The sequence below is a fragment of the Oncorhynchus mykiss genome, chromosome 12 (genome assembly GCF_057628025.1).
Source record: "Oncorhynchus mykiss isolate SJ-2025 chromosome 12, ASM5762802v1, whole genome shotgun sequence".
Taxonomy (NCBI): domain Eukaryota; kingdom Metazoa; phylum Chordata; class Actinopteri; order Salmoniformes; family Salmonidae; genus Oncorhynchus; species Oncorhynchus mykiss.
Window position 1 is genome coordinate 29144302 of NC_143033.1, and position 71508 is coordinate 29215809.

Here is a 71508-nt window from a genome sequence, read left to right on the forward strand (position 1 = left end):
CAAACTAATATGACCCCACTAAGATAAACTGAGATTCTCACAAAAACAAATATATTGTCCGTTCTGCTCTACAACGCCGACAAGCTTCACAGGACTCTTGAAGGTCACCTGTCACTGTCCTGTAAAAAAATATATGAAAATGAATAGACATGACTAGGCTTTTTTGGACCCAAGGTTACACTTGTAACCTTTGTCTTTGTCCCAGATGCTTTCCTATATCTCTCAGATGCATTTCAGACACCTCAAACCATACTTCCTTTAGATTCATTTTTGGACTATCTTTTTTTGCCATATATGAATGTGTTATTCAAAGCACTCCTATGGGCAAGTAGCAGTAAGGCCAAATTCAATGTTTCATCAGATCATTCTTTTTTTAGAGAGAGAGAGAGAGGAGGGGGGAGGTTTACCTCCAGGGGTCTTAAAACTCGAAGTAAAATAGCTAAATGGTCCATCTTATGTTATGGACATATTAAAACAATGACATATGTTAGTTTAGTAGATATTTCCATCTAAAGGCTTAGACTCTTCTTAAACTTATTTAACTTCATCTTGACACACCTGACATTTCTTGTAACATTAGTTGAAGCATTATGGAGGACTGTTCCAAGTAATTTAATCCATAGGAGCCTAAAGATGTCCCAGTCATGGACTGTGAGCAATCATGAAGAATCAGTCAATGAAATATGTTACCTCAGAATTCACTGACGTAAGTGTGATTCAGTGCAATGTCATAGGTGGTATGATGGTGGTGCGGCCCTACAGCTATGTAGCCACCAGGTGGCATCAGAAAATTCAAACCTGATGAGACTTACCTAGAGCAGTCACCCTTCAAAAGTTGTAAATGCAGACAGCAAATGATCGATGCGTTTCAATGGCACCTTAACTAGGCCCTAAATATTTACCCCGCACATTAGGAGCTCCAGCAGAGTTCCACCTCAGCTTTATAACTGACACTATCTTTACATCAGTCAAGTGGAAAAGGCTATACGGACACCCCTGACCTGCAAACCAATATTTCATTTTAGAATTGGTTAAAATTAGGTAAAGGTCAGTTTGAGTTTTTGGTAGTCATTTTGCAGGTCAGCAGAGTCCTTATAGTCTCTCCCCAACAGAGTGGCTGTGGACCTTTCTTCCCTAGGGCTAAAGGTCCTGAAGCTTCTGCTCATGTGCAGGATTCTCTACTTATGCACATTCTCTGCTCTACTCATGGAGAATGGTGCTTGTTTAATAAAGTTAATCAAAGTTGAATACATTTCTACAAGACCACATAATGATAGTATTATACCAAATATAATGTTACTTACTGTAAGACAAAAAACACCACTATATTTCTTATGAGTCAACAACGTGTGTCACTAGGCAAAATATAATGCCTTCAGAAAGTACTCACACCACCTTAACTTTTCCCAATTTTTTTACAAAGTGGGATTAAATTGATTTAATTGTAATTTGTTGTCTACGATCCACACAAAATACTCTGTAATGTCAAAGTGGCAGAAAAAATCTAACATTTGGGAAAAAAATATATTTAAAAAATAAAACACTAATATATTTTGATTAAATATGTTTTCTTTGGGGGTAAGTCTCTAAGAGATTTCCACACCTGGATTGTGTAACAATTGCTCATTTATTATTTTCAAAAATCTTCAAGCTCTGTGAAATTGTTTGTTGATCATTGCTAGACAACCATTTTCAGGTCTTGCCATAGATTTTCATGTAGATTTAAGTCGAAACTGAAACTCGGCACTCGGGAACATTCCCTGTCTTCTTGGTAAGCAACATTAGTGTAGATTTGGCTTTGTGTTTTAGGTTATTGTACTGCTGAAAGGTGAATTCATCTCTCTGTGTCTGGTGAAAAGCAAACAGAACCAGGTTTTCCTCTTGGATTTTGCCTGTGTTTAGCTCCATTCTGTTTCTTTTTTTAACCTGAAAAACTCCCCAGTCCTGAACGATTACAAGCCTACTCATAACATGATGCAGCCACCATTATGCTTGAAAATATGGAGAGTGGTAGTCGGTAATGTGTTGTATTGGATTTGCTCCAAGCATAACACTTTGTATTCCGGTAAAATTTGCTTTGCCACATTTTTTTGCAAAATGACTTTAGTGCCTTGTTGCAAACAGGATGCATGTTTTGGGATATTTTGTATTGTGGATTAACAACAATGTTGTTGATCCATCCTTAGTTTTCTCATATCACATCCATTAAGCTCTGTAACTGTTACCATGAAGTAAAGTCGACATTGGCCTCATGGTCGAGCAATACATTTCAAACACAGATTCAACCACAAAGGCTATGGAGGTTTTCCAATGCCTCTCAAAGAACGGCACCTATTGGTAGATGGATAAAGCAGACATTGAATATCCCTTTGAGCATGGTGAAGTTACTTATTACACTTTGGATGGTGTATCAATACACTCAGTCATAAGATAAGATTCATACTGTCACAGTATCTAGAGTTTACAAAATGGTACAATAGAGATAAATAATTAAACACAACAAAGAATGACATACTTTTACATTATAAAAATGTCTCAGTTCTTCCATGGCCTGCATACTCACCAGACATGTCACCCATTGAGCATTTTTGGGATGCTCTGGATTGATGTGTACAACAGTGTGTTCCAGTTCCCGCCATTATCCACCAACTTCGCACAGCCATTCCACAATCAATAGCCTGATCAACTCTATGTGAAGGATATGTGTCACTCTGCATGAGAAAAATGGTGGTCACACCAGATACTGACTGGTTTTCTGATCCACGTCCCTACCTATTGTTTTAAGTTATCTCTGACCAACAGATGCATGTCTGTATTCCCAGTCATGTGAAATCCATAGATTATGGCCTAATTCATTTATTTCAATTAACTGATTTCCTTATAGGAACTGTAACTCAGTAAAATCTTTGAAATTGTTGCATGTTCTGTTTATATTTTTGTGCAGTATACATTTGTCCTTCAAACTTTTAATGTAAATACTGTAGAATTCCATGTATTCCTAAGGACTGCTTCTTCTGGGGAGTGCCAATATGGCTGACCGGTGGCTTCAAAAACCTCTTCTTGGCCAATACATAGCATCAGCAATCCAGGGTTTCTACGGGGTGTTACAGGCAGCCAGTTACCCACGGATCCGCAGCCTCGGCCTTACATCTAAGGGGATCTCTCTGAAATAACCATAGATTGAAATTTAAATGCATTTACTTCATTGTAATCACACAAAGTTATATAACTCTCCTGTCAGTCATCGTTGCATTACATCAGAATAACTGCTATATAGGCAAAAACAATGGAATAAGCAATGTGTCAGACATCACTTGCCTAATCATCTAATGTACAGAAATACCAAATGTACAGAAATAACCAAATGTACAGAAATATCTTACTTGATACGCTCTCGTTGGCTGGCCCTCGCTTCATACTCGTCGCCAAACCCACTGGCTCCATGTCATCTACAAGACCCTGCTAGGTAAAGTCCCCCCTTATCTCAGCTCGCTGGTCACCATAGCATCTCCCACCTGTAGCACACGCTCCAGCAGGTATATCTCTCTAGTCACCCCCAAAACCAATTCTTTCTTTGGCCGCCTCTCTTTCCAGTTCTCTGCTGCCAATGACTGGAACGAACTACAAAAATCTCTGAAACTGGAAACACTTATCTCCCTCACTAGCTTTAATCACCAACTGTCAGAGCAGCTCACAGATTACTGCACCTGTACATAGCCCACCTATAATTTAGCCCTATCAACTACCTCTTTCCCAACTGTATTTAATTTATTTATTTATTTTGCTCCTTTGCACCCCATTATTTTTATTTCTACTTTGCACATTCTTCCATTGCAAAACTACCATTCCAGTGTTTTACTTGCTATATTGTATTTACCTTGCCACCAAGGCCTTTTTTGCCTTTACCTCCCTTCTCACCTCATTTGCTCACATTGTATATAGACTTGTTTATACTTTATTATTGACTATATGTCTGTTTTACTCCATGTGTAACTCTGTGTTGTTGTATCTGTCGAACTGCTTTGCTTTATCTTGGCCAGGTCGCAATTGTAAATGAGAACTTGTTCTCAACTTGCCTACCTGGTTAAATAAAAGTAAAATAAATAAATAAAAAAAAAATTCTCTCACACACATGGAATCACAGGAGGTCTGAGGGCAATTTTACAAGATTGAATTTATTCACTATTATACAGATCACATAAGGCCTTCATCGTCATACACCATTCTCAGTCAGACAAATCCCCTGGTTTGCTGTTGATGAACAGTACTTCATCTTTCACTTGCTATTTCACTTTTGTATTATTTTGTTGTCACACTTTCATGTTTTAAAATAATGAGTTGTTGAACCTTCTCCCTTGGTGTGTTGTTAAATCATGCACTAAACTGAAGTGGCCTTAAACCATTCACAAAATTGTAATTTTTTTAACTTTCAAATCATTGAAATGCACACTAAAAAAAATTCTACCATTGACTAAAGGGCAAAGTGTTAGACCCCCTAACATACAAATAAACAACCATTTTACTATAGTATGCTCTTGCCTTTTTTCTTCAATGAACTGCAGATCTGTCAAAGTTGTGTCAGAAATGATGTGACGCAGCCACATTGATCCTCTGAGCCAAAGTCACATTCTAATGGGACAATTTGTTTTTCCTATCCATCTCCCATCTGATCTGTTGTGTGTGTGGTAATAATATACTGTACTGGGTGAGGAGTCACTGCAGCGTTAGTATATTGATCACAGAGACAACTGCCTCCCACAGCATGAAAACACAGAGGATAAGTACCAGTGAGTGATCCCAAGTATTGAGTAGAGTTGACCCTCAATACAACCAATAGTTTTGACTAATCTGTTCTGAGCAGGCAGCATGAGAACAATCCAACATGGCCGACAGAGTACCGCCATGCCTCCTGGCCAATCCTCAGTCAACCCCAAAAGGTGCCTGTGGCAATGATTTTATCTTATATTGGTAGAAGAATACAGAATATACCAGGAGTATTCATTAAACTACTTTACCTTGACTACTTGGTTTTTTTTTCAACAAGAGAGAGGACAGTTAAACACCAACATAAATCCCATAGAACACTGGAGCTAGATACTCTATGCTTTGTTGACATTCCTGGGCATGAGTCCATACATCTCTATAGGATATACTATACTGTTATTACTGTACTGTAGTTCATTGCTGTGGTAGTGTTTTCTGTATGCACACCTTACCTCAGTTTAAGGTACTTAATATTAGATGAGTACAAAGAGTTCAACTGGCTAGACACCCATAGCAACATATCCGGCATCATTTTGCAATAGGGCAGTGGTTTCCATGGCCGCCAGATAACACAGTGGAACAAAGACAGTACATAGAGGACTTGTCTGGTATAACTAATGTCTCTCTAACCTCTCCCTCATTCTGTTACTGTCTGAGGTGTCTGTCAATAATTCCCATAATCAATGTTCCATCATCAAACCCTAACTGATGGAGTGGACCTGAGGTCATCTTAACCAAGAGCATTCCTCTCCTGGATCCTAAAGGGCCTGATTAACTGACCCTGGCTCAAACTTACTTGCCTAAACAACACCAGGCGACTTCCATATTCACAACCATTAGTAAAGCAACAGCAGTTTGAAAAAGAGAGGGGGAACTGCATGCTATTCAAACCTGCATTCTCAGAACAAACTATTTCGTCTTGACTAAGATGAAAGAGGAATGTGTAATCAGTATTATGGTTTGGTTTTCCATGGGGTTATAAAGTGAGCCCTGAATCCTCTAAAATAACACTTTTATGACAGGGTCATGTTAAGGAGTCCCTCTCTACTACTGCCACACCCACCCAGCCATTAAAACAAAGTCAATTGATCAAGGTTGTATTTCATGGAACTTCACACTAGAGTTTAAAAGTGCTTCAGATAAGTATGTGGATACAAATACAAGGGTTTGGATGTAAACAACATTTTGATCTGCCAAGGCCCCTTCAGAGAGGCAATGGGTATGGCTGATTGAGCTGGGAACTCAACACACTAAAACATTCTGGCCCAACAACACCCTTTTGGGATACATTTTTTTAAAACAAAAACACTCTGACCATTAAAGTGCATCCTTGGATGTCTCCCCACTCTCCCAAACTACCCCCCCCCCCCCCCATCCCCACTGAACCCCCCACACCACATAGCAGGGGTCCTTCAGGCAGAGGTAGGCTCTCCAAACAGCGGTGTGGCACGTTACTGCCGACAGCCTTCAGAGCACAGTCCATACATCCAGTGGCTACTTTCATTAACAAACAGAAAGAAACGGATGTAAAATTATTATACACAAATAACAACATAGCTATGGGCACAAATCATATCTTCCAACTTGACATGGAGGCTTGGACTTTTTCTTTATAGTGTATCATTAGGGTTAAAATGGTTGGTTGGCAGAGAGAGTCTTACTGTAACAATGAAACCCACTCTGTTCTTTCCCCTGGGCCTCCTGTTGGTGAGTCCTAGAGTCACATTCCAGGTTATCAGGGGCTATAGGGGGGTGGAGGGGAAGAGTCAGCATTGGGATCTGCACTGGCACACAGGTGGCAGGTCAGCTGGATGCTGTTCACTAGTGGCAAGTTTGTTTGTCAAGCGCTCCTCGTCTCCTCTCTCTCTTTATCTATGTTATTATCAATGACCAAACAAGGTAGTGTCAGTGTGTGTGTTGGTGTGTGTGTTTGTGTGTGTAAGTGACGGAGGTTCAGCATCATCAGATCAGGGGTACGGCGTGTGCTCCCTTCTCAGTGTCTTTCACAGTGTCTTTCACAGTGTCTCTTGCTCAGTGGGGGCGCAGTGGGGGTGTTGGTGGAGGGGGGGAAGGAGGGACTGCAGGGGTGACTGGGGGGTGGTGGGGGGCGACTGCTGCAGGGGGCTGAATTGCGTGGTGTTGGGGGGAGGGGAGGAGCGGTAGCAGGAATAGGTAGAGCCACCAGTGAGGGTGGTGGTGGGGGAGGCAGGGAGGCCAGCCAGGCCAGTGGGGGAGTCCAGGAGGGGCTGGTTGTAGAAGAAGAAAGCACACTGGTGGATGAAGGTCTCGATGATTGTCTGGTAGGTCCGCGTGGCCGTCAGGGCGTCCATGGTGGTGAAGTCTGGCCGCATCAGAGTGGGCCAGAAACAGATGGACAGATTCTCACTGGTCATCAGGTTCTGTCTGCTCAGCTGGCTCACCCTGAGAGAGACAACACAATACACGTCCATCAACAACAGCATGACAACAGCTACTAGTGTAATAACATTATTACACAGGTGTAAGAGCTACTTGATGATACATATTACAAAACGTGCAAATGGTTTCAGTCACAATGCAGTCAGGGCCAAGGTCATAGAATGGAACAGTTAGCCAGTCTGATCTGCACTCACTTGTGTAAGTGGCTCATGACAAATCTGAAAACGTCATAGTTCTCCCTGGGGAACTTCCTCAGCACATCCTTCATGGTGTAGAGCCTTTGTTCCCTGTCATTGATTTCTGTGCACACACACACAGGGAGGGGGTCAGTGCTATGACTCACATGTTTTCAACACTGTTACTCCATATGCAGTACTACATACAGTATACATCGACACACAGTTATAATATATAATATTTTCTGAGAACAAAACACGACATATCCTTATCCCACCCTCTACGAGAAATCCTCCCCAACACTTACTCATCCTGTAAGAACTTGACTGTCAAAAATCACAAGAATCATTCCCTGAATAACCATTCAGCACCACCCTTGTACCCCACCCTGACTCCCCCACCCTGTTCAATGTCTTACTGAACCCTTCAGAATCCTTGTAGCCCTCCCTAACCCCACCCTGTTCAATGTCTTACTGAACCCTTCACAACCCTTGTACTCCTCCCTAACCAAACCCTGCTCAATGTCTTACTGAACCCTTCAGAACCCCAGTACCCCTTCCTAACCCCAGCCAGCTCCATGTCTTACTGAGCTCTCCAAAACCCCAGTACCCCTCCCTAACCCCAGCCTGCTCCATGTCTTACTGAGCCCTCCAGAACCCCAGTACCCCTCCCTAACCCCAGCCTGTTCCATGTCTTACTGAGCCCTCCAGAACCCCAGTACCCCTTCCTAACCCCAGCCTGTTCCATGTCTTACTGAGCTCTCCATAACCCCAGTACCCCTCCCTAACCCCAGCCTGCTCCATGTCTTACGGAGCTCCCCAGAACCCCTCCCTAACCCCAGCCTGCTCCATGTCTTACTGAGCCCTCCAGAACCCCAGTACCCCTTCCTAACCCCAGCCAGCTCCATGTCTTACTGAGCTCTCCAGAACCCCAGTACCCCTTCCTAACCCCAGCCTGCTCAATATCTTACTGAGCTCTCCAGAACCCCAGTACCCCTCCCTAACCCCAGCCTGTTCAATGTCTTACTGAGCTCTACAGAACCCCAGTACCCCTTCCTAACCCCAGCCAATTCTATGTCTTACGGAGCTCCCCAGAACCCCAGTACCCCTCCTAAACCCCAGCCTGCTCAATGTCTTACTGAGCTCTCCAGAACCCCAGTACCCCTTCCTAACCCCAGCCTGCTCAATGTCTTACTGAGCCCTCCAGAACCCCAGTACCCCTTCCTAACCCCAGCCTGCTCCATGTCTTACTGAGCCCTCCAGAACCCCAGTACCCCTTCCTAACCCCAGCCTGCTCAATGTCTTACTGAGCTCTCCAGAACCCCAGTACCCCTTCCTAACCCCAGCCAGCTCCATGTCTTACCGAGCTCTCCAGAACCCCAGTACCCCTTCCTAACCCCAGCCAGCTCTATGTCTTACTGAGCTCTCCAGAACCCCAGTACCCCTTCCTAACCCCAGCCAGCTCCATGTCTTTCCGAGCTCTCCAGAACCCCAGTACCCCTCCCTAACCCCAGCCTGCTCAATGTCTTACTGAGCTCTCCAGAACACCAGTATCCCTTCCTAACACTAGCCTGCTCCATGTCTTACGGAGCTCCCCAGAACCCCAGTACCCCTCCTAAACCCCAGCCTGCTCCATGTCTTACTGAGCCCTCCAGAACCCCAGTACCCCTTCCTAACTCCAGCCTGCTCCATGTCTTACTGAGCTCTCCAGAACCCCAGTACCCCTTCCTAACCCCAGCCAGCTCCATGTCTTACCGAGCTCTCCATAACCCCAGTACCCCTTCCTAAACCCAGCCAGCTCCATGTCTTACTGAGCTCTCCAGAACCCTAGTACCCCTTCCTAAACCCAGCCAGCTCAATGTCTTACTAAGCTCTCCAGAACCCCAGTACCCCTCCCTAACCCCAGCCTGCTCAATGTCTTACTGAGCTCTCCAGAACCCCAGTACCCCTCCCTAACCCCAGCCTGCTCAATGTCTTACTGAGCTCTCCAGAACCCCAGTACCCCTCCCTAACCCCAGCCAGCTCTATGTCTTACTGAAGGCCTCGAGCAGCTCCACCTGCAGAATGCAGGGCACCAACGGCTCCGGCAGCTCAGAGAAGAAGGCCTTCAGAGCCCCAGCCACCGTGTTGATGGCAAAATCCTTCTCCACCAGGTCCAGCCCATGGTCTAGAGAAGAAAAGAGGTAGAGGGATAGAGAGGTAAAACAAGATGGGGGAGAGGGAGATAAGGAAGGTGAGATGTAGAAGAAGAGAAAGAGGAGGGAGTGGTAGAGGGAGGTGAGGGGTAGAAGGAGAGAAAAGGGGAGAAAAACAGGTAGGGGAGGGAGGAGAGAAAGGGGAAGAGAGAAGAATAGGAATAGTGTGTAAGAGGTAGTCGGCTTTGTCACTGTTCTAAATATATTTTGTTGTAGGCCATAATTTCCTCTACAGCTCATGTGTCAATATATTGATTAGCCAAATAACTAACCAGGGTTAGTCCAGGGGTTAGGGACAGAGTGTGGTGAGTATTACAGTCAATCCATTCATGGGTCTGATACAATGTTTTAGACCAGACAGGACTAGGTACAGTAACTCACCCTGGTCAAACTGCCTCTGCATGCTCTCCATCTCACACTTGTTCCCGCTCACCCTGTACAGCCCCTCTGTGTTGAGGCCTGCAGAGAGACAGAGATTGAAACCAGGAAGAATGCTTCATTCCATCGACTCCATCTGCATTACATCATTATCAATTTCCTGTAAAGTCAATGAGGGCACTGCTGAAGTACAGAACTTGATCACTGGCTACATTTGCTCTAGTGTAGTTAGATCTTCTTGGCTTATTAAACGTAAATAGAGTTGAGAAGAAAAATAATCATTACATTCACGTTACAGTTTTTTCATTTAGCGGATGCCCTCATCCAGAATGGCTTACATTAAAGCACATTGAAAATGAACAATCTCATAAAGTGAATATTGTAAGTAAATCTTTCACAGTGCACCACTAAAAAGACATTACACATGTTCATAATTCAGCACCACAGATTTACCTCAGAATTATCAACAATAAGATTCTGCCTAAGTGTTGGACAGCATCCACATCAAATAGCATAACGAACAAGACAAATACACACACAAACACAGGGGAGAAGAGGAGACAGAAAACAGTGACCTACCTGTGGTCTCAATGAAGTGGACACACTTGTCAATAAAAAGTGGGATAGGTCTGTCTGGGAACACCACATTGACCAGGGGTACCCCGAAGTAGTTGCTCTCCAGGGGCTTGGGAATAGAGGGCCGAGGCTTTGGTCTTGTTTTCTGCACAGAAACAGAAATGTTGAAATTGTTAATGACCAAGTCCATATTAGAATGGTTATTCATTATGTCAACACTATTTTCAATTCAGCTGTAAGCTGGCAAACCAAATTTGCCTTTATGTATTCAGCATGAACAGCTGCCACATCTAGTCTTAGTCACTCTGAAATACAGGCTTAAATTCTATCCACTCACTTTTGAATGTACTTTATGTGAATAGAATATTAGCATGGAGGAATAGTTCTGATTAAAACAATCAAGCAATTACACATCAAAAAAGTTATTTAGAAAGTAGAGTTCACATGAGAAATCATATTAACCATGTTGTCAATACTTAACCACATTTATCGTATCAAAGCTAGCCATCCATTTACCTAAACTTGAAAGACAATAGTCATTCAAACTTGAAAATGATAGTATTAACCCATTAGCAGTTAATAAGAGGAGAATACTAAGTGAAGAAGCACGTACCTTGGCAGTTCGCCGTAGGCTCTTCAGAATGTTCCTCTTCTTGGGGTCCTCTCCCTCCTCATTGATGATGTCTCCTTTCAGGGTTCCGAACTCATCCTCCTTGGTTTTTGGCAGAGCTCCCATCTCGTCGTCGCTGCCAATGAAGCTAGTGCGAAAGCTGCTGAACTTACCCAGGCGTTTGGAGCGGTCACGGTACAGCCGGGGCTTCACCCCCGCCGCTGAGAACTTCCTGCAGCGCTCCAGGGAACTGCTGTCTGCCTCACTGTCCGAGCCGTTCCCATTTGAGTGCATCCTGTTGGCGTTGCGGATGGTGATTATCTTGCCCTGCGTGCTGTCATGGGGCACAGAGTAGATGATCTCCTCATTGCTGGGCCGGGGCTTGGACACAGCATCCATAGGCTCTGCATAGTCTGAGGGGTCGTAACCTCCGTCCCCACCTGGTACCCATGTCACAGCAGAGGGCAGGGAGCGACGGTGGCCCATGGTATCCGTGTTGTAGGGGTTTCGGCCCACCTTCCGGAAGTCAAAGGTCACAGTGGGCTTGGGCCTCACCTGGGGAGGGACCTTGCTGTTGAGTTTGTTCTCAAAGGAGCTGATGTCAGAGATGACAGAGACATCGCTGGAGTCCAGGTCAGGCAGGTTGAAGCCCCCACCATGGGAGGTGAGTGTGCCATCGAAGTAGGGTGGGGAGGGCTCCACGTCATCCACATCAGAGTCTAGGAACATGTTGCCAGGGCTGGGTGAGCTACAGCGAGGGGAGTAGGCAGTGTCGTTAGTGCAGGCCTCAGCCACGTTATCATACATGTGTGTTGCCTCCACAATGTTGCGTTTCTCCACCACCTCCATCAGGAAGTGCTGGAACATCTCTATCCTGTGCAGGCCGCCCACCACCCCTCCAGACCCACACACCACACTGTTGAACCTGCCTTCTATCTCTTGGGCCAGCTCCTCTCCCTGGACTAGCTGCTCTCTGGCAGACTCACTTTCTGTGAGCTCCACCTGGCTCTCCCCTACTGCCAGCAGCTGAACAGGGATGATGTCCTGGATCTCACACAGGAAGGCACATAGAGTCTCCAGGGAGGCCTTGCGGCGGGCTGAGTACACAGCAATGTAGCCATGCACTAATCTGCTCTTCCTCAGGGAGAAGGAGGCGTGGTAGGAAAGAAGGGAGAGCTCAATCACCTGTTTGTGAGGCCCCACTGTCTGCTCCAGTATCACTGAGGTCCCACTATTGGATGTTGGCCTGCAGTGCTGAGGCAGTAGGAAGGGAGAGAGGAGCTGTTCCACGTCGTAATTGTCTCCACACATCAAGCACATGACGATGCGGATGTCTGCCTCTGGGCTGGGCTGGTGAGGAGAGTCTCTTGGGCCTGGAGGTTTAGGGAGCAGAGGTGGGGAGCTGCTACTAAAAGATGAGCTCCTCCTAGAGTCCAGGAGACCCCTCAATACTTGATTGATCTGACTGTCATTCACATTGTGCCCATAGCCCACACCAGGAGAGGCTGGGTCTAGGAAGCTACACTGCAGTCTCCTTGCTACCTGCTGTCCCTGTTTTATTAGGCCTAAGGCAGTTTCTCCCCCAATATCTGCATATGTCCCTACTCCCCTTTTAGTAACCAAGAGCAGAGATGTTAAAAGCTGAGCTATATGGCTGTCCCTTCTACCTATAGTTGACTCCCGCAACTTTTCAATGCTTTCTACGACGTAAGTTAGGGACTCTTTTGAGTTGTACAGACACAGGCATCCATGGGGTGTGAAAGTGGGAGTGTGAAAGGAATTTACAGGAAGTCGTACGTTTCCCTCGATAGGTCGCAGGGTCAGCTCATACATTTTCCCATCCAGCACATACCGGTCGTCATTGGTACACAGAGTCCTGATCTCATTGGCAAACTCCCTGGCCAGTCCGTCTTTGCCCAATATCACAAGGTTGATTCGGTCAGCTTTAATATCCCCAAAATGGGACTTCACATTGAAGAATGGGTAGCATGTTGGGAAACGTGAGGCCAGGAGCTGCTCTATCTTGAAGTCTCCACACTGTGGGCTGCTGGGACAGGTCTCCTTGGTTGGGTGGTAGACAAAGTGGATATGCTTCAACACCAGAGCATCTCTCTCAGCTGGAAGCTTCTGCAGGGTCTTGAACCTCTGCTCCTCCCCTAAAACCTCCTGGATGGCCCCCATCTTCTCCTTGCTGGGCTTGGCATCCACCTCCAGCTCATAGAATAGCTCAGAGTACTCCAGCAGCAGCTCCTGGAAGTCCTCTTTAGCGTGGTCTATTATCTCTTTCTGGTGGCGGTTGTAGAGGTCCAGGTACTCTGATTCCTCCAACCATTGGTAGAAATCTTCGTTCATGATGAAGCTGCGGGCCTCTTCCCAGGGCTTGCCTGGTGTGACAAAGGGAGAACAGGCCAGCTTGTGCTTGAACTCCTGCCTCATCTCGGCCCGCTTGCACTCATTCCTCAGGTGCTCCAGGTGGGCGTTGAAAATGTACTCGGCTGGGGCCGTCTCCAACAGGTCTGAGGGGATGCGCTCATCCTCCATGTTATCTATGTGAGACGTGTCCTCCCATGGAGAGTCCTCCAAAACCACAAACCAATGGGCAAAGTGCTGCTTGGACTCCAGGACCTTCTGAACCCCAGACCAGCTCAGCTGGTCGATCTCATCCAGGTCAGGCACCAGGGAGCTAAGTGCTAGAGGAAGAGTGCTCAGATAGATTTTCCGACGTCTCTCAATGTGCTCCTGTTTCAGGCGGTACACATGCTGCTGGAAGAGCTTCTTGCATTTCGCTGTACCCTCTAGAAAGACGTATTCCTTGAACTCTGAGGAGCTGTGCATGCGTCGGCTGGTGTTAAGCCAGGTCTCGTTGTGGTTCTTCACTATGCGGTTGACTAGCCATTCGTATCGGTCTTTAGCCAGGGCTATCTGCTGACTCTGGAGCTTGAGGGCTTCAAAGTAAGGAATGATCTTGGGCTTGCCCCTGCTCTTATCAATGAGTTGCACCAAAGCAATGAAGGCTAGGTCAACATTGATGTTAGAGCGTGCAGATGTCTCCACTACTGGAAGACTCTTTTTAGTGATGGCAAAGGTGTGAGAATCTTTGATGTAGCGTTCAACCCCCTCATCACACTTGGTTAAGACCAGCACAATGGGCTTCTTTGTTTTGCTCAGATGACCGTAAAGGTTTGTGACAAACTTCAACTGGTCGTCAAAGTTGCGGTTCATCCCCCTACTGACATCCATACAGAGCATGAACCCGTCAGCCTGTATCTTACCCTCAGGCATCTGCTTCTGCTCAAAGTCCTGCTCCAGCCCCAGCTGGTCCGTGCAGAAGTACATAAGCTTCTCTGCAGAGGCCAGCTTGGTGGAGGCCGCCCTCTTGATGTAGGGCTGCATGGCAGTGCTGCGGTGTGGTTGGAACGTCTGGTCATCAATGAACTCGGTCTGCTCCACCACATGCATCCTGCACTCCGGCCCCTCCTCCACCACCCGCCCCACCTCCCCCCAGAACAGGAAGTGGTCATTGTTAACCACTCTGCCCCCAAAGTCGCTGGTGCTCAGCACTGACGTGTGGTCCAGATAGAAGTCATCAGCACTGGGGCGCACAAAGCGGTTGCACAGGCAGGACTTACCCACTCCACACTGGCCCTTCTCTTTCTCCGTCCCTGACAAACCCACAACAATAAGGTTGTATGTGGGTGACTTGGCATCCTGCTTTTTCGCCATCATTATCGTCTGCTGACACTCATCCTGCCATATTCAGGGACTCGATAGAAGAGTACACCTGGATGTGAGTGGCAGATTAGTTGGTGTTTCCTCTAGTGTGCTTCATGTTTTATCAACAGCAGTGTAGGGGTGTAGCAAAGGCAGAGGCTTCTCTCAGTCATTCCTAATGTAGCTATGAGCCTGTCAGGAAAAAAAGAGAGCACAAAAATCTAATAATTAGCTAAACAAAATCTTAATTTATGTTTCAAAGAGGAACAAATATTAGTTTGAGCCAAGTTAACCTTATGTCTGCTCTCTTCATAAAAAGAACAGTCAAACACCTTCACAAGAACGACAGTGGTTAAAAGACAAGACTAAGAATAATTTCCCTTCAACTTAATGAGAGAACACTGAGTAGGGGCAAGAATTTCTCATTTCTAATCCGCTCTCAATCTGGGCTGGCCTTTTAATAGAACAGGGTCGTTCCAGCTCAAAAAGTACAACAAAGAGTTGACACACACCATCTCAGATTGTTCTGAAACCGTTTCTGTTGTTAGAAACAGAACATTAACATTATTTTGTTTTAATATAAATTGACCTAATTGATTGCATCCAAATTGGCCATTTAAAATGTATAGGATTCATATAATAGTCAATAAATATAGTACCTAACATCCAACTTGGACCAAACTTTTTTTCTAACAATGAGTTACACATGAGGAATCCAAAGGAACGGTCAAAAGTCAGTCACGGACCCCCCCATTCCAATCCCACCCCAACAACGAGTATATCAAAAATCTAATCAAATGTTATTAGTCACACGCGCCTAATACAACAGACCTTACGGTGAAATGCTTACTTACGAGCCACTAAACAACAATGCAGTTCAAAAAAAATATGAATAAGAAATAAAAGTACCAAGTAATTAAAGAGCAGCAGTAAAATAACGATAGCGAGACTATATACAGGGGGGGGGGTACCGGTACAGAGTCAATGTGCGGGGGCACCGGTTAGTTGAGGTAATATGTACATGTAGAGTTATTAAAGTGACTATGAATAGATGATAACAACAGAGAGTAGCAGCAGTGTAGGGGGGGTGGCATTGCAAATAGTCTGGGTGGCCATTTGATTAGATGTTCAGGAGTCTTATGGATTGGATGGGTAGAAGCCTCTTGGACCTAGACTTGGTGCTCCGGTACTGGTCTGTGTCTGACAAGTAACATGAAGCTGCGGCGCTGAGTATTGTTTCTCCATTATATGTAATATATTCCTAGTGAATTTGGTGAATGTTTCAAATGGTAACTTTTTAAGATTTGTGGCACAAAGCCAATGCAAATCAATAGTACCTATGTTAGCATTTTCACACTTCATATTCAAATCATCTGAAAGTATCTAAAAAATATATTATGTAATTCAATGGTTACTTATAGATGATTTGGTTATGAAGCACAAAAATACTATTATAGATACCACTGACTTGCATTTGAAACAGTGGCCTGGTAAACAAAACCAAAGCATGGATTGTCGTCATTCATGTTACCCCTTTGCTACTATAACAGCCTCCATCCACTCTTCTGGGAAGGCTTTCCACTAGACGTTGGAACATTGCTGTGGGGACTTGCTTCCATTGAGCCACAAGAGCATTAGTGAGGTCGGGCACTGATGTTGAGCGATTAGGCCAGATTTCATGCTGAAACAGGAAAGGGCCTTCCCCAAACTGTTGCCACAAAGTTGGAAGCACAGAATCGTCTAGAGTCCTTGTATGCAGTAGAGTTAAGAATTATCTTCACTGGAACTAAGGGGTTTAGACTGAACCATGAAAAACAGCCCCAGACCATTATTCCTCCTCCGCCAAACTTTACAGTTGGCACTATGTATTCGGTTCTCCTGGCATCCGCCAAACCCATATTCGTCTGTCAGACTGCCAGATGGTGAAGCGTGATTCATCACTCCAGATAATGTTTCCACGGCTCCAGAGTCCAATGGCGGCGAGCTTTACACCACTCCAGCCGACGCTTGGCACTGCACATTTGATCTTAGGCTTGTGCGCTGCTCGGCTGCTCAGCCATGGAAACCCATTTCATGAAGCTCCCGACGAACAGTTCTTGTGCTGATGTTGCTTCCAGAGGCAGTTTGGAACTTGGTAGTGAGTGTTGCAAACGAAGACAGACAATTTTCACACGCTACGTGCTTCACGACTGAGCAAGTGGTTGCTCCTAGACGTTTCCATTTCACAGCGGCCCATACAGTTGACCGGGGCAGCTCTAGCAGGGCAGAAAGTTGATTAACTGACTTGTTAGAAAGGTGGGATCCTATGACAGTGGCATGTTGAAAGTCACTGAGCTCTTCAGTAAGGCCATTTGTACTGCCAATGTTTGTCTATGAAGACTGCAAGAATGTGTGCTCGATTTTATACACCTGTCAGCAACAGGTGTGGCTGAAATTGCCTAATCCAAATTCACTGAGAATACATTACAAAGGATGAAGAAACAATTCTCAGAGCCGCAGCTCCATACTAGTTATCAGTTTTCTATTTCTGACACTGTATCCCAGTGGAGGCTGCTGAGGGGAGGAGTAAATAGAATGGTATCAGAAACATGTTTTTGTGTTTGATAGAAAACTATTTGGTCCAAATAATAATGTACGGTACTTTATTTATTAAATATTAAATATTATATGAATCCTATAAATTAAAAATGACCAATTGGTGTACAATCAATTCGTTTAATTTCTCAAGATCAAATGATATCTCAACAAAATGAGATGGTGGGTTTGATGGCTTGCTGAAATGACATGGAACAACCCAACAGCAAATGCAATGTACAAAGAAAAACTCAATATCCCTGCAAATCAAGTGAAACACTAAATATGTTGAGGGCGTATGTAGTGAAAAGATTACATTGTCTTTTTTTGCCTTGTATGAGAGATGTCACATGAAAGGAGCCTAAATGGGACCGGAGACATGGGTACTCTCCGCCATGAATACACAAACTTCAACTCAATGACAAACGTATCACATGTAGGCTACTGACAATCCCATAAAAGGATCACAACAACTGCAATACAACATAAAGTACAATACAACATCAAGTACAATACAACATGTGAGGAGTTGGTCATGTTAAAGTGGATGAATCAAGGTTAGCCCTAAACCCAACTTGGGATTTGGATCATTAACCTGCTAGTTAGCAGTTAGGTTCCCTAGCCACGAGGCTGTACTGTACTTCTGCTCAGAGCTATCTTTTTTTAGGGTCTTTTTCTGCCTACTTTATGACTTGGCAGGTTTTTGAGTGTGAGCAGGGATGGGAGTGAAGGGGAGGAAAAGGAGAAGCACTCACACTAATTGGAGTCCCATCCTACCTATCGCTAGCCAAAAGCATTGAGGGGATGGATGGTCTGTGTGTCTCATAACCATGTAAGATACGTCCTTATCTCGATGGTGGCCAAGGACCTCTTCAGACAAAGGGCTAAGCAGTGCTCTTGGTTTCCTTGCCAACCGGGACCTTTAGCTGGTCACTATTAAGGATCTATGCTCTTGACTATGGCCTTGATCCTGAATATCATGATCATGGATGAATGACAACACACATTTAGGTAAACATCAACCTCTTTAGACAGCAACAAAAATATAAACTCATCAGCCAGAGGTCTGTTTGCACTGTTCTTATTGTAATAGCTTCCTAATTGCTGTGTTTATACTGTTGCCAAACAAAGAAAAAAACACCAGATGAAAAGATCTGCCCAGCATACAGACAATCCCTAATTAGCATAATCCAGTCTACTGTATGTAGACAGTAACCTATCATCGTCACCAGCATTAGAATCAGGTAAGGTTTGGTGTATTCTTGTCTGTCAAATTGCCAAGCAGTATATTTGACACAGAGGAAGGGGCCATACTGGAGATACTCCATAACTACAACCAAATGATGACAAGAGGATGCACAAAGTACAACCAGAAAACAAATCACACTTTATTATTGTGATAAAATCACACATGTAAATAGACTATCGATGTACTTACTGTATCAATATTGACATGAAATGTGGACTACAAACTGACAGGCTGCTGCCATTTAATAAAACTGTTTTCATTATTATTGTTTATAAAAGGAGGCATCTCCATATATTCTAAACCTATAAAAAAAATCCAGCATTTAAAACATGTCTAAATAGCCCATCAAAGGCAAAGTAGGCAGTCCATCATGAAGCTCAGCTGTGCAAGGCCTGACTGACAACCAGATTGAACAGGCAAATTATTTGGAAATGAAAACAAGCAAGTCACTACCCTACCCTCTGATTGTAAAGATACATACTTTTCTATATTCAGAAGCGCAAACATAATTGCGCCATATTGTTCGACATTGTCAATATATAGTGGGTTGGTTACAACTCCTTATCCATATTTGAAAGGATATTTAACAACGATTTTGAAATGAATGTTCATGAAAAGCACTGGCCACGCCAGGCCTCTTGTCCACAGAATGAAATAGCCGACTCGTAACTAAACCCATTCACCTCGTATTTCTGAATCCACTTGCACTTTTTAATCATCCCTCTATTCACCCAAAGATACATTTGTAACAGACATTTGTAACAGACAATTGATACATTGTGAGTAAATTGATGATGAGAATGTTTAGCGTGAACACTGGTTTCCGTCTGGGTTTCAGATTAAAATGGGGAGAAAGTGAATACATACCATCGCATTCTCCCTGAATCTGTCAGGCCAGCGCTTGCCGCAGCCCTCGCCGCCTGATACACATGGACAAGAAACACAAATGTGGCTCGTTTGATTCCGAAACAGACACAAATAACTATACATATGTTATTGTTAGCTTGACAGATTAATTTTAAGTCTATATCCCTATTTTGATTATTTACAATTCTATTGATATTTTCGTTGTCTTTGTGATAATAAAACTACTAACGTAAAAACAATGATCTTCCTGTTTTTTTTTCTCTCCTCGGAGAATAAAAGCTTGTTTCACCGTCTTTTCCTTGGTTCACCACGTTGCTTTTGACCAATTATTATGTCCATTGTTGTGCCAACATTATGCTGGATCGATCATGCACGGGACACCAGTCGAGGTTGCAGCAATTGCCGTACAAGGTTTATTCTAAACTGGCTTCATGCAATAAATTGGTAACGTCTTTATCAATTTAACAAGAGATTGCGTGTGTGTGAAAGTGTTTTTTCCCCAGCTTCCCAATAATGGCGGCGGCCCTCCTCCCGGAGCTAATTCTCCTCTCCTTTTCTCGGAAAATGGGGAGCTACGGAGACAGACGCGGCAAAGACTCGCCCAGCGGCGCACACACACAACTGCAGAACGTCGCTATTTACAAAGGCTGCTGTCATGCCGACACGCGCAATCACCATCACTGCTACAAAGGTGACTTTAGCCAATAAATGTCAAGGGTGAGAATGACGGTGATATATCTCTGTGCATTCCTGCTTTTCACAAACGAACCAATATATTTTTAATATAGTTCTATTTTGTCTGAACAAAATGACATCGCCTGCTTTGGTAGGCCTTATGTCTTTGTCTTTGCCTTATTATTTTATTATTGTGTCCTAATCTAAATTCACCCAATGCGTCATAGTAATATTTGTTCAAATTATTATTATTAGGCTCATCCCTGTTCTGAGACAGGTCCCAAAAAGTCCCAAAATAGATTAAAATACTTTCAAGTAAAAATGAAAGGATAGGCCAACTTTTTAACATTGTCTAAAAACTAATATTTCCTATCCAACATTGTACAATATACTCTATCTTGGAGTTTCCACTAGCTTCTAGAGACTATAGCCACAAAGTCAGATTCCACAGCAACAAAGTCAGATTCCACAGCAACAAAGTCAGATTCCACAGCCACAAAGTCAAAATTGGCAACAACAAAAAAAGTTTTTAGCTTTTTTGTCTTAGTTAAGGTTAGCAGCGTGGTTAAGATTAGAGTTATGTTTAAAATCAAATTTTAAGAAGATACATTGAAATGGGTGGAGTTTATAACTTTGTGGGTAAAGTGGGTTTATAACTTTGTGGGTAAAGTGGGTAAAGACTTTGTGGGTAAAGAACTGGTTTTAATGTCTATCGTACAGAAGCTAGTGACGACCCAATCTTGTGGGTTTCTATAAATCTGATGCCGTAAAGGCTATTGCCGCCCCCTGGTGTAGCCTACTGTTGTGTACGTATATTTGTACAAATAAATACAGGTTTTACACGTCTATGCATGGGACCAGTGCTACTGCAATATATATGTAATAATTTAGCCCGAATACGCGTTGAATATATGCAATAGATACATGTGAAGTTCAGCCACAGCAGCACACGTCACACTAAAATTAGATATTGGCTAATTGATGACGTACTTCCAAAACATTTGCGCACGGGGAGGCAAGCATTGGAACGACATGGTGACAGTTCGTCTCCTGACACTTTTCTAATGCGGTTGTTTGAGTGGATTACGGAGCTCATGTGGGATTTCATAAATAACGGGAACATAAATTAAGTATACAGCTTTAAGGTAAGCTTTAATTCAAGCATTTTCTTATCTGTGGCTATATCATTGCTTCAATTAGCTGAAATAGTGCATTTATGGATAAGGTGATCAAGGCTACTCAAAGGAGGAACTCATCATGGTATTTTGTAGCTGAGTGCAACCTTTGCAGCTAACGTTAGCTTTATAATAATAGTTAACAAAGTTACCCATTATATCTGTCCAAACTTGTATCGCATATGCTTCAGAATTGCCACGTTGTGGAAAATGTATTATTAATAATCTGTAGGTTAAATGGTTATTACTATAATCAGACTCATAACCAGCACACTTTTGCTCTTGTGTTTGCTTTGCAAATTGTATACTTTGCCAATATGGAAATTTTCACTTGACTTTTTAAATATATTGAATACAAGATTGTATTTATTTGCAAGAATAAAAATATATATAACCAACTGCTACATTCTCCCACTGGTAATTTTGGGGGGGTTATTTCAAGCAAATATTGCATTTATTGCAATTTTCACAGCGTATTAAGTTTTGCAATCATGCTTAGGTTATAGTTTTAACAGGTGAGAAACAATGTTCCCTCAAATTTTGGGGTGCACTGATTTATATGATATAGCCTAAAGTAGCCTATATGTGGTGTTCAATGCAGGCCTAAATTGCATGAGACTTTTACAAATGTTTTTACATTATGAAGGGCTTAATATTACTGAATACTTTTTGACTTGGTCTGTAACACCATGGGCCAAATAGTTGTCTGTGAATTGCATTGTATTGTGTTGTATGATGCAAGAAACCACTATACGAAATAAAATGTATTATTATTACCATACAGAGAATTAGATAATGTAGGCTACCCCTCTGCCAATTGGCTTATTTGCATATTCAAGCCTGTCTCAAAATACAACACTGCCCATTTAATTAAGAAGTAAGCTTTTTACCTGACTGGCCTTTTAAAGACAGCTTGAAATGTAGCCTACACGTTTTGTCCTCTTGTAGGAAGCAGTAACTCCACCATTGCTGACCTATATTTATCTACAGTGGCGACCCATCATTCAGGGCAGAGCAAAACCTGTTTAAAGCCCCATATTTTTAGCAAAAAAAAATAAAAATACACTATCTGTCAAAAGTTTTAGAACACCTACTCATTCAAGGGTTTTTCATTATTTGTACTATTTTCTACATTGAAGAATAATAGTGAATACATCAAAACTATGAAATAACACATATGGAACCATGTAGTAACCAAAAAACTGTGAAACAAATCAAAATATTTTATATTTGAGATTGTTCAAATAGCCACCCTTTTGCCTTGATGACAGCTTTGCACACTCTTGGCATTTTCTCAACCAGCTTCATGAGGGAGTCCTCTGGAATGCATTTCAATTAACAGGTGTGCCTTCTTAAAAGTTCATTTGTGGAATTTCTATCCTTAATGTGTTTCAGCCAATCAGTTGTGTTATGACAAGGTAGGGGGGTATACAGAATATAACCCTATAAACAACAGTCCATCATTACTTTAAGATGAAGGTCAGTCAATAGAAGTTTCTTCAAGGGCAATGGAGTTTCTTCAAGGGCAGTCACAAAAACCATCAAGCACTATGATGAAACTGGCTCTCATGAGGACCGCCACAGGAATGGAAGACCCAGAGTTACCTCTGCTGCAGAGGATAAGTTCATTAGAGTTACCAGCCTCAAAAATTGCAGGCCAAATAAATGCTTCACAGAGTTCAACTAACAGACAGATCTCAACATCTACTGTTCAGAGGAGCTTGTGTGAATCAGGCCTTTATGGTTGAATTGCTGCCAAGTAACCACTACTAAAGGACACCAATAATAAGAAGAGACTTACTTGGGCCAAGAAACATGAGCAATGGTCATTAGACCTGTGGAAATTTGTCCTTTGGTCTGATGAGTCCAAATTGAGATTTTTGGTTCCAACCGCCGTGTCTTTGTGAGACGAAGAGTAGGTGAACGAATGATATCCACATGTGTATTTCCCACCGTAAAGCATGGAGGAGGTGTTATGGTGTGGGGGTGATTTTCTGGTGACACTGTCAGTGATTTATTTAGAATTCAAGGCATACTTAACCAGCATGGCTGCCACAGCATTCTGCAGCGATACGCCATCCCATCTGGTTTGGGCTTAGTGGGACTATCATTTGTTTTCAACAGGACAATGACCCAACACACCTCCAGGCTGTGTAAGGGCTATTTTACCAAGAAGGAGAGTGATGGAGTGCTGCATCAGATGACCTGGCTTCCACAATCCCCCAACCTCAACCAAATTGAGATGGTTTGGGATGAGTTGGAGCGCAGAGTGAAGGAAAAGCAACTAACAAGTGCTCAGCATATGTGGGAACTCCTTTAAGACTGTTGGAAACACATTCCAGGTGAAGCTGGTTGAGAGAATGCCAAGACTGTGCAAAGCTGTCATCAAGGAAAAGGGTGGCTATTTGAAAAATCTCAAATATTAAATATTTTTTGATTTGTTTAACACTTTTTTGGTTACTACATGAATCTATATGTGTTATTTCGTAGTTTTGATGTCTTCACTGTTATTCTACAATGTAGAAAATACATAGAGTATGGGGTTGGTAATGTTAGGCTCCCGAGTGGCGCATCAGGTTTCAAATCCAGACATATTCATATTCTTTATAATGCTTTTGAATGACACTTCCGGTTTTGGTGGGAAATACCGGGTTACCCGGGAGAAAAGTGATTTATTTCCGGCATGGGACATTTGTAAATACCGAAAATATTAAACCCTAGCGTGGACTGTGCTAGCCTCCTCTGTTAGATCAGCTTGACCTTGGAATGAGCCTCCCTCCTCACTGGAAGATGATATGTTTTCTCTTTCTGTGGTGCATGAGGGAACATCATTATCTGACATATTTCAGTCAGCTGCGGAATGTCACCAAATATGCAACTGTAATGCCAAGGTCAAACTCCTTTATAAAATTAATCAGTTTCTTATTAGCTTATTAAATATGACCATGCACTCTGTTGTGTAAACTGCAGTGCATAGGGTCACTCAGTTGCTTTTTGTCTCTAGGCCTACAGTTCATCTGTTGTTGTGTGGTTTGTTGCTTGTGTTTGCATGAGCCATGTCCTATTTTTGGGCCTACCACACAGTGTCTCTATTGATGCACAGGTACCTGATCTGAGCTCACTTCCTCCTCTCTTCTCTGCCACTTTCTGTTTAAAGGGAACCACAACCCCACAATGCACTTTCAACTTCAAGCAGAAATTATTTCCTGCGTTTTCATAAATTTCAGCATTTCATGCACTCATTTGAGACCATTTCCACACTGCCACGTAGGGCTGCACGATATGGACAAATAATCTAGGCCTTATTTTTTACTAAATGTTGCAATTGCAATTTTACTTGCAATATAGATCAAACAACTTGGGTGAACTGTTGGTATCATGGAAATATAATGTCTAATTCAATAGTTAGAATATAAATTATAGTGGGCACTTTGAATACAGGGTTGTTTGACATGACAACGAATGAAAATGCCAGGGAGGAGTTATTGCGACAGGGTAGGAACCAAAGTGTTAGTCAGTGTTTCCCAGGGGACCCTTATAACCTTTGGCTATGTTAAATGTTTCTTAATGTAGCCAACATATTCATGCTTCGCCTATTATTCTATGTCAGAAGATACTGTTGCACAAACAACATGCTGATTTAGGCCTACACCATCACTGGTATCAAGCTGTATTAGCTAGCTACGTTTGCTCTGACTCAGTACATATATTAACTAGCTAGCCAGTTAACTAGTGATTGGCAGCTAACACAATTTAGCTAAAACTTGCTAAGAAAGGACTGTTTGCAGATGTAAGAAACACAAACTAACAGAGTAATTATGGAACGCTTGTGAATTTATATTAAGAAGCAAAGTGGAAGCAGCATCATTGTCATCAACATTGTTGCATGTGCTGCATTGACCATGTAGACTGAATGGAAGTGTCTCATGGTCAAGCAACAACAAATGCGCTCATTGAGTGACGGGTCAGGACTAAGTCTGTGTGGAATGCGCCATGGATAGAGAGAGTGGAGAGGGATGACTCAAGTTGCGGTTTAAACTACAAAAATGTACGTTACACATGGCATATCACATTTAACAAACCAAGCATTAAAATACCATTATAGAAAGTAAACTGGTCCATCAATAAATCAATCAAATGTATTTTATATAGCCCTTCGTACATCAGCTGATATCTCAAAGTGCTGTACAGAAACCCAGCCTAAAACCCCAAACAGCAAGCAATGCAGGTGAAGAAGCACGGTGGCTAGGAAAAACTCCCTAGAAAGGCCAAAACCTAGGAAGAAACCTAGAGAGGAATGCACTGTATACCAGTATATAGTAAAATATGGTATACCACCCACCCCTAAAGGATGTAGGCCTTTGTAGAGAGTAGGTGAGGTTTCAGAGGAACAGCTCCAGTGTTTTGTCAGGGAGAGGGGGCCTGAGACTGCTGAGTGTGAGTGAAGGTAAGGAGGGGGAGTAAAGGAGAGGGAGAAAAAGATGCTGGCTGTGGGAATCAAACACAGATGGACAGCAAGCAGGAGAAGGTGTGTGATACTGTAGACTCATAGACTAGACCAGGGATTCTCAACCAGATTCCTTGGTCTATCCACAAGGGCTACTTGAGAACACTCATGAAACCACATGCTTACTGATAAAATGTACGAGGGGGTACTTCAGGGGTACTCCGGGAAGAGCAAAATTCAGTTGGTGGTACAGTAAGCAAAAAAGGTTGGGAACCAGTGGACTAGACAGAGCCACATACAAAGGTTGCTGTTTACACAACCTCACAATGACAGGGGCTCCAGAGTGGCGCAGCGGTCTAAGGCACTGCATCTCAGTGTTAGAGGCGTCACTATAGGCCTGGTTCGATTCTAGGCTGTATCACAACTGGCCATGATTGGGAGTCCCATAGGGCGGCGCACAATTGGTCCTGAGTTGTCCGGGTTAGTGTTTGGCCGGAGTAGGCCGTCATTGTAAAATAAGAATTTATTCTTCACTGACTTGCCTAGTTAAATAAATGTAAAAAGACCAACTTTCTGTTAATACACCTAATACTTTTTTTCTGGACAAAGCCCTTCTCTCACAGAACACTGTTTAAGCATCAGTGCTTTATAACACTAACAGACTGGGTGAAATGGAGTGTAGGTGGCAGCATAAACGGGGATAGAAAGGGAGAGAGGAAAAAAAGAGAAGTCTGGCAAGAGTTGTCTTGTAGATAACGATGAGTTTATTGCTCTGTTCCAGGGATTATACCTGATACTCATTAGCCTTCCTCTTTTACACTGTCACCACACATGCATTTTGTGTGTGTATACCTGTGTGTATGTGTGTGTTTTTGTTATTGATGTGGTACTGATCTGGTCTTCCTATGAATATTTGATGTATAAACTGTGTGTGTGTGTGTGTACATGTGTGAGGGTGAATACATACCTGCGTGTGCATACATACCTGCATGTGTTACGCATGGATGTATGTGCACATGCTTTTGTGTGTGTGGGAATGACATCCAGTGTGATAATCCCCCCTGGCCTCGCTCAGACTTCCTTGCCCCAAATATCATTATCATTCCTCATCACGCCAGTGATGGAAAACGCACCAGTTAAAACACAATGAGGGGAAAGAGCATAAACTATCGGCATAGGCCTAAAGCCTATCAATGCTGTTGCATGTAGCTTTTGTCAGAATGTCTCGTCGTTGGAGATTTAGACTAGGCTACAGTATCATGCACAATTTTGCTGTAATTTCATAAATTAGAGTCAGTCTATGCTACTATGAGAAGGACTGAATATGGTAGGGAAGTTATTTAGGCTTTATTTGGTAATGTAAAAAAGTGTTGGAGTGCCTTTTAAAAAAAATATATTTCATAGCATTTGTAAAAACACATCCAAAGATGTTGTTTATTGCTATTGAGTGAAAAGGGGGTGGAAAGCATAGCATGCACTGTGGGTCTTTTAGGATAGGTCTGGGTGGAGAGATATTGGATCTCACTGTTCTGCACACTGCCCTTATGTGACTCTGTTCAGAGTGGGAGAGAGAGAGGCTCCGTCTGGAAAACATTATTCAAATTCCACAAGGCTGGATTTCTGATGATGTTGGCAAAGAGAGAGAGGGGACTATGGGGGAGGAGGGGTTTAAATGATAGTAACTGTAAATCAGAACAGAGGTGGAGGCGGACAATGGGGAGTGCCGTCCTCAAACTGAGACCAGTGACCTTGGCCTTACCAACCCTGTCAGTAGGGTGAAAGAGACTGTCAAATAAGTGCACTGCTGCACAAACTCAGTGTGTACTGTACATGAGGGGTTAGGGGATATAGTTATCACTAACACACAGTCACAAAACGTGTGAACAAATGTGTGAACATATAGCCTGTAGCCTACAAAAACATATGGCATAGAAGGGGCAGCAGAGTAATGATATAAGAGAAATGTCTGTGCTGGTGTTATTGTAAGAGAGTGATGCATCTTGTGTTGAATGGACTGTTTTTTTTTTTTTTCATGGACGGGAAGAGAGCCAAAGGAGAGGGTTGGGTATGAAATGAATCTTGTTGGTGTGACAGTTCTATTGCTGTCATCTCCTACAAATCTGTCTCAGCTTGTGGGAGAAGGGAAGACGGGAGGGAGGGAAGAAGGGAAGACGGGAGGGAGGGAATGAAGGAAGGAAGGAAGGGAGGGAGGGAGGGAAATAATGCCCTCAGGCCTCAGTCATGTGATTTTTGTAAAAAAAAGAAAATAGTTTCAGAGCGATTACATGTTTTGTTAACGTCCATGGGCTGTTTGGATATTTTTCCAAACCTTTTGAAATCTTCCTTTTCTTTGCCCTCTATTCTTTGGTCTGGCTCAGACAGCATACTTTCCCTCGTATGTTTTCTCTCTCTTTCTTTTTTGGAAGTTGCTCCGGTCCAAATGTGTGACGCGTAAGTGAGTTACAGCCCGTGTTTCAGATGGGTGGTTTAAGAACTTGCGGACTAGTGGAGAAGAGGATGTTTTCTTCATCTGTCAATGGGACTACCGGGCTGAAGGTGTAAACAAGTTGAACTTCTGGTATTTAGGCTTGATGCTGTGTGTTTTGTCCTCATAGGGTAGCAGGAGGGACTGAGAGAAAAGAGAGAGAGAGCGAGAGAGAGAGAGGGAGAGAGAGCGGGGTGTATGTGTGTGTTTGAAAGAGAGAACCAGACTTACAGAAACAGAGACAGTATACTGTACTGTGTGCGAGAGAGAGAGAAGAAGGAGAGAGTAACTGTAATCTGAATCTATTGCACATGGACAGAGAGACTAACTAGAACACATAGGGAGTCTTCCTGACGAGGAGGGAGGACCAGTGACTCCAGAGGCACCAAGGACCAGATAGCGAGATCACCAAACACTAAGCTAGGACAGGATGAGGTACCAAGGCAGGGTAAGATCCTTTTCCTTTCTCTACATGCTGCTCATAACATGTCATAGATGTCTGTTTGTGTGTGTGTGTGTTGCAGAACACACAGAGCAGATGTGTACGGAACATATGGAACATTCCTCCGAAGGTAATGTAAGCTCATGTTGGGTTGCCATCACAGCGACCACAAAGAGGAAAGGGAGACACGTTCAGTCATTCATCAATCACAAATAATGTGCTCAGCATGAGTCATGGTGTACAGTACAAGTCAAAAGTTTGGGCACACCTACTCATTCAAGGGTTTTTCTTTATTTGTACTATTTTCTACATTGTAAAATAATAGTGAAGACATCAAAACTATGAAATAACACATATGAAATCACATAGTAACCCAAAAAGTGTTAAACAAATCAAATCTTCAAAGTAGCCACCATTTGCCTTGATGACAGCTTTTGCACACTCTTGGCATTCTCTCAACTAGCTTCACCTGGAATGCTTTTCCAACAGTATTGAAGGAGTTTCCACATGTGCTGAGCACTTGTTGGCTGCTTTTCCTCCTCTCAATTGGGTTGAGGTCGGGTGATTGTGGAGGCCAGGTCATCTGATGCAGCACCATCACTCTCTTTCTTGGTCAAATAGCCCTTTCTCAGCCGGGAGGTGTGTTGGGTCATTGTCCTGTTGAAAAACAAATGATAGTCCCACTAAGTGCATGGCGTATTGCTGCAGAATGCTGTGTTAGCCATACTGGTTAAAACCTCTCTGGGATATGTGGAACGCTAGCGTCCCACCTGGCCAAAAGCCAGTGAAAATGCAGAGCGCCAAATTCAAATAAATTACTATAAAAATCGAACTTTCATGAAATCACACATGTAAGATACCAAATTAAAGCTACACGTGTTGTGAATCCCACCAACATGTCCGGTTTCAAAAGGCTTTTCGGCGAAAGCAAACAATGCTATTATCTGAGGGTAGCACCTCCGTATACAAAGAGAGAAAGCATATTTCAACCCTGCAGGCGTGACACAAAACGCAGAAATAAAAATATAAATCATGCCTTACCTTTGACGAGCTTCTTTTGTTGGCACTCCAATATGTCCCATAAACATCACAAATGGTCATTTTGTTCGATTAATTCTGTCCATATATAGCCAAAATGTCCATTTATTTGGCGCGTTTGATCCAGAAAAACACCGGATCCAACGTATGCAATATGACTTCAAAATATCTCAAAAGTTACCTGTAAACTTTGCCAAAACATATCAAACTACTTTTGGAATACAACTTTAGGTATTTTTTAAAGTCAATAATCAATAAAATTGAATACGGGATTATCTGTGTTCAATACAGGAAGAAAACAAACTGACCCTAGCTTTCTGGTCACGCGCCTCTATCAAACAGTACACATGAAGTGACCCTCGTTTTGAACAGGGCTACTTCTTCATTACACTAAGGAAAATTCTCAAGCAATTTCTAAGGACTGGTGACATCCATTGGAAGTGGTAGGAACTACAAGCAAGTCCCTTAGAAATCTGGATTGCCAATGAAAACTCTTTGAAAAGAGAGTGACCTCAAAAAACAATAATCTGAATGGTTTGTCCTCGGGGTTTCGTCTGCTACATAAGTTCTGTTATACTCACAGACATGATTCAAACAGTTTTAGAAACTTCAGAGTGTTTTCTATCCACATCTACTAATAATATGCATATCTAATCTTCTGTGGATGAGTAGCAGGCAGTTGAATTTGGGCATGCTTTTCATCCAAAATTCCAAATGCTGCCCCCTATCCTAGTTTTAAGTGTGCCTTGAATTCTAAATAAATCACTGACAGTGTCACCAGGTAAGCACCGTCACATCTCCTCCTCTATGCTTCATGGTGGGAACCACACATGCGGAGATCATCCGTTCACCTACTCTTCATCTCACAAAGACATGGCGGTTGGAACATAAATTCTCAAATTTGGACTCATCAGACCAAATGACAGATCTTTACCGGTCTAATGTACATTGCCCAGTTTCTTGGCCCAAGCAAGTCTCTTCTTCTTATTGGTGTCCTTTAGTAGTGGTTTCTTTGCAGCAATTCAACCATGAAGGCCTGATTCATGCAGTCTCCTCTGAACAGTTGATGTTGAGATGTCTGTTACTTGAATTCTATGAAGCATTTATTTGGGCTGCACTTTCTGAGTTGCAGTTAACTCTAAATAACTTATCCTCTGCAGCAGAGGTAACTCTGGGTTTTCCTTTCCTGTGTTTCATCATAGTGCTGGATGGTTTTTGCGACTGCACTTGAAGAAACTTTCAAAGTTCTTGAAATTTTCCGTATTGACTGACCTTCATGTCTTAAAGTAATGATGGACTGTCCTTTTCCTCTGCTTATTTGACCTGTTCTTGCCCTAATATGGACTTGGTCTTTTACCAAATAGGGCTATCTTCTGTATACCAACCCTACCATGTCACAACACAAGTGATTGGCTCAAACGCATTTAGAACGAAAGAAATTCCACACATGAACTTTTAACTTCTTTGAGATAGGGGGCATTATTTTAACCTCCGCATGAAAAGCGTACCCAAAGTAAACTGCCTGTTTCTGAGGCCCAGAAGCTAGGATATGCATATAATTAGATAGAAAATCCTCTAAAGTTTCTAAAATGGTTAAAATTATGTCTGTGAGCATAACAGAACTGATATGGCAGGCGAAACCCAGAGAACAAACCATCCCAAAAACATCATCCCAAAAACACTGTTTTCAATAGCTTGAATTTTAATTATAAGCCTAAGTCCTCCCAAATTGCAGTTCCTATGGCTTCCACTAGATGTCAACAGTCTTTAGAAAGAGTTTCAGGCTGGTTTTTAGCAAAATTACCTTTAAATTGGCTTTAGTGATTCCAAGTGCGTGAAGGAAAGCGCGTTCTTTGTTGTTTATCTCCGGTAAAGACAATTATGATTTTCTGTCTTAAATTTGAATTAAGTTTATTTGCGTATTAGGATACCTAAGGATTGATTATAAATGTTGTTTGAATTGTTTGGAAAAGTTTATTAGTAACATTTGGGATTTGTTTTGTATGCATTTTGACGGAGGGAAACTGAGTGGATTATTGACTGATGCACGCAAGCTAAACTGAGTTTTTATGGATATAAAAAAGGACATTATCGAACAAAAGGACCATTTGTGGTGTTTATGCAACATTTTGGAGTGCCAACAGAAGAAGATCTTCAAAGGTAAGGCATGAATTATATCTTTATTTCTGAGTTTTGTGTCACGCCTGGCGGGTTTAAATATTATTGTCATGTGTTTGTTTGATGGGGTGCTGTCCTCAGATAATCGCATGGTATGCTTTCGCCATAAAGCATTTTTGAACTCTGACACATTGGCTGGATTAACAAGAAGTTAAGCTTTATTTTGACATATTGCATGTGTATTTTCAAGAATGTTAAATATTTACAATTCTGTAGTTTGAATTTGGCGCCCTGCACTTTCACTGGATGTTGGTCAGGTGGGACGGTAGCGTCCCATCTAGCCTGGAGAGGTTTTTTTTATTTTATTTTTTTATTTCACCTTTATTTAACCAGGTAGGCTAGTTGAGAGCAAGTTCTCATTTGCAACTGCGACCTGGCCAAGATAAAGCAAAGCAGTGTGACACATACAACAACAGAGTTACACATGGAGTACACAATAAACAAGCCAATAACACAATAAACAAGGCAATGACACAGTAGAAAAAAGAAAGTCTATATACAGTGTGTGCAAAAGGCATGAGGAGGTAGGCAATAAATAAATAATTATAATTTAGCAGATTAACACTGGAGTGATAAATGAGCAGATGATGATGTGCAAGTAGAGATACTGGTGTGCAAAAGAGCAGAAAAGTAAATAAAATAAGAACAGTATGGGGATGAGGTAGGTAGATTGCTGCTGGAACGTGTGCTATGGGTGGGTGTTGTTATCGTGACCAGTGAACTGAGATAAGGCGGAGCTTTACCTAGCATAGACTTATAGATGACCTGGAGCCAGTGGGTCTGGCGACTAATGTGTAGCGAGGGCCAGCCGACTAGAGCATACAGGTCGCAGTGGTGGGTGGTATAAGGTGATTTGGTAACAATACGGATGGCACTGTGATAGACTGCATCCAGTTTGCTGAGTAGGGTATTGGAAGCTATTTTGTAGATGATGTCGAGGGTGGTGATGCTAGTCGGGCGGGCGGATGAGGGCAGCGAACGGTTTAAAAGCATGCATTTGGTTGTTGGGAAGCTGTTGGCCGGGGTTGGACTAGCCTTTGCTTTCCTGACTTCCCTGAACAGTTGCATATCGCGGGGACTATTCGATGCTATTGCAGTCCGCCACAGGATGTTTTTGTGCTGGTCAATGGCAGTCAGGTCTGGAGGGAACCAAGGGCTATGTCTGTTCTTAGTTCTGCGTTTTTTGAACGGGATGCTTATCTAATATGGTGAGGAAATTACTTTTAAAGAATGACCAGGCATCCTCGACTGACGGGATGAGGTCAATATCCTTCCAGGATACCCGGGCCAGGTCGATTAGAAAGGCCTGCTCAGAGAAGTGTTTTAGGGAGCTTTTGACAGTGATGAGGGGTGGTCGTTTGACCGCGGACCCATAGCGGATACAGGCAATGAGGCAGTGATCGCTGAGATCCTGATTGAAAACAGAGGAGGTGTATTTGGAGGGCAAGTTGGTCAGGATAATGTCTATGAGGGTGCCCATGTTTACAGATTTAGGGTTGTACATGGTGGGTTCCTTGATGATTTGTGTGAGATTGAGGGCATCTAGCTTAGATTGTAGGACTGCCGGGGTGTTAAGCATATCCCAGTTTAGGTCACCTAACAGAACAAAATCTGAATCTATACACAAACGGTGTCCAGGGCACAGCTGGGAGCAGAGGGGGGTCGATAGCAGGCGGCAACAGTGAGAGACTTATTTCTGGAGAGGTTAATTTTTCAAATTAGATGTTCAAAAAAGTATGACAGAACTTTGCAGGCTGTCTCTGCAATAGATTGCAACTCCTCCCCCTTTGGCAGTTCTATCTTGATGGAAAATGTTGCAGTTGGTTATGGAAATCTCAGAATTTTTGGTGGCCTTCCTAAACCAGGATTCAGACACGGCAAGGACATCAGGGTTGGCGGAGTGTGCTAAAGCAATGAGTAAAACAAACTTAGGGAGGAGGCTTCTGATGTTGACATACATAGGTTAAGGCACATCTGTTCATTGAAATGCATTCCAGGTGACTAATCATGAAGCTGGTTGAGAGAATGCCAAGAGTGCAAATCTGTCATCTAGGCAAAGGGTGGCTACTTTGACAAATCTAAACTCTAAAATATATTTTGATTTGTTTAACACTTTTTTGGTTGCTACATGATTCCATGTGTTATTTCATAATTTTGATGTCTTCACTAGTATTTTACAATGTAGAAAACGTACAAATAAAGAAAAACCCTTGAATGGGTAGGTGTGTCCAAAGTTTTGACTGGTACTGTATGTGTTTGGACTAAAGTTGTCCCATCATTACAATGTGTCATCTACATTTCCTGCGACTGATTCTAGGCTCTCCAGGGACATACTGTAGCTGGTATTTTTCCATACTGTCCAGTGCTAGCACATCCATGATAGAGAGCCAGCTTTGGAGATGATGTGTGTCCACCCATAGTAGGTTTGTCTGGGGACAGAAGAGAGGGGCACCTTTATAAGGAAGAGACTGAGGGGAATCAGCCCAACTGAGCTGACTTAAAGGGCCCAGAGCCAAGTCCAGCTGAAGCCTCCCTGCTGCCTCTCATAGATCCACAACCCTTTTGGCTACATAGGACTACAATACCTTCAACCCTCACTACTATAGGGGTCATTCCATGTCATTTCAGCAAGCCATGACACCCACCATCTCAGATTGTTCTGAAATTGTTTCTGTAGTAGAAACAGATAAGATAAGCATTCTGGAAACATTATTTTGTTGAAATATAATTTGATCTCTGAGAAATTAAGCAAATTGATTGCACCCAAATTATATATAATATTAAATAATAATAGTACCTAACATCTGATTTAGACCAAACTGTTTTCTAACAATGACTAAGACATGAGGAATCCAAAGAGATGGTCAAAAGCAAACCACAGACCCCCCCCCCCCCCCCCCACCCCCCAATCCCACGCCATGGTTCCCCAACTGGCGGTTTCATTTGGCCCACCAAGTTTTCCGAGCAACATCATTTTTTTTAATTTTCATTGTTGGACATAAAATACTTTAAAAACACCCGGAAATCAGCTCCAAGTGATTTTAATTTTGGCAATCTGTTCCCAAGTATTCCCACGCATAATAAAAAGACACGTGATTGTATACAAATGTAAGCAAGTTTTGAAATTATGATGTTTTAATCAAATATTATATAATATATCTGTTGGCGCTTCTTGCGGTCAATATGCAGTCTGCAAATGATTTGTAATTATGTTCTAGCCCCCCAACCATCCACTCAACAACAAAATCGATCTGCAGCTGAATCTACAGTGCATTCGGAAAGTCTTCAGTCCCCTTGATAATGACGAAGCAATTACAGGATTTTAGAACTTTTTGCTCATTTATAAATTTAAAAAATGGAAATATCACATCTACATACGTACTCAGACCCTTTACTCAGGATTTTGTTCATCACTACAATATGTTTTTCTTAGTATACCTCAATTCTTGTTTTGTCTATTTGAATGAAAACACCCCTCTCTCTCTCTGTGTACTCCCTGACTCACAGTGATGCCCTCTGCCTCGTACTCCTCCTGCTCAGACTTGAGGGTGAGCTCAATGAACAGCTGTTGCAGCTTCTCATTGCAATAGTTGATGCAGAACTGCTCAAAACTACAGGGAGATGGTTAGGGTAAAGAATATGGCAGAAAACAACTGTGCTACAATGTTCTGTATTTATTGACCTCTATTTAACCAGGGGAACCCATTGATAACAGGGTCTCATTTCCAATGGTGCTCTGAGAACAACAGTGTGAGCAACAAATTTAAGCACGATCACCACAAAATTAGTTACAGCGCTTCAAATAAATTATATTACATTCAAAAGGGCAGTAGAAACAAATATACAGAGCCTTCAGAAAGTATTCAGACCCCTTGACTTTTTCCAAATGTTGTTACGTTACAGCCTTATTCAAAAATGGATTACATAGTTTTTCCCCTCATTTATCTACACACAATACCTCATAATGATGAAGCAAAAACTGTTTTTTAGAACATTTTAGAAAATATCTGAAATAGGACATTTACATAAGTATTCAGACACTTTACTCAGTACTTTGTTGAAGCACATTTGGCAGCGATTACAGCATTAAGTCTTCTTGGGTATGTTGCTACAAACTTGGCACACCTGTATTTGGGGAGTTTCTCCCATTCTTCTCTACAGATCCTCTCATGCTCTGTCTGGTTTGATGGGGTGCGTCGCTACACAGATATTTTCAGGTCTCTTTTCACATTGAACCTAATGTATTGGGCTCCCGAGTGGCGCAGCGGTCTAAGGCACTGCATCTCAGTGCTAGAGGCGTCATTACAGACCCTGGTTTGATTCCAGGCTGTATCAAAATTGGCCGTGATTGGGAGTCCCATAGGACGGTGCACAATTGGGCCAGCATTGTCCGGGTTAGGGTTTGGATGGGGTAGGCTGTCATTGTAAATAATAATTTGCCTAGTTAAATAAAGGATAAATACAAGTATTGGGAAAAACGTCACCCCTGTGACACTCATCTTTCTCCATTGAAAAAGAGAATGTCAGGTACCTTTTCGCAGAAATGTCCCAGAATGAGGCTTTCAGGCTGATAATGGGGTGAACTATCTATCTAGTGGTCAGAACCTGGTAATATCAGAATGTAGGATGGGACATAAACCCAACAACTTCAATTATACATTTCTCTGAATGGGGGGGGGGGGGACAATCACCAAATTAACAGAGAATACATTACACAGGATGAAGAAACAATTTTCCGAACCACAACTCCTCCATACTACTTGTCAAACATAGAAAACTGATACTATATACTTGTTGTTGGGGTGGAATTCCCGTGGGGCGTGGGGCGTGGGGCATGGGGTGTGGGGTGTCCGTTGGTGGCTTCTGATTTATTTTTTGGATTCCTCATGTCTAACTTATAGTCACAATCAGATGTTATAGTACATACTATATTTACTGAATATTATATGAATCCTAAAAATGTTAGTTACCAATTTGGGTGCAATCAATTAGATTAATTTCTTAGAGATCAAATTATATTTCAACAAAATACTGTTGCAGGAATACTAATCTTATTTATTTTTAATAACAACAAAAACAGTTTCAGAACAATCTGAGATGGAGGGTGTCAAAATCCTATTTCTTGTGCTTTTTGAGGTGGAACAACCCTTAAGGCATTAAAGAATCAATGTGCATTATTTTAAAATGACAACTGAACAGGTAAAGAGGTATGCTTAGAATATAATCTATGCATAAAAAGATACGTAATGTTGACATGGAATTGGGCATAATGATTATGCCTCTACATTGCAGGAAAAAATCTGTTTCAGGTGTTTGAAAAATGCTAAATTCTTAGAATTTTCCACCTCCGGACCGGACCACCTCCATTCATCCTCATGTACTTCCCTCTAAAAGAATGGGTGCATGACGCCCCTGACCTAGAATCTTGTGCTTTTCTGATGAGTACGTACTGCACATATCTTTTCACTGAGGGCCACTAGGACAACAGCAACTATGCCTACACTACTTGAGAGTCCACTCACAACCTTTTAAAGAGGCAGAAGAAGGGTGTGAGCTAAAGCATTAGAGTTGAGAGAAACACACAAAAGACACATTCAATGGAGTTCCTTGAAGACCTGACCCTAAACCTGACCCTAAAATACTTCAGTTATATCCTTCGGAAAATCTGACTGATTCGCTAATCGCTATGTATTCATGTGTGTGGGAGAAAGAATTCCTCTGTTTTACTGGCTGCAGGAAGGCCACCTGCAGATGTGAGTAGGAGAACAATACACTGAGTTAGAGGGGTTAGAGCGCAGAGTGGAAGTGTCTCCTGGCCTTCCTCTGCTCAAAGTTCTTGGCTACACTCCACTGTTGTCCTTGTGTTGTTTCAAGGATTTTCCACCATTAAGCGTTCAGAGATAACGACCAGTTAATTACCTTAACGAGCCCCTAACAACACCAAAGCACCTGGCCCCATTGTTCCTCTCCCTTTGTGTGTGTGTGTGCGTGTGCGTCCGTGCGTGCTTGCATGTGTGTATGTTTGTGGGTGGGGGGGGGGGGGGGGGGGTCCGTGCATGTGTGAATGTGTGTGTTAGGGGGGGCTGGCTTACTCTGTCCAAAAGATACAGGCTATTGGTTGTAGTACCACTGTGCTGGAATATAGGATGTAGCCTAGCCTTGAAATTCTGGTCTGTACTGCTGGATTATAGTACAGTCATAGCTGGATAATCCACAGTAGGTATATTTTTATTTGTGTGTCTGTACCCTTGGGATTTTTTTCTGATGGACATGACGGTGAACTTCTCTGGATATTAATTCCTGTCATGTTTGCCATCAGTGTACCAGTGTTTACATGTACACACACCTCTTTAACGGCATTGGTCAGAACCTGACTGGAGCTATGGCCTGTATTTACTGTATATACATCCCAATACGCTATCTCACAATCACACAATAGAGGAGCTTAGAGACACTGTTTATATTAGGGATTCTTGAAATGTCATCATTGTTTGATTTGTGTTCTGTGTCTGAATGTCCTGTGTGTGCTTTCCTCTGGTTGATGTGGTTGTTCTTGACAAGCCTCTTGTAGAGCTGTTTATTTGCAGTGCTGTGGTGTTGTCGGTATACACTCAATCCCAACTCGAACCTCTGCCCAACCCTCCATGCACTTGTGTAGATCTAAGAGGTTATGTAAGCGATATGGGGAAAATTACTCCAAGCCTATCAGGGGGCAAGGTGAGGATTTTAACATATTGCTTATACCTGTCAAATTCTATCGTGTCTAGATGAAGTGCATATTGGTGGGGTCAATTTGGGTTATGTGTATCTGGGGAAAGAGCAGCAGGCAATGAAGCCCCCCCCCCCTCTTCTCACCCCATCCCTCTCTATCTATCTCTCTCTCTCTTTCTAGGATTTGGGAGGTGAGGGCAGAGTTCATCTAGTTATGGAGAGTACTCTGACAGCACGTGACAGGGTGGGGGTGCAGGACTTTGTCCTGCTGGAGAACTACACCAGCGAGGCGGCCTTCATTGAAAACCTGCGCCGACGTTTTGGGGAGAACCTCATCTATGTAAAGAATCATATCATTATGGAAATATTGGTCCTATAAAAATGATTGTCACATGCTTCGTAAACAGCAGGTGTAAACTAACCCCCCCAAAATTAAAAAAAAAAATACAAATATAGAAATAACACGACAAAGGAATAAATACACAACGAGATTTCAGACCCCTTGACTTTTTCCACATTTTGTTATGTTACAGCCTTATTCTAAAATGGATAAAATCATTTTTTCCCCTCATCAATCTACACACAATACCCTATAATGACAAAGCAAAAACAGGTTTTTAGAAATGTTAGCACATTTATTTCAAATTAAAAATGGGAACATAACATTTACATAAGTATTCAGACCCTCAGTACTTTGTTAGCCTAGAGCCTTCTTGGGTATTTAATTTTTATTAGATTTCTTTGAACCTTTATTTAACTAGGCAAGTCAGTTAAGAACAAATTCTTATTTACAATGATGGCTTAAGAACAGTGGGGTAACTGCCTTGTTCAGGGGCAGAACTACAGATTTTTACCTTATCAGCACAGGGATTCGATCTAGCAACCTTTCAGTTACTGGCCCAACACTCTAACCACTAGGCTACCTGCCGGTATGACACTACAAGCTTGGAAAACCTGTATTTGGGGAGTTTCTCCCATTCTTCTCTGCAGATCCTCTCAAGCTCAATCAGGTTGGATGGGGAGCGTCACTGCACAGCTATTTTCAGGTCTCTCCAGAGATTTTCGATGGGGTTCAAGTCCAGGCTCTGGCTGGGCCACTCAAGGACATTCAGAGACGTGTCCCAAAGCTGCTCCTGCGTTGTCTTGTCTGCGTCATTATGTCGTTGGCTTGTTGGAAGGTGAACCTTCGCTCCAGTCTGAGGTCCTGAGCGCTCTGGAACAGGTTTTCATCAAGGATCTCCCTGTAGTTTGCTCCGTTCATCTTTCCCTCCATCCTGACTAGTCTCCCAGTCTCCACTGAAAAACATTCCCAGAGCATGATGCTGCCACCACCATGCTTCACCGTAGGGATGGTGCCAGGTTTCCTCCAGACGTGACGCTTGGCATTCAGGCCAAAGAGTTCAATCTTGGTTTCATCAGATCAGAGAATCTTGTTTCTCATTGTCTGAGAGTTCTTTAGGTACCTTTTGGCAAACTCCAAGCGGGCTGTCATGTGCTTTTTTTTACTGAGGATTGGCTTCCGTCTGGCCACTCTACCATAGAGGCCTGATTAGTGGAGTGCTGCAGAGATGGGAGAACCTTCCAGAAGGACAACTCTAGAGCTCTGAGTGACCATCGGGTTCTTGGTCACTGCCCTTACCAAGGCCCTTCTCCCCCGATTGCTCAGTTTGGCCAGGGGGCCAGCTCTAGGAAGAGTCTTGGTGGTTCCATATGATCTTGGGGACCTTCAATGATGCAAACATATTTTTTTAACACAATCCTGTCTTGGAGCTCTACAGACAATTCCTTGGCATGGCTTGGTTTTTGCTCTGACATGCACTGTCAACTGTGGAACCTTAAATAGACAGGTGTGTGCCTTTCCAAATCATGTCCAATCAATTGAAATTACCACAGATGGACTCCAATCAAGTTGTAGCAACATCTCAAGGGTGATCAATGGAAACTGGATGCACCCTGAGCTCAATTTTGAGTAACATAGTAAAGGGTCTGACTACTTATGTAAATAAGGTATTTCTGTTTTTTTATTTTTAATACATTTGCATTTTTTTTTTAAATAAACAGTTTTTGCTTTGTCATTATGGGTTATTGTGTGAAGCTTGATTTTATCAATTTTAGACTGTAACATAACAAAATGTTGAAAAAGTCAAGGGGTCTGAATACTTTCTAAACTGTATGTACATATGGGTAGGAATAAAGTGACTAGGCAACAGGATAGATAATAAACAGCAACAGCAGCGTATGTGATAAGTCAAAGGACTTAGTGCAAAAAGGGTCAATGCAGATAAATCGTTAACCAATAGCTAACCTGACTAACTATTTAGCAGTCTTGTGGTTTCGGGTTAGAAGCTGTCCAGGGTCCTGTTGGTTTCAGACTTGGTGCATCGATACTGCTTGCCGTGCGGTAGCAGAGAGAACAGTCTATGACTTGGGTGGCTGGAGTCTTAGAAAATGTTTAGGGCCTTTCTTAGACAACTCCTGGTATAGAGGTCCTGGATGGCAGATAGCTCGGCCCCAGTGATGTACTGGGCCATACGCACTACCCTCTGTAGTGCCTGCAGTCGGATGCTAAGCGGTTGCCATACCAAGCAGTGACTTTTTGAGGGTCTCAGGGCCCATGCCAAATCTTTTCAGCATCTTGAGGGGGAAGAGGTGTTGTCGTGCCCTCTTCACGACTGATCCTACATAGCTTCACATAATGTTTGGTTAAGGTTGATTTTATGTCAGTGTTTGAGGGGTTGGTGACTGCAGTGTGTGGGTCTTGTCTCCCCGTATCAGACCTACATAGGGTCAGTGTTGGTGTCAGTGAACCCCAACAAGGACCTGGAGATCTACTCCAAGGCGCACATGGAGCGCTACCGAGGGGTCAGCTTCTACGAGATATCACCCCACATGTGAGTCACCCTCTGACCCCTGATCCTGAACCTCTCTCTGACCAAGCAGGACCAGCATGTATGTGTAGATGTCTTTATGTACATACAGTAGGCCTACATATGAATCTGCATTGGGGTACAATACATTTACAGTATGCATTGTGTGTTTTCTATATGGTCGTGATCAACTGTATGTGAAAACACCAGTATGAGCTGGATCATTAGCTGACATCATGTTTGTATCCCACCCCTCTGTTTCTCTATCCTGTAGCTATGCGGTGTCAGACAACACGTACCGGGCCATGCGGACTGAGAGGAGGGACCAGTGTATCCTGATCTCTGGGGAGAGCGGAGCAGGGAAGACTGAGGCCTCCAAGAAGATCCTCCAGTACTACGCCACTACCTGCCCTGTCACTGACCACTTGAGTACGCTCCGGGACCGCCTGGTGCAGTCCAACCCTGTTCTGGAGGTACGGTATACCCCCCGCCGCCTCTCAAGATCCCCTGCCAAGGATCTCTTCCCATGAGCACCTCTAAGGCTCTGGAGGAGGAAGGACATTTATAGCAGGGGTACTGAGACTGGTGTAACATCAAAGATAAATTAATGGCCCACTACAAAATCATGTTGCTTCAAACTAGTAAATCTATTTGTGGATGAGGGAAATCATGTTGATACATTGCATATTTTGAACCAATCTCCGACAAAGCCATAACAATAGATACATTCTGCTGTGAACATGCTATTACTGTACTGTTAATGTTTCCTCTCTCTCAGCTGTGTTTGATCTTATCTCTGTTGTTCCCCTCACTCACTCCTCTCTCTCTACAGGCTTTTGGTAATGCCAAAACACTGCGTAATGACAATTCCAGCCGGTTTGGCAAATACATGGATGTCCAGTTTGACTTCAGGGTAAGCCTTTTATTCTTCTTTCTTTTGGCTCCTGGGTTAAGGGATTTTCCTCACATAAGTCTACTATCGCTGATACTCATGCCATACTGTCTCTACAACACACCATTCCATCAAAAGATTGTGCATAACTAAAACATGTTGCATTCAGGTCTTACCATACAGCATGCCTTACTATGAGTCTAAGTCATGAGGGCATAATTCAGCTAAAAGACAATTTATGGTCATTCCGCATCTGCATTGGCCGTACAGCATTTACTGCGATGCGGCCTCTGCAGAAGTCAGGGCATTCATACTTCTTGCACTTTGCGGAGCAGAGCTGTTGTGAAGGAAGTTGTCAAGGAAGTGAGTTTGTGTTTATATTCTGCTACACCCTCCGTATGGAGCCTTCAGACAGCATTTTCGGATCAAGCCTAAATCGGCTTTAATGCAGCTCTAGTAGGACCACACTCAGCAGTACCTTGACTGTCCCTGTTCCTAACCTCCCCTAGGGGGCGCCGATAGGAGGCCACATCCTCAACTACCTGCTGGAGAAGTCCCGTGTTGTGCACCAGAACCACGGCGAGAGGAACTTCCATATTTTCTACCAGCTGCTCGAGGGAGGAGAACAAAACCTTCTCAGCAAGCTGGGACTGGAGAGAAACGCCCAGAAATACCAATACCTGGTCAAGGTGTGTGTTTGTGCGTGCGCACGTGTGTGTGTCTGTGTGTGCGCACGTGTGTGTGTGTGTGTCTGTGTGTGCGCACAGTTATTTGATCAGTGATGTCCTGTTCCTCTCAGGGTTGCTGTCCTAGGGTGAGCTCCATCAATGATAAGAATGACTGGAGAACAGTGAGGAAGGCCCTGACCGTCATCGGCTTCCATGAGGATGAGGTGGAGGTTAGAGACATTTTAGTGTATAATAATAGTGCATACCGTTTTTCACTGCAAACAAATTTCACTCAACCCAAAGTTTCACCATGAAGAATGAGAAGGTCATGGTTTAAATGTCTGTTCACTCTCCCTCTTTAGGATCTGTTGAATATAATCGCCAGTGTCCTCCATCTTGGGAACACTCAGTTTGGAGAAGGAAAGAATGGGGAAAACCAGATCACCACTGAGCCTCAGCTCAAATACCTGTCCAAGGTTGGAACTATGAAGATGAACGACACACACACACACACACACACACACACACACACACACACACACACACACACACACACACACACACACACACACACACACAAATTCCCCATTCTAACACACACACTCATTCCCCATTCTAAAGGCAGATATTGATGTTGTCCTGCTTGTCCTGCAGCTGTTAGGTGTGGATGGAGCAGCACTGAGAGAGGCTCTCACTCATAAGAAAATCACTGCCAAAGGGGAGGAGGTGAGTGTCTATGGCGGGCTGTTTCACTTGATACAGAACTATGCCTGGTAATATAATATCATTTAATATCCCACTTACAAACAAGTAATACAGTATGTCTTTGATGTGTATGGCATGCATATTTAGATTGTGGTTTTAAAGAGAGGGTACTGATACAGTGCAGCTGAGCCCAGAGGATAACACTAAAGTTAACATTAAAGTATTTTGCATCACTAATATGTGTGTGTGTGTGTGTGTGTGTTCCAGATGATAAGCCCGTTGAGTTTTGAGCAGGCTGTGGCAGCCCGTGATGCCTTGGCCAAAGCAGTGTATGGCCGTGCCTTCACCTGGCTGGTGGTGAAGATCAACCAGTCTCTGGCATTCAAGGTCTCACACAAACATCACTCACGATAGCTAGCTAGCAAAACAATTAGCTTTTTTGCTCATAGTTACTGCTCCTCTTTTTGCTAGCTACATAATGCTGCTTGCTACCTCCAAAACTGAGTGTATTGTGTGCTGTCTATCTGCAGGATGATGTGTACAACAGCAGTAAGGGCTCATCATCAGTCATAGGACTGCTGGATATCTATGGCTTTGAGGTCTTCCAGCACAATAGGTACCAGAACAAATGTTAGCTCATTTATTCAGTGCATGAATATGTGTTGTATAGCAATGTGCTGTACATTATGTAATTGTTTGGCTCTGACTCAATTCAAGAATCACGCACCGATTTTAAATGAGTTATAAATGTCGATAAAACCAGGTTTATGTTTTTCTCCAGGTCTCGTAAAATGTATCCTAAAGACCTGCGTATCTGTACCTTGAGAGGCGCCCAAATTGAGCTTGTCCCCCATTATAAGTATCTAACGTAAACTCACCCCATTCTGTACAAATGTGCGCAACCGCGACATTCAAACGAGGATACAAAGAAAACTAATGGGACTGTAGCGACTGTGTTGACTTCAAAATCGGGGGTGTGAACTAGGTTTCTATTCAAGATCGACATGGTAATGGCTCTATAGTATTGGAGAAAAGTTGAAAAAACGGACCTTCCGTTACATCGTGACATGTCATGCCGTAACGTACAGCACGCGTAAAGCAACTATTTCTGTCTTACAATCTCTCTCCACCAGGTGTAGCACAACTCTCATCGTTTAAAAACAAGAAATGGACAGTGACGGGGGTAAGGGGGGGATGCGTCATCACTGTAAGCGATCATGACTTTCAAAGCCGCTGTTTACTTCTGAAGATCTCTTTAGCACCGCCCTAAAAACCTGATTCAAATTTGACACAAACCTTCAAATAGGTATGTAATTGTCACGCCCTGACCATAGAGAGCCCTTGGTTCTCTATGGTGTTGTAGGTCAGGGCGTGACTAGGGGGGTGTTCTACTTTTCCTATTTCTATGTTGGTGTACTTGGTATGGTTCCCAACTAGAGTCAGCTGATTATCGTTGTCTCTGATTGGGGATCATACTTAAGTTCTCCATTGTTCCCACCTGGGTTGTGGGATATTATTTGTGTCTGTGCTGGTAGCACCACTGAGGTTACGTTTTGTTGCTTGTTTATTTTTTTTTATTTTTTTGAAGTTTCACTGCAAATAAAGATGTGGAACTCAACACACGTTCTTATTACGTGACAGTAATGACACATTATATAAACTCTTTATAGTGTTTTATTTACATTTTAGAGGCGATAAGATGGACAGATCGAGTGAAAAAAAAGCAGTTTTCCCACACATCTCCTCTCCTCTCTATCACGCATTAGTTTCGCTTCCCCACCCGCCATTTTTAAAAAGACCTGAAGGAGCTCATTGCCTTCTTGAATTATGCAGAAACGGGCAGCGTTTAGGTCATTTCATTAATTTTGTTGGAAAGGGGAGAAATTGTGCTTTACAATGGTATTGACATTACAGTTGATCTGGAAGTATTACGTTTTTGGGGCGCTAAAATAAGGTCAATTGTACGGACCAAGGCGATGTACAAAAGTGAGTTTACGTTAGGTATTTGGATTGACGGTGAACTGTCCTTTAAAACACACATTGATAAACTGACTAAAAAATGAGTAAAGATTCGGTTTCCTGTATAGAAATAAATCCTGTCTCACTTTTGAAAATAGGAGGAAGATTGTGCAACACTCCTCCCAGTAATTGACTATGGCAACTCAATCTACATGCACGCGCAGATTCTGTTTTAAAACCTGTTTAAAGTCTACCACTCAGCCTTGTGTTTTATCACTAGAACGTATCACCACGTCTGTAATTTAAGTCCTGTCTGAATCTGCTATGTCAGACATTTTTACATCGCAGAAGAGTAATAATTCCAGCCGTGTTTCGACTAACTCCAAGGTCCTCTGATAATAGTATTCCTGTGCGAATCGACATCCCTGTCTTCTGAAAATGAGTTTGACAGGTGTTGCCTGCGGTTTGAGCAACAAAACAATAATTGATTTGATAAATTGATGCTTTAAACGAAGTGCTGCGTCAACTTTCACAGTGAATGATTTTGTTTATACGTTTTGTGCCATTGAATTGAACATCGGCAAATGCGTCAGTAAATATATATTGTTCCTATTTAATAACCCTTGCGCATTACAACTGTTTTGGATTTACCAGTTCACTTTCTCATCCATAACCTACCTAACACATCTCAAGTGCAAGTGTGCTGTTTAGCTCACATCTGCAGGCTGGGGATCTATAGATGGTTTTGTATGTTTTAGAAACTTGGGAGCCAAGGTCGAGTTATCAGTGTAGCCTGTTCACCTGGACATGTTGATATTTTTTTTATCTTTATTTAACCAGGCAAGTCAGTTAAGAACAAATTCTTATTTTCAATGACGGCCTAGGAACAGTGGGTTAACTGCCTGTGGGGCAGAACGACAGATTTGTACCTTGTCAGCTCGGGGATTTGAACTTGCAACCTTCCTTGCAACCTTCCGGTTACTAGTCCAACGCTCTAACCACTAGGCTACTCTGCCGCCCCATATACAGTGCTTTCGGAAAATATTCATACCCCTCGATTTATTCCACATTTTGTTGAGTTACAGACAGTATTAAACATATTTACCTCATCCATCTACACATAGTACCCAAAGTGAAAACATGGTTTTTAGACATTTTTGCAAATTTATTAAAAATAAGAAACAGAAATATCTTATTTACATAAATATTCAGACCCTTTGCTATGAGACTCGAAATTGAGCTCAGGTACATCCTGTTTCCATTGATCATCCTTGAGATGTTTCTACAACTTGATTGGAGTCCACCTGTGGTAAATTCAATTGATTGGACATGATTTGGAAAGGCACACACCTGTAAGTTCACAGTTCACAGTGCATGTCAGAGCAAAAACCAAGCCATGGGGTCGAAGGAATTGTCCGTAGAGCTCCGAAACAGTTTTGTGTCGAGGCACAGATCTGGGGAAGGGTACCAAAACATTTCTGCAGAATTGAAGGTCCCCAAGAACACAGTGGCTTTCATCATTCTTAAATGGGAGAAGTTTAGAACCACCAAGAATCTTGCTATAGCTGGTCACTCGGCCAAACTGAGAAATCGGGGGAGGAGGGCCTTGGTCAGGGAGGTGACCAAGAATCGGATGGTCACTCTGATAGAGCTCCAGAGTTCCTCTGTGGAGATGGGAGAACCTTCCAGAAGGACAACCATCTCGGCAGCACTCCATCAATCAGGCCTTTATGGTAGAGTGCCAGACATTAGCCACTCCTCAGTAAATTGGCACGACAGCCCACTTAGAGTTTGCCAAAAGGCACCTAAAGAACTCTCAGACCATGAGAAAACAATATTCTCTGGTCTGATGAAACCAAGATTGAACTCTTTGGCCTGAATGCCAAGCTTCACATCTGGAGGAAACCTGGCGCCATCCCTACAGTGAAGCATGGTGCTGGTAGCATCATGCTGTGTGGATGTTTTTCAATGGCAGGGACTGGGAGACTAGTCAGGATCGAGGCAAAGATGAACTGAGCAAAGTACAGAGAGATCCTTGATGAAAGCCTGCTCCAGAGTGCTCAGGACCTCAGACTGGGGTGAAGGTTCACCTTCCAACAGGACAACGACCCTAAGCACTTAGCCAAGACAACACAGGAGTGGCTTCGGGACAAGTCTCTGAATGTCCTTGAGTGACCCAGCTAGAGCCCGAACTTGAACCCAGTCTAACATCTCTGGAGATACCTGAAAATAGCTGTGGAGCAACTCTCCTCATCCAACCTGACAGAGCTTGAGAGGATCTGTAGAGAATAATGGGAGAAACTCCCCAAATACAGGTGTGCCAAACTTTGTAGTGACATACCCAAGAAGACTCGAGGCTGTAATCACTGCCAAATGTGCTTCAACAAAGTACTGAGTAAAGGGTTGAATACTTGTGTAAATGTCATATTTCAGATATTTTCTAAAATGTTCTAAAAAACAGTTTTTGCTTCATCATTATGAGGTATTGTGTGTAGATAAATGAGGGGAAAAACTATGTAATACATTTTTGAATAAGGCTGTAACGTAACAACATTTGGAAAAAGTCAAGGGGTCTGAATACTTTCTGAAGGCTCTGTATATTTGTTTCTACTGCCCTTTTGAATGTAATATAATTTATTTGAAGCGCTGTAACTAATTTTGTGGTGATCGTGCTTAAATTTGTTGCTCACACTGTTGTTCTCAGAGCACCATTGGAAATGAGACCCTGTTATCAATGGGTTCCCCTGGTTAAATAAAGGTTAATAAATAAATAAAAAAACATTGTAGCACAGTTGTTTTGTGCCATATTCTTTACCCTAACCATCTCCCTGTAGTTTTGAGCAGTTCTGCATCAACTATTGCAATGAGAAGCTGCATCAGCTGTTCATTGAGCTCACCCTCAAGTCTGAGCAGGAGGAGTACGAGGCAGAGGGCATCACTGTGAGTCAGGGAGGGTCGAGGGGTACTCAGAGAAAGAGAGGGGTGTTTTCATTCAAATAGACAAAACAAGAATTGAGGTATACTAAGAAAAACAAATTGTCATGTAGTGATAAAGGTGTAGTTCGGTAATGATACTGTATATTTCAGTGGGAACCGGTGAAGTACTTCGACAACAAGATAATCTGTGACCTGGTAGAGGGAAAGCACAAAGGCTTGATCTCCATCCTGGTGAGTTTAGTAGTGTTTCTGACTCACTTTAACCTTTCACCTCTCTCTAATATCGCTCTCCTTCTGTCCTCTCCCTGTCTCTAGTTGAATGTTAAGGTATAAATGTGTTTTAGGATGAGGAGTGTTTGAGACCAGGGGAGCCCAGCGATATCTCCTTCCTCGAGAAGCTTGAGGACACTTTGGGAGGCCATGCCCATTTTGTCACGTGAGTCTCTTTTACACACACACACACACACACACACACAAAACACATGGGTGCCTTCACAGTTTGTTTGTGTATTTGCACCATGTTCCAAATATGTTTTTGTGTGTATATTTGTGGTTCTCTATCTAAGATATGATTTGTGTCTGTATGCATGGCAGTCACAAGTTGTCGAATGGGAAGACTCGCAAGGCAGTGAGCAGAGAGGAGTTCAAACTGATTCATTACGCAGGAGAGGTCAACTACAGTGTCAATGGTGAGCTAGCTAATCAATCTGGTAATAGTGTAATTGCAGAAAATAATTAACTGATTTCATCCTCACATATACTGTTTGTAATATTTTGTGTTCATCTGCATCAAAGGGTTTCTGGACAAGAACAAGGACCTTCTCTACAGAAACCTGAAAGAGGCGAGGCTGGAGCAACAATAGAGAAATGAGAACACACAGACCACACACTCACACTCACCTCACAATTACTACAGGTTTCCCATAATCTCGCTCGGAATTCCCACACATGGTTTATGTGTGTGCACTACAGTAGGTATAGAGTGTAGCGGATGTTTTGGTGTGTTGTGTTTACATGGTTCTGTGGTGTGCTTTCTCTGTCCAGGTCATATGCCAGTCAAATAGCCAGGTTCTGAGTCAGTGCTTCCACAGAGAGGAAGTGACTGACCAAAAACGCCCAGAAACGGTGAGATATACACACACACACACACACACACACACACACACACACACACACACACACACACACACACACACACACACACACACACACACAGTCTGATATGTCACCTCTCTGCTTCCCTCTGTAGACTGCCACTCAGTTTAAGAACAGCCTGGCCAAACTGATAGAGATACTGATGTCCAAGGAGCCATCCTATGTACGCTGTATCAAACCCAACGATGCCAAGCAGTCAGGTAATCATACACCCTGTGAAGTCAATCAGTCCAATCAATCAATCAGTCAATTAAATATTCTCACTCTCCCCAGGGAGGTTTGATGAGGCTCTAGTCAGACACCAGGTCAAGTATCTGGGTCTGATGGAGAACCTGAGGGTCAGGAGAGCTGGGTTTGCCTACCGCCGACACTACGAAACCTTCCTACAGAGGTCTGTGTGTGCGTGTGTGTGTCTATATTATGCCACTATGTTTACATGTTTCTATACCCACAGTTTCTGTATTAACTATATACATTTCTGTAACCACAGTTTCTATATTAATTATATACATTTCTGTAACCACAATTTCTATATTAATTATATACATTTCTGTAACCACAGTTTCTATATTAATTATATACATTTCTGTAACCACAGTTTCTATATTAATTATATACATTTCTGTAACCACAGTTTCTATATTAATTATATACATTTCTGTAACCACAGTTTCTATATTAATTATATACATTTCTGTAACCACAGTTTCTATATTAACTATATACATTTCTGTAACCACAGTTTCTATATTAATTATATACATTTCTGTAACCACAGTTTCTATATTAATTATATACATTTCTGTAACCACAGTTTCTATATTAACTATATACATTCTGTAACCACAGGTACAAGTCTCTGTGTCCCGGGACGTGGCCTAACTGGCAGGGCAGACTGGCTGATGGAGTAGCCACTCTGGTCCAACACCTGGGCTACAAACCAGAGGAATACAAACTGGGCAAGTAGGTACACAGAGAGAGAGAGGGGAGGGAGGGAAGTAAAGGGGACATACATTTCCCTTAGTCATGCTGTGAGGAGAAACATGAGACACTATGTTGTTGATGTATAATTCCCTATCTCTTTGCAGGACCAAGATCTTCATCCGCTTCCCTAAGACTCTGTTCAGCACTGAAGATTCCCTGGAAGCCAGGAGGCCTGCCCTCGGTGAGACTATACAGCAGGGAAGATGATGACAAGGCCATTTTGGAGGAATTCATGTAATTAGCTAGGAGAATAACACAGATAAACCGCAGAGTAGCAGTAGCAGTGGAAAACAGGGAACTGTCGACTTGGTCAACTAACCAGCAGCATGAGGATGGATAATACAGTAAGCTAATGTAATTATACTGAACAAAAATATAAACACAACTTGCAACAATTTCAAAGATTTTACTGAGTTACTGTTCATATAAGGAAATTAGTCAATTGAAATGAATGAATTAGGTCCTAATCTATGGATGTCACATGACTGGGCAGTGGTGCAGCCATGGCACCCACCCACATAGGGAGCCAGGCCCAGCCAATCAGAAAGAGTTTATCCCCACAAAATGGCTTTATTACAGACAGAAATAGCTCAGAACCCCCTCAGACAATTCCGCAGGTGAAGAAGCCGGATGTGAATGTTCTGGGCTGTCGTGGTTTCAGGTGGTCAGCGGATGTGAGGCCGATTGGAGGCAGTTTATGGTAGAGAAATTAACATTACATTCTCTGGCAACAGCTCTGTTTGACATTCCTGCAGTCAACATGCCAATTGCGTGCTCCCTCCAAACGTGTGGCATTGTGTTGTGTGAGAAAACTGCACATTTTAAAGTGGCCTTTTCTTGTCCGAAGCACAAGATGCACCTGTGTAATGATCACACTGTTTAATCAGCTTCTTGATATGCCACACCTGTCAGGTGGAATGGATTATCTTGGCAAAGGAGAAATACTCACTAACACTAACAAATGTGTGCACAATTTTATTTGAATGAAACATGGGACCAACACTTTACATGTTGCATTTATATTTTGGTTCAGTGTAGGATCCAATTAAACGTTTCCGTTCTGTGGTCCATTTGGTCTCCTCTGATCCTGTTCTCTGCTCTAGTTCTCACCCTACAGACCTCATGGAGGGGTTACAGAGAGAGGGCCAAGTACCTCCGCATCAGACAGGCAGGTGAGGGCCCTGGATCAAAGAGCTCACACTATTTCTCTGCTTCTCAATTACTGCTTCCTGAAGCAGTTACTCTGTAGCCACTTTCTTGATATCTGCTGAATCTATGACTGAAGTAATGCAAAGGATATTACTTTGTTGTTTGTTCTTTTGAGCTCTGCACAGTTGTAGCTTGTTGTGGTGTGTCTGTGACATGACTGATTGTGTCATCCATCCATCTATTAGTTATAGTGATCCAATCTGCGTGGAGAGGGATGATATCCCGTCAGAAGGCCAGGCGTCGCAGACACGCTGTGGACATCATACGCAAGTTCATCAAAGGCTTCATCTACCGCCACTATGAGCATTGTCCAGAAAATGAGTACTTCCTGGACCATCAGCGTTTCTCCTTCCTGATGATGCTGTTTAGGAACCCACCTAAGAGTGTCCTGGACAAAAGCTGGCCCATCCCCCCACCTTGCCTCACTGAGGTACTGCAACCAGCCTAACAACACTCCACATAAAACTCACTGAGAGACATTAAGCGTAAGCCAAGAGGTGATGGTGAAATGCATCTGTGTTGTACATTCAATGTGTCAATGTTTTATTTGTATCTGTCCCGATGTCTGTGTAGGCGTCAGAGCACCTGTGCAGGCTGTGTATGCGGAACATGATGCGGGCCTACTGCAGGAGGATCCAGCCAGAGTGGAAGAAACAGGTAGGCTACTCTGTCTGTTACTGTCACTCACCTGACGGGAACACATAGAAAGGATATTTCTATTTTTTATTTGAATTTTACCCCCTTTTCTCCCCAATTTCGTGGTATCCAATAGTAATTACTAACAATCTTGTCTCATCGCTACAACTCTCGTATGGGCTCGGGAGAGACGAAGGTCGAAAGCCATGCGTCCTCCCAACCAAGCCAACTGCTTCTTAACACAGCGCGCATCCAACCCGGAAGCCAGCCGCACCAATGTGTCGGGGGAAACACTGTGCACCTGGCAACCTTGGTTAGCATGCACTGCGCCCAGCCCGCCACAGGAGTCGCTGGTGCGCGATGAGACAAGGATATCCCTGCCTGCCAAACCCCCCCTAACCCGGATGACGCTATGGCAATTGTGCGTCGCCCCATGGACCTCCCGGTCGCGGTCGGCTGCGACAGAGCCTGGGCGTGAACGGGAGGCACAAAAAAGGCACAAAAAAAAGAGAAAAAAAAGAAAGGATATTTCTGTCCTCTTTCTATTCGTTTTTTAAATCTCACACACTCTCTCTGTCTCTCTCGCTCTGTGTGTCTCTCTGTATGTGTGTCTCTCTGTCTGTGTATCTCTCTCTCTCTCTCTGTGTCTGTCTGTCTCTGTGTCTCTCTGTCTCTGTGTCTCTCTGTCTCTGTGTCTCTCTGTCTCTGTCCACATTTCTCCATTCTTTCTCCCTCTGTCTCTCTCTCCAACCTCACTCTACAGGCATCTCTTCTGTCCTCTTTCTATAGATGGAGCAGAAGGTGGTAGCCAGTCAGATATTCAAGGACCAGAAGGACAGCTATCCCCAGAGTGTCCCTAAGCTGTTTGTGGCCTCCAGACTAAGTAGGGTCCACTCACTAACACAGTGTGCACACACTTCCAAACTTCACAGACTACGTAATTGACAACCACACCACTGACAGATGTTCTGTCCTGTATACAGACAGTGAAGAGTTCAACCTCAAAGTGATACAGACTCTGGGCAATGACAAAGTGAAGGTGAGTAATATGATATTGTAATACTATCCCCCTGTAGTGTTTGCGACCCCTGTCTCACCTCTGTCACTCTGCTGTTGTTGGCTGAGTAGTTTAATCCTGCTAATTGTCTGTTTGCTGTGTACATTATCTTTACATTGTCATGCATTGCTTTGAATCTAATTGATACAGTTAGACTTAGAACTTTGGGTTTTTATGACAACCCCTCCCTCTTTCTGTGTCTCTCCCTCTCTCTCTGTCATTCTCTCTCTTTCTCTCTCAATCCCCCTCTTTTTCTATCTGTCTGTGTCAGTATGGAATTGCTGTGACTAAGTATGATAGGAGGGGTTACAAGGCACGGCCTCGCCAGCTGCTCCTCACCTCCTCCTTCGCCATGCTGGTGGCCGAAGCCAAGCTGAAGCAGAGGATCGACTATGCAACCCTGAGGAGTGAGTCTCTCCTGGGGGCCATATGGGATTGAGGGGCTAGGGGTGGTCGGTCAGGGGGGGGGGGGGGGGGGGGGGGGGGGGGTGTAACCTTGGTTACGAGGTAGTTGTAGTGTATGTGTCCAGTGTATAACACGGTTCTAACACGTATAACACTGTTCTTCTCTTTCCAGGCATCTCTGTGAGTTCTCTCAGTGATGGGTTCATGGTTCTCCACGTGCCCAGTGAGGACAACAAGCAAAAGGTAACAGGATGATCTCATCCTGGTTATTCTATCTAGCAGTTGTCATGGCGACTTACTGCCATGATGCCATAAAGTACAGTACCTAACCTCTGACCCCTTGTCTGCCTTGTAGAGTGATGTGGTGCTCCAGTGTGATCATTTGATCGAGGTGGTGACCAAGCTGGCCACTATGGCGGACAAGAAGATCAAGGTCAACATGAGCCAGGACAGGTGAGTTTGGCTCCTCTGATCATCTGGACACTGGATATCTTCTTCAGAGTATCTTTGAGAGCCTGCTGACATTTGTCAACCCATTCCAACTGTTATCCACTCTTAGTGATCATGATAGTTTTCTCTTTTATCCCCTCTCACCCCCTACCCCTTCCCTCCTTTCCTCTGGTCCTCTCCTCCTGTCTGTTCCTGTGTGCAGTATTACGTTTGCAGTGGCTCGGGGGAAAGAGGGAGTCATTGACTTCACCAGTGGACCAGAGCTGAAGGTGGCCAAATGCAAGAAAGGACACCTGCTAGTGGTGAGTAAGGGGACGGAAGAGACACATTATTATGAGGACAGCATGGCTGAGGAAGGGAGGATGAGAAAGGGGGATAGAGGAGAAGAGAGGACTTGTAGATGGAGCATGAGGAGGACTGGGGATTGTAAAATGGAAAGCAGTAGTTTAAAGATAGCCACCTCTTTCATCTTTATATTTTCATTGGAAGTTTTGACCAATAATCCACATTAGGTAATAACAATGACGCCATTTGTGAATTGACTTGTTTTGCAGACGGCTCCTAAACTCAACCCATGATGATGATGGGAAGTGATAACCGCCTCGCTGTAATCCACAGCGAACCAATCATTCCATAGGATGATTTCCTGCCATAGCCAATCAGATTATAGCCACACAGAAGTTGTTTTTCTTCTTTAAATGTGAGACCATAGCCATACACTCACTGCAAAAAATATAATGATTATTTTCTCTTTTAACACAATTGCACTTATTAATCTGCATTTATATAGTTATTGATTTAGTTATTGACGACATTTCATATATAATGGAATCAGAGGTTTTGCCGGCATTCATAATACTTTGATGTTTATTAGCAATAGTCGTATTAAATGAAACCACACATTTTAAATCTTATGCTTCATCTTTATTTTGTAGTCCTGTTTACAATATATTAGCTCTTGTATGTAATACAAATACAAAACAATATTTATATTTCCATAGTAACAACAATAAACAGCATTTTCAAATAAATAAGTAATAAATAAGTAAATAAATAGGCAAATAGGCATTGAAGTCAGTGAGGGCTGTGGAAAAAGGGGATGTTGGGTTTCTCTGCACTCTTCCGGTTCTCGGCTGTTAGTCAGAGAGAGTGAGAGACAGAAAAGATGGAAACTCAGGGAGAAACCCAGAGGAGAGTAAGGCTGTACAACTTACAGTAATACTACATGTAAACCTGATTTCTGTCGAAACAAAGTGAACAGAGCATCTCTCACACAATGAGAAATCATGATCTTAGGATAAATACCAGAAATCTCCATTGAAGTCTTTCTGTCAAAAGCAATACTGAATTATTTATAAATATGAATAATATGAATATCATTATTATTGGTATTAGCTGTATTAACTTGTTACTGCTGAAATAAACTGTGTGCATTGACAACATAAAATACTGTTGTGTTATGATTCATAACAATACGTAAATTCTCACATCCAAAAATATCCCTCGTCCACAAAATAAGTTAAAAGCCACTCTGACCACAACTTTTCCAGGCTAGTGCAGTACTATTACGCATTATGAATATGAATCCATGCACACCGTGTTTATCTGCCATTGGGCTGGGCGCTTGGAGGACCACTGTGTTTGGTCTTCAGGAGGATGAAGTCTCTGGCCAGCTTGGTGAGGTAGCGCTCCAGGTCCCTGAGGATGATGTAGCCCTCAAGGCGGCTGGTCCACAGGGACTTTGATGGGGCCTGGTGGCTGGGGGAAGGGCTCACTGGATGGGTCAGGGCTGGGGGAGAGGTGGGGCTCACACGGGAACTGTTCACACACCTCAACTGTAAAGACCACAGAGAGGTTTATCAGACTGAGCTCGTAACAATATTCTCCTCACGTTGGATATACGGTAGCTGCTGAGTGATGGGTAGCTATGTGAACACCTAATTTAGTGTGGAAAGACCATAAGTATACACACAATGTGTGAACACCTCAAATGTGTATCTGTGCATGTGTTCGTTCATTCATTTATATGGTGGGCATTGTACCTGAAAGTTGACTTTTGTCATGAGATCCCGCAGGTCTGTCTGAATGCGGTGTATACCCTGGGGTATGGTGGTTTTAGCCTTCCCCCTTGTCCCCATCCAGTGGGCTGCTCTCTGTTCCACCTTATCCACCTCCATCTCCTTTCTCTTCATATCCAGGTGAGCCCAGAAGGTGTGCAGGGCTTGAGAGGCAGCACTCAGACGCTCCCAGTCCTGTACAGATCGTAACATTATACACAATGTCCCTCCTGCTCCATCGTACCTTTTTAAAGCATTAAACCACCACAGGTTAACAGTGATTCATAAACGGGTCACACAACAAACACAAACCTTCATCTGAAGCCAGTGGTAGAAGTCTGTAGAGAGTGATGGTATGGTCTGTAACTCCAGATCTCTGTCCTCAAACTGCTTGTCATCCAACAGCTCCTCTTTCTGACAAGACAAATGAGGGTACATTATGATAACAGCCTGTAGTAGGTGAGGATAGCTGTTGTCTCTGGGCGTACAGGTGCTAGCAGACTAGCCACCAGTAACAGAGGAATAACAGAGGAGTTAACTCACATATCTCATGAGCAGCTGCTGAACCCGGGCATGGGTGCACCTGGTAGATTTGAGGGAGTATGAGTAGGCCTGGAGTAGGCCTGGAGTGGAAGCACCACATGGGTACACACAGCTCAGGGTGAGGAAGAACAGGGGAAACAGAACACACCACCAAACAGCCATCTGGAAGAGACAGGGAGAGGATGAATATATGCTGAACTGCACAATCATGTCAACATTTATTTTAATCAATATTCATTACATGTTGGCTACTTGTGGAACTCTCTGTAATGGCTCTATTCAATCTGTATTGCAGACGTTCAGCTTTATAGCGTGATTGAAATTGAAAGGCAATGTTCTGGCTCTAATGGAGACACAGATGGTAAACGCTACATATTTCGGCTCAATAGGAAATTACCTTTACATTTCTATAGCGCAATCTGTAACGCTTCAGCAATACAAATTGAATAAAGCCCTCAATATGTATTACTTTACAACAACAACACAAAGACAGTACAAATTGTAGATCCTTGACAATCTATTACCTACTATGGAAAACTGTAGAATTTGCTCCAAAAATCCTTGCTTTCTAACCTAGTATCATTGTCCTATCACACTAACACAGACTTCTTAGTATCTAAGCCTTATAGCGATAAAGGAGTATACCACAGGTGGTCCAGCTATGGGACACCTGTAAGCTCAACACTAGTTCAGAGAGTGAGCTCCAGAGACAGCAGACTTACCTTTTAGTGATAACAATCTGTGATTGACATACATCCCAGCTGCATCCTTTGATATTTATATATGTCCTTAGTTTCTCTTGTAACCTGGACTTTTTCTCAGCAGCTTGAGTAGGGGTTCCTGCACGGATGATTCATCTCAATTGCCAATTCTGTTTAGAAGTTTGTAAGCACATAATTGCATCATTATTCCGTTTTCACTATCATTTTGAGATAAAAGGGCCTAATATGATGTATAATTAGGCTAATAAATCTTATCTTGATCGAACTCTACTTTTTGGAACTTTTTACAGTGTAATTGTAATCTAGCCTAATTAGTCATTAAATATGATATTCTGATGAGTTTAGTGTATCTGATTTATTAGACCATTGGATCGGTATTGGGTTTAAAGACCTACAATCCCTCCTTTTCTCTTTACGTTAGTAGTGGGCCAAATTATTTTAAACGTGGCTTATACTTAGTTTATACACTGTTAGTTACTTGTTAATCGTTTATAAAAAATGAATAGACAGTTATAAAACAATGATTGAAATTGTGTGATTTGTCATTTAGCTGGTTGCCAAATACTGTCATATAACCAAAATAACAATCACACAAATTCAACCATTGGATTCCTAGCTGTTTATTACTGATGTATAAACTACAGGTATCTGCCAAAATAAAGGAAACAACAACATGTGTCTTAATAGGGTGTTGGGGCACCACGTGCAAGAACAGCTTCAATTGATGATGGTAGAAAATGCTGTCTCAGGCGCTGTTCCAGAATCTCCCATAAGTGCTCAATTGGATTAAGATCTGGTGACGAAGACGGCCATGGCATATGGTTTACATAGTTTTCATGCTCGTCAAACCACTGCGCTTTGGAAGAGGGCATTGTCATCCTATGGAAGCATAGCCATGGCAGCCAAAATAATGGCCTGCCCAGCATTTTTATACATGGCTCTAAGCATGATGGGATGTTAATTGCTTAAATAATTCAGGAACCACACCTGTGTGGAAGCACCTGCTTTCAATATACTTTGTATCCGTCATTTACTCAAGTCTTTCCATTATTTTGGCAGTTACCTGTAGCTCAGTATTTGAATTGTTTATTTTATACAGTCATTATTGCTCATCTTTATCAACGGTGTTAATCATTTCGGACCCCAATGTCTTTATATATTCATATACGAATCCAGTCTGAAAACACACATTGGAAATAAGCTAAAGTAGAAATAACAAAATCTGGTAAAATATATTTAATGTATAAATACCTACATCAACATGTAATCTTGAATTTTGTCACATTTTATATGCATACAGCACCTCTTATAATGAGGGAATATATTATGGGTTTGGCTATAGGATAGCACTAGCTGAGACGTTGACAATAACAAGTTTACCAGAAACAGCTGATTCCACATGCAAATTGTTTTAATCCAAATTAAGAGTTAAAGGTAAATTAAACAAATCCCTTTCATTTTTCAGAAACCTCATTAAAAGTATAACTTATATTATGTATAGTGTTAAAACTATACGTAACTTGGATGGATGGATGACCAAGACGTAGGGGGGGTGGCTATAGAAGAAGAGGATGAAACAGCATTTTTATCTAAATTACAGTATTTTGTTCCAGAAATAGAGAACTAATCACTGCCTAAAATAATCGTGGAAACTAAAGCTCCATTGGGCAATTACATGTTTTATTCACTTTGATGTTACTGCACAGCCCACCAAGGTAGTTGTAGAGTTTGAAAAACATATCCCATTAATGCCCACCTGAAATAATATCTCAAAATGCAATTGATAGTAATTTTGAAAGTGAATAATTGTGAAAGCACTGTTCTCATTCAGGATGCAGTAAGTCACTACTTTAAGTCTGGCAGCACAGTTAATAAAATGGTCAACTTTGTATGGAACAGCAGCCTGCACTAATTCACAAGTCATATTAGGAGTCTGCTTGGAATATACACTACCATTCAAAAGTTTGGGGTCACTTAGAAATGTCATTGTTTTCTAAAGAAAAACACTATTTTTTTGTCCATTAAAATAACATAACATTGATCAGAAATACAGTGTAGACATTGTTAATGTTGTAAATGACTATTGTAGCTGGAAACGGCAGATTATTTTATATAGGCGTACAGAGGCCCGTTAGCTAATCCAAGTTTATAATTTTAAAAGGCTAATTGATCATTAGAAAACCCTTCTGCAATTATGTTAGCACAGCTGAAAACTGACAACTGGCCTTTAGACTACTTGAGTATCTGGAGCATCAGCATTTGTGGGTTCGATTACAGGCTCAAAATGGCCAGAAACAAAGTACTTTCTTCTGAAACTCATCCGTCTATTCTTGTTCTGAGAAATGAAGGCTATTCCATGCGAGAAATTGCCAAGAAACTGAAGATCTCGTACAATGCTGTGTACTACTCCCTTCACAGAACAGCTCAAACTGTCTCTAACCAGAATAGAAAGAGGAGTAGGAGGCCCCAGTGCACAACTGAGAAAGAGGACAACTACATTAGTGTCTAGTTTGAGAAACAGATGCCTCACAAATCCTCAACTGGCAGCTTCATTAAATAGTACCTGCAAAACACCCGTCTCAACGTCAACAGTGAAGAGGCGACTCCGGGATGCTGGCCTTTTGAACGGTAGTGTATGTTTTTGTATAATTAACAAAACAAAGTGAAGAAAGCACCTATAGATGTTATCAACCATTTTTCAGCCAGCGTTCTTGCATTCACACACAAACACTGTCAGTCATCATGATGCGTACCCATTCTGGTCGTTGCACCATATAAATTATGTACACTAAAGGGCCAAGGTGTGCAGGTATGTGGTAATCATACAGTGAAGGGATCAAAGGTCACTCAATAACCTTTGTGCATAGACAAGAATGACCCACCACAATCATCGCTGCAAATGCCGCAGTTTACTGTTTTTGGCTTTCTGTCTTGACATTTATTTATACAATTTGACAGTTGAGACTTTTGGAAAATAGACATTTCAGGCAGTTTTTAAATATGCCTTTGATGGTAAAAAATATATCTGTAGGTTGTTGTATCATAGTGCCGTCTTGAGAGTGCATTGCGTCACATTTGTGTGTCATAGACAGTCTGAGTAATAGTGGTCTCTCTCTTTTCGCTTTCTCTCTCCATCTGCTTTCTCAATTACCAGCGAGTGATAGAGAGAGAGAGAAGGATAGGGCTGAGTCATTTTCTGGATTGCGGAAGCAGGCCGTTTCATCACAGTCTTATGCAGAGAGTGGCAGGTGATAGAAAAAGCAGAGAGGAGTTTCTATCCTGCCAATCTCCTGGTGATCCCCCGGAAACAGCAGCCTGCAGGGGGACTGCCATGGGAATGTCTCAGAGTACATCATCAGTACCATTTTTACCACCTTTACCACCACCGTCATGACCATCATGACTATCCATCCCACTTTCTGTTATCAAGAGCCATAGTAGAGATATGATATGGCACTCTGGCATTACCCTAAAGCCAACGGTCATAAATAGTCAGAATCAAGATTCAAATGAGAGTTAAAAGATATATTAAGCAGCTGCTTAATCGATTTAGTGATCAGTCAAAACCAGCCAAGTATGGGCACAGCTTTGGTACTTGGTACTATCTGGCCCGTGCGAACAGGTCAGGTTCAGACCTGGAGAGCGAGAGTGGACAGTCAGGACAACAGTGCTGATGGACAGATATAGTATCTACTTCCTCTCCTTGGGGAGCAGAACACACTCACAGTGATGTGTTATCGGGAGGGGCTGAGTGGGAGTGTGTGGATGTGTGTGTTGTGTGGAAGAAGATCTTTATGAGTCACATACATACAAACTACCCCTTTCAAATCACACACATGACTCACCAGATGGGCTTCCCTCATTCTTATGACTTCCGCCTGTGCTCTCTCAGTTTGAAGGTACACTGACAGAGATTCCCCCTGTCTCGGTCACTTTCAGTTTCAAAACATCTATTTTAATTTCAATACCATTCCTTACCATTTTTTCAAATCAAATCAAAAATCAAATCAAATTTTATTGTTTACATATACATGGTTAGCAGATGTTATTGCGAGTGTAGCGAAATGCTTCTGCTCCTAGTTCCGACAGTGCAGCAATATCTAACATGTAATCTAACAATTCTACAACAACTACCTAATGCACACAAATCTAAGTAAAGATATGGAATAAGAATGTATACACTACCGGTCAAATGTTTTAGAACACCTACTCAGTCAAGGGTTTTTCTTTATTTTTACTGTTTACTACATTGTTCAATAATAGTGAAGACATCAAAACAATGAAATAACACATAGGGAATCATATAGTAACCAGAAAACTGTTAAACAAATCAAAATACATTTTATATTTGAGATTCTTCAAATAGCCACCAATTGCCTTGATGACAGCTTTGCACACTCTTGGCATTCTCTCAACCAGCTTCGCCTGGAATGCTTTTCCAACAGTCTTGAAGGAGTTCCCACATATTCTGAGCACTTGTTGGCAGTTTTTTCTTCACCTTGCGGTCTGATACATTCCAAACCATCTCAATTTGGTTGAGGTCGGGGGATTGTGGAAGCCAGGTCATTTGATGCAGCACTCCATCACTGTCCTTCTTGGTAAAATAGCCCATACTGTACACATCCTGGAGGTATGTTGGGACATTGTCCTCTTGAAAAACAAATGATAGTCCCACTAAGCACAAACCAGATGGGATGGTGTATCACTGCAGAATGCTGTGGTAGCCATGCTGGTTAAGTGTGCCTTGAATTCTAAATAAATCACACACAGTGTCACCAGCATAGCACCCCCACACCATCACACCTCCTCCTCCATGCTTTACGGTGGGAAATACACATGTGGCTATCATCCATTCACCCACACACATCTCACAAAGACACTGTGGTTGGAACCAAAAATCTCAAATTTGGACACCAGACCAAAGGATCAATTTCCACCGGTCTAATGTCCATTACTCATGTTTCTTGGCCCAAGCAAGTCTCTTCTTATGGCTGTCTTTTAGTAGTGGTTTCTTTGCAGAAATTTGACCATGAAGGCCTGATTCACAGAGTCTCCACTGAACAGTTGATGTTGAGATGTGTTTGTTACTTGAACTCTGTGAAGCATTTATTTCGGCTGCAATTTCTGAGCCTGGTAACTCGAATGAACTTATTCTCTGCAGCATCTGGACTGGCAACCTTGCGAGGGTTAACACGTTTAAATACCTTACTCACGTCGGCCACGGAGAAGGAGAGCCCACAGTCCTTGGTAGCGGGCTGCGTCGGTGGCACTGTATATCCTCAAAGGCGGCAAAGAAGGTGTTTAGTTTGTCTGGTAGCAAGACGTCGGTGTCTGTGATGTGGCTGGTTTTCCCTTTGTAGTCCGTGATTGTCTGTAGACCCTGCCACATACGTCTCGTGTCTGAGTCGTTGAATTGCGACTCCACTTTGTCTCTATACTGACATTTTGCCTGTTTGATTGCCTTGTGGAGGGAATAACTACACTGTTTGTATTCTGCCATATTCTCAGTCACCTTTCCATGGTTAAATGCGGTGGTTCGCGCTTTCAGTTTTGCGTGACTGCCGCCATCTATCCATGGTTTCTGGTTAGGGTAGGTTTTAGTGACCAAGTGAGCAGTCACGATACCATGGAACACAAACGCTTGCTCTTCTTTGCTCTTTTGCACCTGACCCCAGCAATCCATTTCCTTATATCTGTACCATATTATTTGCACTAGAGAATCCCTAAAGACAGTTAAAAGCATAAACTGTCAATATTAAACCAGATAGTAATTCTGTTCCTTCTCCTGGGGTCTTTGTCACTATTAGAAATGTATTGGGGAAAGTGCTAACAAATCAAATTGGATTGATTGCATCAGTTTCTGTCAGTTTGGAGACCAAATGCTGAAGAAGAGTTCAGTTTTAGTCTAGATCCTCATGGGGGAGTGCTAGCCTAAAACCATTTCAGTGTGATTACATACTCAAGCCTATGTGCACTAAGATGAGCTCTCCTTGTCCGAGATAACTTATTTTTGGGATGTGATCCTGTCTCTCTCTGTATGCCAGGGTCAGAATTTTTCATGGACAGTACTGTCTGGATTTGTATCTTGTATAAACTTCGAACATGTACATATACTACTAACAGGGCCCGTCCACCAATTCGGTGTCTTTTGAGATGTGTAACTTGGTGAAAGAAAACCTTTGATTTGCACCTAATTTTAACATTCTGTCACAAAGAGCACATGTTCAACTTCATACAAAGCATGTTTTCCCATCTAAAGGTTAAATTGAGGTTAAATTTTAAAAAAATACTATAGTAAGTGCCTATCAAGTGTAGGGCTGAAGATGTCATCTTAAATCAGCCATAAATCCCCTCGTGACAGGGGAAATGGAAGTTGGCAAGCTTCACATAAAACATTTCTATCCTGTCTATGGTGTTAGATTCTGGGTTAAACTTGGAATATTGTTATACTAGAGACATGAGAGTTTTGGATTAGGCATCAAGGGGGTGAGGTCAGGTCACCTTAAGGGAGGAGGAGCGGTTTATTACCCCATCACTTGGTCTTCCTGTCGAACCATAACAGATGTCAGGGTTGGAGAGAAGGAGGAGTGCCTCTAAATTGGAGTATATATACTTGTGTTGGTGGAAACATGTTTATTCTAATGCAGCTGTATTGGTCCTCTGGGAAGGATAAACTTGGTTAATTAAGCTCTCATAGTGTCCGGTGAGTTTTTTACTCTGAGAATTAGAACCCAACAATGGGTAAGAGGGTTGGAGTGTCACACTCGACCCAGTCAGTTTACCACAACAAATACCTTAAAATGGCCAAAAAGAGTAAGCTGACCTGCTGAATGAATTGACTATTAGATGTTGAATGTTTCTTCAGAATTTTCATTTTTCATTTTTTATAATAGTTTTATCTTATTAAAATGTATGTTCAGTTCACGTTACAGGTTGACCTTAAAATGAGGGACAGGTTGTTGTTTTTTTACCTTCAAATGAATCAATAAAAACATTAAATAAATTATAATCTTCAGAAATGACTGTCAAATCAACAAAATAACTAGGACTTTACAATCATGGTGTAAACTTGGAGAAATGTTGGGGTTAAGTGGGTTAAAATCTCCCTTGAAGTCACAGAGGGTGCACGGAGAGACTTGTCAACATGTTGAATTTTGGCAATTTAGCAAGTCATTATTCATATAAATGTTTTTTTTATTAAATTCTCCACTCCACTGAATATAACAGGCTTTTAACATTCAATAGTGGTGCACAATTTGTACTTAAAATATCAAAAGGATGCCAAAGGCACTCATTTCGTGGAACAACTCAACTATTACAGTGTTTGGATTGTGTCTATTACAGTGTATCCAGATTTGAATCCTGAAGCATGTGGATGTCCATGCATGTCAGATCACTGATTATAGACCAGTCAACATGCTGTGTTACCTGAGCTGTGGAGCAGTGAAATATATCAAGGTAATATCTCAGCATGGTATAATCATGGACAGTACTGTCTGGATTTGTATCTTGTAGGAGCGCCGGTTCCAGTATCTCAGAAACGGCCTGCATCCTAGGCTTTTCATGCACAAGCACGACAGTGTCAAATCACACACATGCCTCACCAGTAGGGCTACCCTCATTCTCATGACTTCCGCCTGTGCTCTCTGTTTGAAGGAACACTGAGAGAGATTCTGTCCCTGTCTCGGTCACTTTTAGTTTCAATACATATGTTTTAGTTTCAATACATATGTTTTAGTTTCATTAGCTTTCCTTCCCATTTTTGGTAAGCAAGAGAGCACTGACAATACCATGGAACACCAAAACGCTTGCTCTGCTCTTTTGCAATGTACGGACAGTACCTGACCCCAACAACCCCTTTCTTTATATCTCTATCTCCCACTGTACATCTGTACCCTGCCATATTATTTGCATTAGAGAAGCCCTAAAGACAATAAAAAATTATACTGTCAATATTCAGTGTGATTGCGTACTCAAACCTGTAGTATCAGTGATCTATAGTACCAGTCAAAAGTTTGGACACACCTACTCATTCAAGGATTTTCTTTATTTGTACAATTTTCTACATTGTAGAATAATAGTGATGACATCAAAACTCTGAAATAACACATATGTTTAACAAATCAAAATATTTTATATTTGAGACACCTTTTGCCTTGATGACAGCTTTGCACACTCTCAACCAGCTTCATGAGGTAGTCACCTGGAATGCATTTCAATTAACCATCTCAATAGGGTTGAGGACGGGTGATTGTGGAGGCCAGGTCATTTGATACAGCACTCCATCAAATCAAATCAAATGTATTTATATAGCCCTTCGTACATCAGCTGATATCTCAAAGTGCTGTACAGAAACCCAGCCTAAAACCCCAAACAGCAAGCAATGCAGGTGTAGCAGCACGGTGGCTAGGAAAAACTCCCTAGAAAGGCCAAAACCTAGGAAGAAACCTAGAGAGGAACCAGGCTATGTGGGGTGGCCAGTCCTCTTCTGGCTGTGCCGGGTGGAGATTATAACAGAACATGGCCAAGATGTTCAAATGTTCATAAATGACCAGCATGGTCGAATAATAATAAGGCAGAACAGTTGAAACTGGAGCAGCAGCACGGCCAGGTGGACTGGGGACAGCAAGGAGTCATCATGTCAGGTAGTCCTGGGGCATGGTCCTAGGGCTCAGGTCCTCCGAGAGAGAGAAAGAAAGAGAGAAAGAGAGAATTAGAGAAAGCACACTTAAATTCACACAGGACACCGAATAGGACAGGAGAAGTACTCCAGATATAACAAACTGACCCTAGCCTCCCGACAAACTACTGCAGCATAAATACTGGAGGCTGAGACAGGAGGGGTCACTCTCCTTGGTCAAATTGCCCTTACACAGCCTGGAGGTGTGTTTTGGTTCATTGTCCTGTTGAAAAGACAATGATCGTCCCACTAAGCCCAAACCAGATGCGATGGCGTATCACTGCAGAAGGCTGTAACCTTAACCATGCTGGTTAAGTGTGCCTTGAATTCTAAATAAATCACAGACAGTGTCACCAGCAAAGCACCCCCACATCATCACACTTCCTCCACCATGCTTCACGGTGGGAACCACACATGCAGAGGTCATCTGCATACATACTCTGCGTCTCACAAAGATACGGCTGTTGGAACCAAAAATCTCAAATTTGGACTCGTCAGACCAAAGGACAGATTTCCACTGGTCTAATGTCCATTGCTCGTGTTTCTTGGCCCAAGCAAGTCTCTACTTCTTATTGGTGTCCTTTAGTAGTGGTTTCTTTGCAGCAATTGGACCATGAAGGCCTGAGTCTTCATGGTCCAGTCTCCTGTTGAGATCTGTCTGTTAGTTGAACAAGACACCTGATTTTTATTTTCTTCCTTTTTCATGGTATCCAATTGGTAGTTACAGTCTTGTCTCATCATTGCAACTCCAGTATGGACTTGGGAGAGGCGAGGGTCGAGAGCCGTGCGTCCTCTGAAACACAACCCAACCAAGCCGCACTGCTTCTTGACACAATGCCCATTTAAACCAGAAGCCAGCCTCTCCAATGTGTTGGAGGAAACACCATACATCAACGTATCACTGCGCCCAGCCCGCCACAGGAGTCGCTAGTGCGCGATGGGAGAAGGATACCCCTTCCGGCCAAACCTCTCCCCTAACCCGGACGACAATGGCCAATTGTGCGTCGCCGCATGGGTCTCCCGGTTGCGGCCGGCTGCGACAGAACCTGGACTCGAACCCAGAATCTCTAGTGGCACCGCTATCACTGTGATGCAGTGCCTTAGACCACTACGCCACTCAGGAGGCCCAAACAAACTTAAATTCCACACATGAACTTTTAAGGAACACCTGCTAATTGGAATGCATTCCAGGTGTCTACCTCGTGATGCTGGTTGTGAGAATGCCAAGAGTGTGCAAAGTTGTCATCAAGGAAAAGGGTGGCTACTTTGAAGAATCTCAAATAAAATATATATTTTGATTTGTTTAACACTTTTTTGGTTACTACATAATTCCATGAGTTATTTCAGAGTTTTGATGTCTTCACTATTATTCTACAATGTAGAAAATATTTTAAAAGTAAAGACCTTGAATGAGTCAGTGTGTCCAAACTTTTAACTGGTACTGTGTCTGCCTATATTAGTTACTATGCTGTTACTAAGCTGTAATGTATTACGGCACTGTTATGTTATGACACCTAATAGGAAGTGCACATGCTACTAATGTAGGGCATAAGATGTTTTTACTAAACAGCACTAAACTGTACTCCCGTCTCCTGCCTGGTAATTTTCTCCACAACACAAATATTAGTGGCGATCAGCTGATTAAGCTTCTTAAACGGACATTGCTTGATGGGAAGAATGTTGCGTGAGTAATTAAACTCAATATAATGATGTAAATCGTCCATTGTTTCCTAAAGTAGATGACTACTTATGCTAAGCACTGCTAGCAGGAACAGTGTTCAAGAGCTGCCAAATAGCAAGCCTGTGGGAGTCCAGAATAGCGACACTACCCTCTGCTGGTGATCATAGGAACTGTCATTGAACCCATTGAAAATAGACTCTCAGTGGAGAAATAGTGTAAAAAAAATAAAGATGAAACGTAACACAGTGTGCACATTATTACAAATGAGCGCAGATAATGAAAACATTTCAGAAACTTCTGAAATGGAGAAAGTGAAGAATTAGATGACATTTCTGAAAATGAAGGAATACAAGGAATGTGGAAACTGAACAATTAACTGTGAAAATGGCAACCATTGGTCGAGTACCAGAGTTTGAGGCTACAAAAGAGGATTTTGATTCCTATTTAGAGTGTTTTGAGCGTTGGCTGGCTGCAAATGAAATTAAAGATGAAAAGAAAGCAGATGTATTTCTCAGTGTTTGGGTCCAACTGAGTATGGATTGCTGGAAGGTCTCATTGAACCAATAAAAGCAGTGGAGTTGACCTTCAGATTCTACCAACTTTTCCAGAGTCAGCTGGCAAGTATATGTGAGTTTGTACAATTTCTTGATGACGCTCTCCAAGACAAGTTTGTCTGTAGTCTCACAGGTGAAGCATATCACAGATGGCTTCTGTCGGTGAAGGACTTAACTTTCAAGAAAGCCTGTGATATCGCACTTGGACTTGAGCTTGCCCACAGGGATAGTATTGACCTATCAGGACATACAGATCATCAGAAAGGAGTTCACAAGGTGACAGTGACAGACGTGAAGCAAAATGCTCACATAAGTCACACTTTTCTCAGTCCCATCCTCAAGGCAACACAAGAACACAGCAGCCCATATCACAAAAGTTTAAGCCAAGTTGGTACAGATGTGGGGGAGATTAACATCAGCACAGTGCATATCGATTCCAAAATAAAAAGTGATACAATTTTGGACATTTTGGGCATTTACAGAGAGTATGTAAAGCTCCAAAACTCACAGCAAGAGTGCACAGTGTCAGACACAGCACAAGAAGAGGAAGGTACATCTGAAACAGTATTGTAACTGTTCACAGTGTACACAGCTCAAGAACAAAAATATGTAATCTATCTCAGCATGGGGTTAGCTGGAAAGCCAGAAAAATGCAGCTGAACACCGGAGCATCTGTATCTTTTGTTCCAGAGAGAATCTACAAAGAAAAACTGATAGAGTGCCCTCTTCAGCCAGCATCCATCCGCCTTTCATCATACACTGGTGACACTATTCCCGTGTTAGGGCAGATCCAGGTACCAGTTGTCGTGACTTTAATACTTTATTTCCTCTGATAACTGTTATTCATCTAATCAACTAACTATGTTCAATTGTCACCCGATTAAATTCATAATGTAACAATTAACTCATTAGGATTTGGGGCACCACGAGAGCGTCTCTAAAGAGTTACCATCTCCCGAAATAAACTCTAAAGGGTCTTTACCTATCACATCCATAAACAGTCAACTTATTAATCCTAACCTCGTATCATATCATCATTCTGAACAGTCTTAATGATGTTATAAAGAAAATACTATAACTTGAAAAGTATACACACTATGTGTGTGAAGTGTCCATCCGATGCATTGTGCATTAAATATGAACATTTATTGAAGTGTTTTTGTTAAGAGAAGGATGTGATTTTACAAACTATAAGAGGAAATTGTTTCTTTAACTTTGTACAAGTAAGTAGTCACCGCCCCCTTGAATGAGGTCAGAGAGCGTGTCAGCCTCACGAACAGGCCTTTCTGAACAAACTGTATAAAACGATGGGTTAAGAATGAACATATCAGACCAGAGAGGCATGTAGCTGCAGCTCACGTCCAAAGTTGTTCGAACTCCGAAATCTCAACACGAGGTAGAGACGATGAAGTCACCCCCTAGACAATCACTGGTACAGCTGATTAGCTGTCCTAAGTAAAGTATCTAGAAAAGTTAAGTAGGACCATTCTCCTACTCTTCTCAAATCACCGTAGTACACTACTCTCATCACCCCACTGAGAACCATCAACACGGCTGGCTAGCCTATCTTCAAATAATCCTCTTCCAGAGCGAGTGGAAGTAGAGCGAGCTTTGTAGTTCTGTTCAGGACTGCACAAAGGGTCGCCGGATGCCGGGCAAAGGCAGAGGAGAGCAACAGTAGAAGACGGGTGGGGACCCCTTTTGGTCAATCAGAGCCTTACAATCGTGCCGTGGAAAGCCCCAACCAATCCCTTTCCAATAATGCTCCATTAGGATAAATACACAAAAAAACAAGGCATTTCCATGTAAATACACTCATGATTTCTTACTCCAATCGGGCGGCGGTATATATGCAAAGTATACGATTACTGTGAGAGTAGTTTCTAAATGTACCAAAGTATTATATCTCTGTCCTTATCTGCCCCCCCCCCCCCCCCCATCTCTTTTGTAACAAGCTGCCATATTGTGTCAGTCCGCTAGGGACCTGTTTTAAGTGTGTATGTTTATCCTGTGTTACCATTTACTTAGCTAGTAAATAAATAATTAAACCAATTTGTGTAGTACTGAATCATAAGTAAGGCTAGGGTTTTTGCAGATGCAGGATGTTAATGACATCACAAAATAACACCCAAAACATAATTAGTGGTCTTTGGGTTAGTTCTGACAATTCTCCACGTTCTATGTTGGAAATATTGTTCCAGTGTTCGCTAACGTGTTAGAGCTTTGTCTGGAAAATGTATGTGAAACAAAGGCACATTCCTGTGTAAATTTCGAGAGGGAGATAGCTGAAAGTTATTGTCCTTGATTTACAACAGGGTGTGGGCTGTCAACCCCTCACCAGCTCCCTTCTCTCCCATCTGCGGGTGAGAGGGGGTCTGGCTGAAGATATTTATTTCAAAGCTGATCTGACCTATTTGAATTCTTACTGGACAGTCATGACACAGTCCGCTATGAGGGAAGGAGTGGATGCTACCTGCGTCTCATTGTTAAAGGAGAGAAACCAGCGTTGCTAGGCAAAAACAGGCTACAGAAGATCAAGCTGAACTGGGGAGAAATCTTCAGTCTGAGAAATTACAAACCAGTGAGTCAGGCTACACTTACTAACATGCTGGAGAAGCACAAATAACTTTTCAAAGATGGATATGGCGAGATACAAGACTTCATAGCAAAAGTCAGAG

General features: G+C 42.6%; 3 protein-coding genes and 1 long non-coding RNA gene across 18 annotated transcripts; 1 reads left to right on the top strand and 3 right to left on the bottom strand.

Moving 5' to 3' along the window:
* Window positions 1–4155: 4155 nt before the first annotated feature.
* Window positions 4156–20200, bottom strand: LOC110537346 (rho GTPase-activating protein 35). 2 transcript variants are annotated; one of them, XM_036937331.2, is made up of 8 exons: window positions 19808–20200; window positions 19519–19571; window positions 11121–15020; window positions 10511–10652; window positions 9935–10012; window positions 9394–9525; window positions 7377–7482; window positions 4156–7185 (listed from the first exon to the last, which is right to left on the bottom strand). In XM_036937331.2, exons 3-8 carry the CDS (start codon window positions 14841–14843, stop codon window positions 6780–6782), a joined length of 4587 nt encoding a protein of 1528 aa, XP_036793226.2. In that variant the 5' UTR covers window positions 14844–15020; window positions 19519–19571; window positions 19808–20200; the 3' UTR covers window positions 4156–6779. The 2 variants fall into 2 exon arrangements, with proteins under 2 accessions (XP_036793226.2, XP_036793224.2); XM_036937329.2 differs by having other exon boundaries at window positions 19748–20200.
* Window positions 20201–20994: 794 nt separating this feature from the next.
* LOC110537347 (unconventional myosin-Ic) lies at window positions 20995–56040 on the top strand. 14 transcript variants are annotated; one of them, XM_090192162.1, is made up of 33 exons: window positions 28238–28371; window positions 28620–28748; window positions 28825–28872; window positions 38851–39009; window positions 41445–41560; window positions 41811–42009; window positions 42369–42449; window positions 42938–43117; window positions 43228–43326; window positions 43459–43572; window positions 43751–43822; window positions 44069–44188; window positions 44332–44417; window positions 48595–48700; window positions 48848–48928; window positions 49042–49133; window positions 49292–49386; window positions 49493–49539; window positions 49742–49822; window positions 49947–50052; window positions 50126–50243; window positions 50702–50815; window positions 50941–51017; window positions 51940–52008; window positions 52231–52475; window positions 52619–52702; window positions 53471–53564; window positions 53665–53720; window positions 54010–54145; window positions 54316–54386; window positions 54499–54596; window positions 54796–54895; window positions 55148–56040. In XM_090192162.1, the coding sequence occupies exons 2-33, from the start codon at window positions 28731–28733 to the stop codon at window positions 55169–55171; spliced, it is 3186 nt and encodes a 1061-aa protein (XP_090048288.1). In that variant the 5' UTR covers window positions 28238–28371; window positions 28620–28730; the 3' UTR covers window positions 55172–56040. The 14 variants fall into 14 exon arrangements, 10 of the variants coding, with proteins under 10 accessions (XP_021478980.1, XP_021478981.1, XP_090048292.1 ...); XM_090192163.1 differs by having other exon boundaries at window positions 28273–28393; XM_090192160.1 differs by having other exon boundaries at window positions 28053–28748.
* On the bottom strand, window positions 29014–30134 carry LOC149979127 (uncharacterized). Its single transcript, XR_016484989.1, has 2 exons — window positions 29784–30134; window positions 29014–29399 (listed from the first exon to the last, which is right to left on the bottom strand). It is a non-coding gene; the product is annotated as an uncharacterized LOC149979127 (long non-coding RNA).
* On the bottom strand, window positions 56005–57454 carry LOC110537349 (uncharacterized). Its single transcript, XM_021623308.3, has 4 exons — window positions 57194–57454; window positions 56963–57064; window positions 56636–56845; window positions 56005–56428 (listed from the first exon to the last, which is right to left on the bottom strand). The coding sequence occupies exons 1-4, from the start codon at window positions 57401–57403 to the stop codon at window positions 56195–56197; spliced, it is 756 nt and encodes a 251-aa protein (XP_021478983.2). The 5' UTR covers window positions 57404–57454; the 3' UTR covers window positions 56005–56194.
* Window positions 57455–71508: the final 14054 nt, after the last annotated feature.

What these genes read in the sequence shown, in the direction of transcription:
- LOC110537347 (XM_090192159.1), top strand. Translation starts at nt 28,294, where the DNA reads ATGGGTGGTTTAAGAACTTGCGGACTAGTGGAGAAGAGGATGTTTTCT. An exon ending in GGCCATGCCCATTTTGTCAC is followed by an intron (nt 49,134 to 49,291) that starts GTGAGTCTCTTT and finishes TATGCATGGCAG; the next exon opens with TCACAAGTTGTCGAATGGGA. An exon ending in CGACTATGCAACCCTGAGGA is followed by an intron (nt 54,146 to 54,315) that starts GTGAGTCTCTCC and finishes TTCTCTTTCCAG; the next exon opens with GCATCTCTGTGAGTTCTCTC.
- LOC110537349 (XM_021623308.3), bottom strand. Translation starts at nt 57,403, where the DNA reads ATGATTGTGCAGTTCAGCATATATTCATCCTCTCCCTGTCTCTTCCAG. An exon ending in AGCAGCTGCTCATGAGATAT is followed by an intron (nt 57,065 to 57,193) that starts GTGAGTTAACTC and finishes TTGTCTTGTCAG; the next exon opens with AAAGAGGAGCTGTTGGATGA. An exon ending in TGACAAAAGTCAACTTTCAG is followed by an intron (nt 56,429 to 56,635) that starts GTACAATGCCCA and finishes TGGTCTTTACAG; the next exon opens with TTGAGGTGTGTGAACAGTTC.
- LOC110537346 (XM_036937331.2), bottom strand. Translation starts at nt 14,843, where the DNA reads ATGATGGCGAAAAAGCAGGATGCCAAGTCACCCACATACAACCTTATT. An exon ending in CCACTTCATTGAGACCACAG is followed by an intron (nt 10,013 to 10,510) that starts GTAGGTCACTGT and finishes GTCTCTCTGCAG; the next exon opens with GCCTCAACACAGAGGGGCTG. An exon ending in GCAGAGGCAGTTTGACCAGG is followed by an intron (nt 9,526 to 9,934) that starts GTGAGTTACTGT and finishes TTTCTTCTCTAG; the next exon opens with ACCATGGGCTGGACCTGGTG.